The sequence below is a fragment of the Gopherus flavomarginatus genome, chromosome 20, assembly GCF_025201925.1.
Source record: "Gopherus flavomarginatus isolate rGopFla2 chromosome 20, rGopFla2.mat.asm, whole genome shotgun sequence".
In the NCBI taxonomy this organism is placed as follows: domain Eukaryota; kingdom Metazoa; phylum Chordata; order Testudines; family Testudinidae; genus Gopherus; species Gopherus flavomarginatus.
The window spans coordinates 20,100,880-20,172,104 of record NC_066636.1 but is presented as its reverse complement, the minus strand read 5'-3'; the positions used below and the strand labels follow the sequence as shown (position 1 = coordinate 20,172,104).

Here is a 71,225-nt window from a genome sequence, read left to right as displayed (position 1 = left end):
CTTGGTTTTCCCATCCATAAAATGGGAACAGGAACATGGACCTATCCCACTGCGGGGTGGGGAGGGAGGTGATGACTCCATGCAATTACATGAGCTGGAATTGGACAGGACACTCAACCCTGACAGGCAAAAAAAAAACCCATGGGATCTTTAGTGACCTGGCAGCGGCTTGTGTTTATGTCTCCGTCCGCAGTGCAGCCCCATAACTTCATTCTAGAGGGAAGAGTGCCTGCGCCCCCCCACTGAACCACCATCACCACTCCCCACAGCCACCAAGGGGTTGCAAAACGCTGGTGGATTGCAGCATATGGCTCCATCCTCTCCTGTTCTCTTTTTTCACTCCCCCCACCACCACCACACAACCAGCCAACCATGCGTCACCGTGAGTGCGTCTTCACTCTGCATCAGCCGTTCTCATGGAAATGATCGCAGGGCCACAACCTCGGGGCGAGGAATTGTGTGCCTGAAAGAGAAACGTAGCAGATGGACTTTGAAGGGGGAATGGTTCCATTTAGCCCTGCATATGTTCAGCAATTAGTCCCAATTGCAGGGGAAATTCAAAAACCCCACAAATTATGTTACAAAGAGGCAGCCACCTCTCTTTGCTTTTCTTTCTCTCCTTTCCACAAAGTTATTTCTGTCTTTTGAGCTTTGGATCTGTGCAAAAGTTTCCTCAGCTGCAGGGCTTTCTCTTTCGCCGTCACCAAGTGCTTTTACAACTGGGAAGAATTTAAGCCTTCTAGCTTCTGCGGCGAGGTGGTGGCTGGTGAGTAAATGTTGTTATCCCCATTTTACAGTTAGGCAAAATGAGGCATCGAGCCTTGGCCAAGATCAGTGGCAAGGGCGAGGAAGAGAACCCAGGAGTCCTGAGGACTGGAACTTAGATGTTGTTAGAATTATTAGAATTCCTGAGTCCATGATTCTATCTCCTGTGCTAACCCATCAAATCACACCCCCCTCCCAGCTGCAGGAACAAAACCCAGGGATCTCTGACTCCCACCCTATCCTGTGCTCTAGCCACTGGAGAAGACGTCAGTCCTAGAGTTGGAAATGGAACCCAGGAGTCCTGACTCGCAAGTCCCCTGCTCTAACCAGTAGGGAACACTCCCCTCCCAGGGCTAGGCACAGAACCCAGGAAGCTTGGCTCTCAGTCCTCTGTTCTAACCCACTAGATCCCCAAAGTTGGAAACAGAACCCGAGTGTCTTGACTCCCAACCCTTTCTTCTAACCACTACATAGTCCTTCTGCCAGGCCTGTTAGTCTTGCTTTTAACCAAGCCCAGTTTAACGAGTTGCTTTCCAGTTTGGTAAGTGGAACTTGGTAAACGCTCCTCCGGTAGAGACGATCTTATGCCAGAAACGGTTGGACAACAAAGTTAATGGAGAGGTGGGAGAGGTCACCGTCTCTCTGCACAGCGCCCCCCCCTCACCTTAATGTAGGACATGACATGGTGTAATTTATAAACTGCATTATGGAGTCACTAATCTGCTAATGGAGAAGATCCTGCCCTGGCTAATCCTTTGCTCACGCATTAAGACAGCTAATACCATAGCAGGTCATAAATATGGGACCCTCCCATCCCATCGCTCTCTGCTTTCCTTAGAAAGCTGGACCCAAAACAGAGCTGGTTGCAAATTTTCCATCAAAACATTCCCTCCCCCTCCACATTGGACAAAGCCATTTTGAGAAAACCCGACGTTTTGTGGGAAGGGGTGAAATTGTATCGATTTTGAAAACAATTCCTGGAGGAAAATAAGAGTTTTGAAAACATCCCATTGCAACATTCTCGGAAGGGGGAGCGCGGATTTTTCATTTCCAAAAGACTTTTCGTTTCGCAAGCGACTTCATCGATACGAGGATCAACATCAAAAGGGAATATTGGGAATGGATCAAAAGAGCAACATTTTGGTTGAAAATTTTCAGATTTTTGGCTTGTCGCCTCAGCTTGGGACCAAAAAAACCCTTCGAAATCTCAATATTTTTTGTGGGGTGAAAAAAACATTTTCCAGCCAACTCTAAGCCAAACCTAAATAGGGCCCAATCCTGTGTTGCCTCTTTATGAAAATGCAGCCCAGAAGATTCAGTCCAGGGGGAGCAGTGGATTCTGAGCAGCAAACAGCCTCCAGTGTAAAATTAGAGCAGCCACGGGGCTGCTCGAACTTTCATCAGCCTCCCTTTGGCTACATAAGGGCCCAGAACAACCCCACACAGTGTGTTGCCCCTTGCACCCAGCAACGCCCCCTCCCACACTGGCATACCCCCCAGTGCTAGGGCTATAAAGTGAGGTAGCATCACGCCAGTTATGTTAGCCCAACACTGCTCCTGCACCAAGGGAATTCTCCTGAGGCCCCTTGCAACTCATTTATAACCTTTAGCTAGCACAAGAACGGGGGCCAGAAATGGCCCCATGATTAGATGCCCTTAAAGGGCCAGGATCTTTGACTAAATTTGGACCAGCACTTGAGGTTCAGCTGCTTCTCTTCCTCCCCCCCACCCCGTGTTCTTGGATCTACCAGAACGACCTGAGAATCCTGCAGGGCAAGCCTTTCTTCTGAGATTTTCCCCTTCCGGGTCCCAGCAGCTGCAAGGAAGAAAAAATGAGGGTGGAGGGGAAAAAAATTCCCAAGTGACTTCAAACTTTTTCAAACCTCAGGAAAAGTTTTTGGGTCTGGGTAAAGATTTTCCAACTGGTTCTTTGTGTTTGGCTGCTTTGACCTGGCCGAATGTTATTTTCAGTGTTGTGGTTACCTGAAGAGGGCTGAATTGAGATCAACGCCGGGCAGAGCGCTGCACAGACACCTTGGGTATGTCTACACTACAGCGGCGGGAGGAGCTTTTCCATCAGTGTCATGAATCCACCTCTGCATTGACACTGGGGATCAGGTCAAGCTAACTACGTTGCACAGGGCAGGTATTAGCAAGAGCGTCGTAAGCAAGATGCGAGCAGTAATTTTCTTCTGTTCTACTCAGCACTGATAAGGCTTCAATGGGAGGACTGTGTCTAGTTCTGGCCACTGCACTTCTGGTGAGATGTGGACAAATGGGAGAAAGTCCAGAGAAGAGCAACAAAAAGGATTAAAGGTCTAGAAAACATGAACCTATGAGGAAAGATTAAAAAAGAATTGGACTTGTTTAGTGTGGAGCAGAGGAGACTGAGAGGGGGCGTGACAACAGTCATCAAGTACGTAAAAGGTTGTTATAAAGAGGAGAGTAATAAATTGTTCTTCTTAACCTCTGAGGGACAAGAAGTAATGGGCTTAAATTGCAGCAAGAGAGATTTAGGTTGGACATTAGGAAAAACTTCCCAATTGTCAGGGTGGTTAAGCACTAGAAAAATCTAGCTAGGGAGGTCATTGAATCTCTGTCATTGGAGGCTTTTAGGAACAGGTTAGACAAACGCCTGTCAGCAATGATCTAGATAATACTTAGTCCTGTCTCAGTGCAGGGGACCGGACTAGATGACCTCTCAAGGACTCTTCCAGCCCAGCAGTTCAGCCCTGAGTGGTGTAGCTAAGTCAGGCCGCACAGAGAGACAATCCCAACCCTAAAGAGCTTGCCATCTAAACAGACAAAGTGTGGGGAAGGGAAACTGAGTCACAGAGAGGCAAAGTAAGCTGCTTGAAGTCACCCAGAAGATCAGCAGCAAGGGTAGAATCCCGATCTCCTGAAGCTTAGTGCAGTGCGCTACTCACTGGGCCGGACTGCCTCTGCTAACAGCGTCGAGCAAAACCAATGAGAATAGTCAGAGGCAAAGCTGTACGTGAGCGGAAGAGACGCAGCGAGAGACACAAAGGATGGGAGAAAAGGCAGACCACCGCCCGCATCTCAAAGGTGGGCATGGAGGCACAGACATTTTAAGCATCAGGGGGTAGCCGTGTTAGTCTGTATCCGCAAAAACAACGATGAGTCCTGTGGCACCTTAAAGACTAACAGGTTTATTTGGGCATAAGCTTTTGTGGGGAAAACCCCCACTCCATGCATCTGAAGAAGCTCAGCTGTATTCTATATTAAAACACACCCCAGAGCTGAGATTCCCTCATCCCATGGAACAAGGAAATGAATCAAACAGGCTCAACCCCCCGCCCCCCCGCGCAGTGATGGGCAGCTCGCCTCAAGGTCAGATCTGCCTCTGGAAGGAATCCATTTAGCCTGGGCATCTCTAAGCACTCGCAGCTATCCGCTGTCCCCACTTCCCTAGCAGGGCCGGCTGCTGCTTCCCAACCCGGCTCTCTGCAGTGACAAGGCCACTCTTAAACCTGACTCCAATTAAAAGCTGGGGTAATGCAGGTTTTGACCTCCAGCCCTGGCCCATTTGGCTAATGGGAGACTCCAGCTCTTCCTCCTTCCCCCCACCCCGCCGGCATTCAGGCAGGGTGGAGCTGACACGGCAGGTCTCCCCGAGCAGCAGATGATATATTCTAGTGTAATCTATAAGCCGCCTGGCACGCAGTTGCCAGATTTTGTCTGGTTCTTTAATGTCAGGACTGTAAATTAGCTGCCGGCAAAGAGGCGACCTTGGAGAATCCTCAGCGGGCTGGGTTTCAGTTTAGAAAGAGGAATCGGCCGTTGTTCCCACTCCCGTGATAGGAAGAGAACGGCATGGCTACTTAATACTGGCAGTGTCGCCTGGTGGGGAGCATGCTGGCCTGGCCACCAGAAGAGCTGGATTCCAATTCCAGCTCGGCTATTGGGGGATGCTGAGCAAATCCACCTCCCCTTTCTGTGCCTCGGTTTCCCCAGCTGTAGCACAGGGGGGGTGATGCTTGCCTGCTTGGATAATGTGCACTGGATAAGAAGAACTAAGCTGTGTTATTATTGGTCTGGAAGGTCACTGCAGAGTAGCTGCCTGGCTCAGATTTTTCTCTCTGGGGCTATATCTCTCTATGATGCCTGGCAACAAAGATGGCTCATGCTGGACGTTGTCACTGTGGACTGAGCAGCAGCACTCAGTTATCTCAGGTACTTGTCTGGGCCCCGGTTACCACAGTACCTGGGCACCTCAATATCTTAAATGCATTTTAGGGTGACCAGATGTCCTGATTTTATAGGGACAGTCCCGATTGTTGGGTCTTTTTCTTATATAGACTCCTATTACCCCCCATCCCCATCACGATTTTTCACACTTGCTGTCTGGTCACCCTAATGCAGTTGTTCTCACAACCCCTCTCCCCGCCAGTGGGGCAGAGCAGGGTTATTATCCCCATTGTACAGATGGGAAAACTGAGGCACAGAGCGGTTAAATGAGTTGACCAAGGCCTGACCTCAGGTTGGTACCTAACCAGTAGGCTATCCTTCCTCAAGGGAGCACCTGCATTCTGCTCCCAAGGAGTGTTCTCTAGTGGTCAGCTCAGTCAGGACTCCTGGGCTGTCTTTCGGTGCCTTGCTTTAGGAAGATTTTCCAAAGCCTCGAAAAAAACATAGAAGCGGGAGCCCCCTGGGCGGCCGGCGGGCAGGATTCTGCAGGCGCTTTTGGGGATCTCCCCTTGGGGATGAACATGGCAGCTTCAGCCTCCCTGGACTCCATCTGTAAAGTAAGAGAGTCAATAGCGACCCTCCCTTTGTGGCAGCGCACTGGGATCAGTGCATCAAAGGTGCTAGAGGTCGTGCTGCTGGCATTGCAAGCAGGCAGGTGCTGCAGGCCTGCACTCTGATGGCTCCGCCAGACTGTCCCTGTAGCAAGCCAAGCATTAGAGGAACTGACAAGGATTCAGTGGCTGGCACTGTTAGTTACCACAGATTTAGCTGAGCTGGAATGCACCAGACTGCACCTCTGACTCCTCTGACCTCTGCCGGGAGGGGATTTCCTCACTCCCCGCAGCGGCAGGTAAACATGGAGGCTGGCACAGGCTTCAGAGTGCAGCAGGGGAAGGATTGCCTGGCTTGGAGCATCGTCCAGACTAATAGGCGAACAGCATGGTCTCAGAGTAAAGTCAGCCAGGTGCATAGTGCAGGGCTCAGGACCAGCTGCAGTTATTGTGTGGTGGTTGGTATTTTGGGAGAACAGGGATGGTGAGCGGGGGCCCTGTCTGGGAAGTTCAGATCCAGATTAGGATCCAGGTTCTGATCCAGATCAAGACTTGGATCCAGAAGATTTGTATGTAGGACCCAAGGCTGCCCAGCAAGGGGGGGGGGCAAGTGGAGCAATTTGCCCTGGGCCCCACAGGGGCCCGCACGAGCATATAATATTCTATAGTATTGCAACTTTTTTTTATGGAAGGGGCCCCTGAAATTGCTTTGCCCCAGGCCCCCTGAATCCTCTGGGCTGCCCTGGTAGGACCAGATCCAGATTGATGCTTTGATCCAGATCCAGCTCAAGGCACGGATCCAGGTCCAAATCCAGATCAAGAGTTGGATCCACATGAAGTTTGAGATTTGGATCTCCTCAAGGTCCACAGTTCACAGATTCTGGTTCCGTCCACCTTTCGGTGGCTAAAACCAAAGGGTGGTTGGTTTTGTAAAGCCAGAGCACTGGTGCTGTATGCTGTTGTGAACGGCTAATGCCTTTTGGCCGAGATTGTCAAAGCTGCCTGCGAGAGGTGAAAATCTGACCCCTTATTTAGGGCCCTAGATGGGATCTGAGCCCTTTGAAAACCTGGCCCTAAAAGAAAAGATTTAGCAAGTGGCTGAGAATAACCTTAACCCTAGATCCTAGAAGATGATGCACGACAAAGACTGAGTACAAAAGAGATCGCCCTGAAGGCAAGCCCACTTCCTTAGTGGTGCCAGGGAGGGCCAATAATGTTTTTCAGTGGAAATTGCAAATCTGTTGAAACCGGACCCATTGGAGGGAAAAGGTCGGGTTTGACAAGTTTTCCAACATGAAAAAATATTGGGGGGAAAAAAAAGGTTTTGGAATCCTAAAAAGGTCCCGTTTTGACATTTTCAAAAGGGAACATTTCGCTTTTCTGCGTCAGACGGACTTTTCGTTTGGAAATTGAATTGGTTGATAGGTTCAGAAAAGAATCCAAAGTGAACCAAAAGATTTCAATTGACCCAAACTGGACTTGGTTGGTTGGTTGGTTGATGACATTCTTTGAGATTTTGACCTGTGTCCTGATTCAGGATGGGAATTTTTTTTTTTTTTTTAAATCTCAAAAATTCTCGCAGGACAGAAAAAACCATCCCCCACCCAGCCTTGCTGAGGCCCCAGTAAATAGGGGGGTTGGATTCTCCCTCAATTCAAAAGGCAGTCACCACCTTGCTGTTAGTCAAGTCACTAGTACTTTAGACAAGCTGTCCCAGTCGTGAATGGAACGCATTTCCCCTCTGTTGCTTCTCTCGGCCCTGGCTCACAGAGAGTTAAGGATCTTAGCTTCGGCTCCCTGGCAGCAGCAGAACAACCTTTCACATAGCATCTAGCTACTGACCGCAAACTTACCCCCAAATTATCGATTGTCCTCCGACACCCCCTGTAGCAACACCCTCACTCACGTTGCAACTGGCTCATTAAGACACAGAATCCCGTTTTCCAGCCTGTGCTGACACAAAGGAATCTTTGCATGGAGCTTATTTGACTTGTGTGTTGTGAGGGAGTGTGTTGCATTGTGTGTCGTGTCAATGGTAGTGTTGTGCGTGTGAGTTTGGAGGGCTGTGGCGGTTGGGGGGGTTGTGTGTCTGTGTGTGTTGTGAGTGGGTGTGTTGTGCGCACAGGGGAAAAGGGGTGCTGTGGGTGGGCATTTTGTGGGTGTGTGTGCATGGTGAGTGGATGTGTTGTGTGCATGAGTATGGAGGGCTGTTGTAGGCTGGGGTGTTGTGTGTTCTGAGTAGGTGTATTGTGTGCACAAAGGATGTTGTGGGTGTCTGTGTTGTGAGTGGGTGCGTTGTGTGCATGAGCATGGAGGGCTGTTGCGGGCGGGGGATGTGAGTCTGTGTGTGTTGTGCATGGGTGTTTTGTGTGCATGAGTGTGGATGGGCGTTGTGGGTGGGAGGGCTGTGTGTATTGTGTCAGTGGGCCTGTTGTGTGCCTGAATGTGGAGGGGTATTCTGGGTGGGTATATTATGTGTTTGTCTGAGTGTGGCATGTCAGTGAATAGATTGTGTATATGAGTGGGAGGTTTTGTGTGTGTCCATATGGAGTATTCATCGCCCGAGTTTGTGCTGTGTGTTGGTGTGATGGGTATATGGACTGTCCCATGCCAATCCATGCAGTGAGGCCCTGATCCCTGCTAGGGCCATGAGGTGCAGCTATCGTATGTGAACAACAGGAGCCCACTGACAGTATCCCTGCCAGGACCCTGCATTACACAATCAGAGCTGACTCGATGCTTGCCTTCTCAGCGCCAAATCGCAGCTGGAGACACAGAGAATTTTATTTTTAAACTCTCTGAAACTTTGTCCAGCCAACACTGGGTCTCTCCTTCTCCTCCCCCAGCGCATCCTTCTCTAAAATGCCGTCATTTCGTTTTCCAGGGGGCTGCTTTCCACTTTTGCAGATGGCACCGTTAATTAGCCGCCCAAGCACGCCAGGACTCCCAAAATAAACCAGTAGGCCAGCATTGAAATGGCTGCATGGGCCAGCGATCCAGGTACTAAAGCGGTGATGAAATCCACCAACAATGGCCACAGACGGTTAGTTCTGGCTTGTGAAACGAGCGAAACAGACCGTCCCCTTGCTGGGTTGACACACCTGAAATCCACCAGGTTGCAAGATGCTTCCTCCTACTACCCTCCTGGTCAATTTCTTGGGGGAAGAAGTAATGGGACTTGACAGTTCGTTGCTGATTTCAGTGTCTTTACTGATTCCCTTTTGAAAATCTGGATGAGGGGGCCGAGAGAGAAGGGAAGATAACAATCTCATTAGGGAATCTTGCCATTTTCTTTTTTTTATATACTGACATATAAATTTATTTTTAACAGATTTTACTGACAGGCAATTTTCACTCCCCTCTTCCCCCCACCCTTAATTCCACTGACAGTAAACTTGCTGACAGATGGAGACTAGTCATCATGGGATGGGATAAATCAGTGAGGACTGGTGAGATGCTGGCTCTGGGCAGAACTATCGAATGTAATCTAATGGTTTAGCTAATCTATCGAGCTAGATACTTTTCTGCCCTCCACTCCATCAGCAAATTTTCGGAGCGACTTTAGAGTATCTAAAATTAGAAGTATCAACAATATGCTTTCTGCATCTCTTTCCTCCTTGCTTGTAGGAGAAAAAGCTCCATGGTTTATAGGCTGTTTGTTTATGTTTGCATATGTGAGTGGGTGTTTTGTATGTCTGTGTGCGCGTGTGCTTTGTGAGTGGGTGTGCAGGGTGTGTTTTGTGAGTGGGAGTGTTGAGGGCGGGTCTGGATGTCTGTGTGTGTGCGTTCTGTGAGTGGGGTTGTTGGGTGTGACTGTGTTTTGTGAGTGGGGTTGTTGGGTATGACTCTGTGTGTGTTTTGTGAGTGGGGTTGTTGGTGTGACTCTGTGTGATTTGTGAGTGGGTGTGGATGTCTGTGTGTGTGTTTTGTGAATGGGGGTGTTGTGGGTGTCCGAGTGAGTGGGTTTGGCGAGGGGGGACCGTTGCCACGGATGGGAAGCTAACTCAGCTGCTTCAGTGGCAGGACCCAGGCAAATGTGACACCTGGTCATAATTCGGGTCGTTGGAACCTAGGAATTTTGCCTGAGATCACAGATTCTCCCCAGGGCCACTCACAACTAGAGGTGGTCCCAAACCAACCCCCTGAACCTGACTCCTTGCAACTTCAGGGAGTCAAAGTCCAGATTGAAGAGGGAAGCTGGGCCAGGCTTGCCTGGGAGAGCAGAGTAACTGGACTCCATGACCCAGGTGGTCCTTTCCAGTCCTATGCTCCTACAGAGCTGTGGTTCGGGCTCATGTCTCTGTGCTGAGCTCCTAAATCTCAACTTCGCAGCAAAAGCTGTGCCTAGGTTAATAGTCCCTTCTGGTTTACAATCTATTAGATCATCTAGTCTGGCTTCCTGGATAACACAGGCCAGAGAACATCACCTAATTACCCTGGGCCCTGTGAAGAGCCCAATACTTGTGTTTGACTAGAGCATCTTCCAGAGAGGTGTCCACTCTGGAATTCATCCACACTTCCGTCCTTTCTGTGTGTTGGCACTGGTAACCCCACTGCGTTATAGAAATCATATAAATGTATGCCTGGAAGGGACCTTAAGAGATCATCTAGTTCAGTCCTATGCCCTGAGCCCAGGCTAAGTATTATCTAGAGCAGTGGTTCTCAACCAGGGGTCTGGGACCCCCACGGTGGTCACGAACAGGTTTCAGGGGGGCTGCCAAGCAGGGCCGACATTAGACTCGCTGGGGACCAGGGTAGAAAGCCGAAGCCCCACCGCATGGGGCTTAAGCCAAAGTCTGAGCAATGTACCTTCATGAGGGCCCCTGTGGCGTGGGGCCCCCGGCAATTGCCCTGCTTGCTACCCCCTAATGCCGGCCCTGGCTTTTATATGCAGAAACCAGTTATTGTGGCACAGGCGGGGAGTGGAGTTTTTATAGCATGTTGGGGGTGGGGGAAGCTCAGAAAGAAAAAGATTGAGAACCCCTGATCAAGACCATCCCTGACATGAGTTTGTCTGTTCTTAAAAACCTCCAGTGGAGATTTCTCACAACCTCTTTAGCTAATTTGTTCCAGTGCTTAACTACCCTGACAGTTAGGAAGTTTTTCCTAATGTCCAACCTAAACCGCCCTTGCTGCAATTTAAACCCATTGCTTCTTGTCCTGTCCTCAGTGGTTAAGAAGGACAATTGATCACCCTCTTCTTTATAACAACTTTGGACGTACTTGAAGACTGTTAGCATGTCACCCATCAGTCTTTTCTCCAGACTAAACAAATCCAATTTTTTCAATCTGTCCCAGGAGGCCACGTTTTTTGGACCTCTAATCCTTTTTGTTGTGCTCCTCGGCACTCTCTCCAATTTGTTCATGTCTCCCAAAGTGTGGTGCCCAGAATTGGACACAGTCCTTCCATTGAAACCTTGTCAATGCTGAGCAGAGTGGAAGAGTTACATCTTGGGTTGTTGTGTCTCAGTTCAATTCCCAATCCCCATGGTCATGCTATGTCGTATCCAGCAGAAGGCACTAGCAGGCACATACACTAGGCAGGATACTAACCTCAGGTGTAGGTCAAGACTACCTAGTTGGACTGTATATGCCCGTATGCGGATAGTCTACCACCTTGGATATGGCAGGTGGTGCCTCATGGGCATTGTTAGTCATGGTGCATCATGGGAGATGTGGTTTGGCCCCTAGGGGACATGAGGCAATGGAACTACAATTCCCATGAGGAACTGCAGCCACATTTCCAAATCAAATTATGCAGCTTTTAAGGCATTTGGTGTCTGATGAAAAATCAGAATTTCCTGTAGGAAGCTGACACCTTTCCGTGAACATTTTCGTTTGATCAAAAACCCAATTCTCCATCAAAAAGCAGTTTCTGTGGAAAATTTCCAATCAGTCCTAGTCAGCTTTCATTTAAAAAAAAATAGGAGTACATTTCTAGCCCTTGTGTTTGCAGAGAAAAGCACGAAAATGGAGCCCCTCAAGGTGACAACACCAGAAGACAGAGAAAAAGATCTCCAAATTACTATTATTATTCTTTTAAAAATCTCATGATCTTTAAGCCAATCTCATGATTTTGGCAGCAACACTGAATAAAGACTACGCCAGCTAATCCCCCTCTTCTGGGGAAGGTTCTGCTGAGGTGTCCCTGGACACCCACAGACCAAACCTAGCGTAAGCGTCATCTAGGCCCTGATCCAGAGCTCAAGGAAGCTTGTCGGTCCCAGATCTATTGAGGCTCCAAATTGCCATTCATGCATAATCACCCCTGAGTCTGGTCTGTTGTGACTTGGTTCTCACTGTTTTTTTCACATTCTCTCTCATGTGCTCCTTCTCTGGTTCCTCCCCCTGATCTAAGCTTCCCCTGTCCCTGACTTTCCAGATTTATAAACTCCCTCTCAATGCCCCCAATATATTCCTGGCCCCCCACACATAGTGGCTGCTGTTGCTCAAGGGGGACTTTGGCATTTAAATTCATTCAAAGATCTGAGCCTAGGAGCCTTTCTCTTTATTTCTAGCTAGGTTTTTAGGATTCGGATCAGGCCCTTAGGACTTAGAGGAAAGCCCCTGATGTCCTTTGCTCAGCCAGACTCTGCTGCTCTGTCTCCAGGGACTGCTTCACCCTTAGCTCATCGGAGCAGACACTGCCAGGCCCCGGTGCACCTGGAGGTCTTCCTCCTGCCTCTTTGTCTCTCTCTGCTGAACGCTGGAAATGCAACAGGTGTGAACGGCAGCCAGTGTTGCCTCTCCCCTTGTAGCTGCAGTGTGCGAATGGGATTTCAGCTGGGGATCTAGCGAGCTGGGGCTGTGAAGTTCTGGCTACCACGGGTCTGGGGGTTTGTTATTGTAGGGTGGCTCGTGTGCTGTGCCAGCGCCCAGCAGGGCATGGTCAGTGCAGTCGTCCCAGGAAGCCCAGCCAGACCAGTGCCCGTTCTCACTGTTGCAGAGGCAGGTCTGGATGACACCCGCTGCTGCAGATGCAGAGGGGCTAAGCGTAGCTGGGACAGAACAGGAGCTTGGAGCATCAGCAGGAAGGGAAGCACCGATGGTGACCTGCCCCAGGCAGAGCTGGTAAGTGTGAGGAGGAAAGCCCCATGGCAGGGGGCAGCTGTAAGAGGGGTGGGGGCTGGGAATGGCCACGCAGGGGTGGTTCTGCTTTTACCTCTTGCTCTGGGCCCTGTTAAACTTGACTGCAGACCTGGGTTGCACCTACGGGTTTGTTGTTGTAGCTGGGGCTCCACCCTCTGGATTGTTGTTGTAGGGTTGCTTATGTGCACTGGGGCGCTGCGCTCTGGATTGTTGCTCTGGGCGCTGGGGCTGCATGCGCTGGTTTGCGCTGGTCGAGTCATATCAGTTTGTTGTTGTACAGTTGGCGTGGAGGTGAAGTTTTCCAACCTGGTTTGTTATTGTAGGGTTGCACTGGTTTGTTGTAGCATCGCTCATGAGCCCTGGGGCTGCTTGTGAATTCTGACCTGTTCTGTGACCCATGGCAAATCTCTTCCTTGCCCTGTGCCTCAGTTTCCCCTTCTACCTTTTATCTATATTACCTGTTTAGACTGTAAGCTCTTTGCGGGGACTCTGTCTCGCTATGTATCTATGCATCAGCTGGCTGTGTGGACCTCTTGGCTTTACGGTGATACAAATACATCTGTAGAGAAATGGGAGAGGGTTCAGAGAAGAGCCAGGAGATTGATTAAAGGATTAGAAAACCTGCCTTAGAATGAGAGACTCCAGGAGCTCAGTCTGTTCAGTTTAGCAAAGACAAGGTTCAGAGATGGTTTGATCACAGTCTATAAGTACGTCCATGAGGAAGTGAAGGATAATAATAGAGGGCTCTTCAATCTCGCAGACAAAGGTCTAACGAGACCGTATGGAAGGTGAAGCTAGACAAAGTCAGACTTGGAAATAAGATGCGAATTTTTAACAGGAAGGGTAGTTAACCCCTGGGACAACTGATCCAGGATTGTGGCTGAGTCTCCATCAGTGGAGTTTTTTAATCAAGACTCGATGCTTTTCTAAGAGATCTTCTGTAGTGGAACCCTAGCTATTGGGCTTGAAGCAGGAATTAATTCAGAAGTTGTATTCTGCAAAAAATCAGACTAGATGATCATAATGGACCCTCCTGGCCTTAGCCACCTATGAATCTGTGAGGATAAAAATTCCTTGCACCTCCCTAAGCTCCTGTCTTAGTGAGTAACTCAGTCAGGAAACTGATTTCTCCCCCTGATCTGATTTCCTTTTTCCTCTTGACGGCATCTCGTTAAGGTGTGCGAGTGATCTGGATCCAGGAAAACATTGATGGGAAAACATACAGTGTTAAATAATCTGTGGCAATGTTATAAGAATTAAATGGTCGTTCCCGATTATAACTGAGTTAAAATAAAAGATACACTAATGGATTTAAAGCTGCCTCAAATTGATGTTGAAAATGTTGTCACGTCTGTATTTACTGGATAAAGTGTTGCTTTAAAATCCACTGAATTCCCGACTTAATGACTAGAATAAAACCTTAAGTAACTTGGAATGTTGGAAGGGCTTTTACGGAATTGTATGTTTTCCGCCCGCTGTAAACAACACGCAGGAGGAACTAGTGACAAAAAGAAGTGAGATGCTCAGACCGCTCACAGAGTGGGGTCGATACGTTTCTAAGGCCTCATCTACACTTGAAAGTTAATTTGGCTGTGAATTTAAAGTGAATTTAGCTATTCCAGAATAACTCAGTGTGTGGACTCTCTAATTCTGCAGTAAAAGTGTCTTGGACACAGTTAGCTTAATCCATTGTCAAAGAGTAGTTCCATAGCTAGATGTTACCTACTGGTGAGTGTGTGGGAGTCTCCTCTGCCGATCTGCAGAAGGTGAGTGTTTACATCCAGGACCGGTGCAAGGATGTTTCATGCCCTAGGCGAAAGTTCCACCTTGCGCCCTCCCCCATCCACAAGCCCCCACCCTGAGGCACCCTCCCCCCCAGCGGCAGCTCCCCCCCTTCACCCTGAGGCACCCCCCCCCGCCCCAGCTCACCCCGAGCACACCGTCGCTGCTTCACTTCTCCCACTTCTCAGGCTTGAGGTGCCAATCAGCTTAGGCACCACAAGTCTGGGAGACAGGAGAAGTGAAGCAGCCACGGCATGCTCGGGAAGGAGGCGGGGCAGGGGTGAGCTAGGGCTGGAAGTTCTCCTGCGTGCCGGCCCCCCCCCTTACTTACTGCAGGCGGCCTTCCCCGCGCTCCCCTGCCCCAGCTCCCTCTTCCTAAATGCCGGCGGTGACCAGGGCAGGCCGAAGATCTGGCCGCCGCGGTCGCTGCCGAAGAAAATGGCACCCCCCAAATCCTAGCTCCCTAGGCGACCGCCTAGGTCGCCTAAATGGTTGCACCAGCCCTGGTTACATCCCTTTAACTACAGAGTTTTGGTTCTTTGTCTCAAGCTATGGCAGCTCATGCTCTGAGCTCTTCAAATACTAGTCCTCCAAGGTACACAGATTTTTCCATTTTTCTAGTTCTTTGTCTCTGAGGTTGAGCTTTACCTCTTTCTCTTGTCCTTCAACCGCTGTAATTTTTTTGTCTTCTCCGTGCTAATCTTCAATCATAATGTTCTGCTTTCCCGGTCTACCTGGTTAGTTATTCTCAGTACAACCTCCTTGCTCAGTGCACTGAGCTTGAGATCGGCCACGAATCTAAGGTCGCGCACTTCCTGCCACGTAACGTGACTCCTCCCATTTCATCTCTCAATGCTGCAGCCATTATTGCTTCCGGGACCGAGCTGAACCAATCTGGTGACTGCATGTGTCTTTGTCTCACTCCTGCAGGCATCCTGAGCCATCTTGTCGGCTTCTTCTCCACTCTCGGGACACTCATCAACGTGCTGCCGATATTTTCCATCAGCTTGATCAGGTTTTGAGGAATGTCGTACCGTCTCGCAGCTTGCCACAATCCTTTCTGCCGGATGCTATCAAAAGCCTGTTTGATGGCTGTAAAGTGGTCGATTATGTTCTGTGTACTTCTCCGATATCTGCCTTATTAAAAATAAACCTGATCTATTGTCCTTCGTCCTCATCTAGATCTGGCCTGTTCCTCCACAAATCCTGCTTCCATGTATCTCTTCATTCTCCTCTGCAATGTCTTGGGGAATGCTTTCCCTGGCACGCTCAGTAAGCTGCGTCCTCTGGAATTCTTTTCTCATCTCCTTTTTCATAGATCAGTACTATTAATGTTTTCCCCGATTCGCTCGGCACTTGCTCTTGTTTCTAAATCTGGTCAAATAGCTTGTGCATCCCCTGAGACATGCGTTCCTGGCCTGCTTGCAGCAGCTCCGCAGTGACATTGTTACTTCCCAGTGCCTTGTTCCTTTTTAAACTTTCGATTCAGATTTTTACGCCTTCTGCTACAAATCCCGGCATTGCCTGTCCCTCGTTGGTTGCCGGGAAGCTTCTCTGGACCCGTTTCCTCGCCTGTGTTCTGCACAATTTACAGCTCTTCAAAATAGTCTTTCCAGCTCTTAGTTGTTCTTTTTCATCTTCAATCATCTGTGCCACTCAGTTCTATTATCTTGCCAAGGAACCCCTGTGTCGCACTGTTCTGCTTCTTTACATTATCTACTTATCCAGTTGTTTCTGTCTCTCTTCACTTTATCTCTCCAGTCAGCCTATTCCCCAGCTTGTAGACTTACATCTTCCTTCTTATTCCCCTTCAGCTTCCACACTTGTCATGCAGCTACAGCACTTCATCCGTTATCCACCTTCGCATCTTCACTGTGGCCTTGTAGCCACCACTTGTTCAGCCTCTCTCATAATCTCATTTTTTAACACCGTTCCCTGCCTCTTCAACATTCATTTCTTCTTCCACCAGAGACATGGCGTTTTCCCACACGGCTTCTTTGTAGTCTTTGCTGATATCTGGCTCTTTTAGGGCAACCAGATGTCCCGACTTTATAGGGACAGTCCCGATTTTTGGGTCTTTTTCTTATATTGGCTCCTCTTAACCACCCACCCCACCCCTTACCCCTTGTCCTGATTTTTCACATTTGCTGTCTGGTCCCCTGGGCTCTTTCAGTTTGTCATGTCCTAGATATTAGTTCTTAGTACTTTTTCTCAGTTGCTTTCATGCTCAACATTACTAACTTATGATCTGCATGACAACACCTTTGATTTCCACCTGCAATTCACAAGCATAAACTCTGTCATTCTCTTTGTTTGCCTATTAGGTTAAATCCATGTCCACTTCCTCTGCTGAAATAGCGTGTTCGCTATCACCAGGTTGTTGTTTAGGCTACTAAATTTCTGACTTTCTCCTCATTCGCTTTCTTCATCTGGTCCAAATTTGCCTATTGCTCCAGCCCAGGAATACCAGTTCAGTCCTACTATTGCATTAAAATCTTCCATCACTCAATAGCACGTCTTGCCATGAAACATCTCACATTGTTCTCTATAAAGAGTTATAAAATTCATCCATTTCTTCCTTGGGTGCTACTGACATATGCTGTTGTAACTCCACTGGGGTGTGGAGGGTGGTGTGAAGGGGGTTGAGTTCAAACCTGAATCCAAGCCTGAATTTACAATGCAGTGTAAATATTCCGCCACTGGCCTGCTGGGTCACCGTGGGCAAGTCATGTCCCTGCTCTGTGCCTCAGTTTCCCTATCTGTAAAACGGGGATGGTGATACCGACCTTCATTGTAAAGTACTTTGAGGTTGACTGATTAAAAAGCTCTATATAAGAGCTAGGGATTATTACTGATATTGCAGTATCACCTAGAGATTGCAGCTGAAATCAGGGCCCAGTGCACTGGGCACTAGATATAGGGTGACCAGATGTCCTGATTGTTATCAGGACCATCATGATATTAGGGGCTTTGCTTTATATATGCAAATGTACCCCTCACCCCAGGAAAAAGGTGTCCTGATCTTTCACACTTGCTCTCTGGTCAGCCTATGTGGATAGACCCATGTAAGGCCTGGTCTTATATTCAAAGTTGCATTGGCTTAACTTTTATTGTTGCTATCATTATTATTATTATTAATTTTATTTATTTATTTATTTATTTATTCGTTTGTACTGCGGTACCACCTAGAAACTCTAGTCAGGGCCCAGCATCCATTGTGTTAGGGGCTGTACAGACAAAGCACAACTAAAAATGTTCCCTGCCTGAAAAAACGTACAATCCAAGTATCAGCTTCAAAACTGACTTAGCTAAATGAGTGCAAAGCTCTGTCTAGACCAGTGGCTCCCAGACTTGTTCCGCCGCTTGTGTAGGGAAAGCCCCTGGCGGGCCGGGCCGATTTGTTTACCTGCCGCGTCCGCAGGTTCGGCCAATCATGGCTCCCACTGGCCGCGGTTCGCTGCTCCAGGCCAATGGGAGCTGCTGGAAGCAGTGACCACTACGTCCCTCGCAGGAGCGCCGGCAGCCTTTTTGGCGCCCTAGGTGGTGGAAGGTTCCGCCCCCGAAATACCGCCGATGACTGTGGCGGCCAGATGTTCGGCCGCCGCAGTCGCTGCCCCCCAAATGTCAGCACCGTAGGTGACCACCTAAGTTGCCTAATGGGTTGCTTCGGCCCTGGTCCCTCGGTCCGCACCACTTTCTGCAGCCCCCATTGGCCTGGAGCAGCGAATCGCAGCCACTGAGAGCCGCGATCGGCCGAACCTGCAGACGCGGCAGGTAAACAAACCAGCCTGTCCTGCCAGGGGCTTTCCCTGCACAAGCGGCGGAACACGTCTGGAAACAACTGCTGTAGACACTTTGAATTCAATTTAAAATCAGCTGACATCAATTTATCTGAACTTGATATCGATAGACATTAACTGGATCCTTTTTGTCCAGAGGCCCCACTTTGGGGCCTGATCCCACCCCCTAATTCTTGATGGGGGTATGCCACTACTGAAGAGATTCCCCTACGTAAATCACACAACCTTGTGTCTGAGTGAGATGGATAATGCAGCTTTAACACACACTTATTTGTCACCTAAGCAACTGGGGAAATCAAATCAAGGCTTTTTAAGCTCCTTCAAATTGCACCCGTTTATTATTGTCTCTCTCGCTCCCCGCTTCCCTTCTCTTCCTTTCTGATGTCCTGAAGATGTGCTAATTACGAGCTCGGGTTCGTCTATTATCGTTTGGCGCTGTGAGCCAGCTCCATAAAAGCATGACAGCGAACATTAGAACTAAGGGATGCAAAGTTTTTCTCGAGCTGACAACACCACGGGGAGAGTTTTGTTGCTTTTAGATGAGGCACCGGGGAGCTGACAATTCAAAATAGCCCCAGGTGGATAGCGAAAGATGGCAATTTTACACTTTTTCTGGACATATTATAGACTATTATGAAAAAAAAAAGGATGTATTTTTATGTGCACTAAAGGGGCGGGGGAAAGGGACCTGTATTTTACTAATAGGCACTTGAATATTTTAAAAAAGTAGCAATCTTTTTATTTATTTTTAATTCCTTTTCTGTTTGGTTCCCCATTTTGTTTTGAAGGCCATCTCTCCGCTCCACTCTTTGACATTGATTGACAGCTGTACTGATCATTTGAAATGATGCACTCGTTGAAGTAACTTTTTTTTAATTCAATATATAGAATAATTATTTTAAAGACTCTTTTATGCACAGCCACCCCTTGATGGAAAGAAAGTTCTGATTTTAAATGGCAGGCACAGATAAATGCAGGAATAGGTAAATACGAAAACAGAAAACTCAGTAATAATGGGGAATTTCAGCTATCCCCTGGGACTGGACAGGATGCAGAGATTAAATTTCTAGACACCATTAACAACTCCTTGGAATAGCTAGTCCTGGAACCCTCATGGGGAGAGACAATTCTTGATTCAGTCCTAAGTGGAGCAAAGAATCTGGTCCAAGAGGTGAATATAGCTGACCTGCTCGGTAATAGTGACCATAACATAGCACATTGAAACATCCTTGTAAGGGGCAAAAATACCAAAGAAACCCACCACTGTAGCACATAATTTTGGAAAGGGGAATGATACAAAGATGAGGAGGCTAATTCAATGGAATTGGCAAAGAACAGTCACAAGTGTGAAATGCCTGCAAGCTGCGTGGAAACTTTTTAAAAAGACTATAATAGAGGCTGAAGCTATATGTATATCCCAAATAATAAATAAAAGCAGTAAGAAGACCAAAAAAAAATATATGCCACTATGGCTAAACAGAGTAGGCAGTCGGGGACAAAAAGACATCTTTTTAAAATTGGAAGGAAAATCCTACTGAGGAAAATCAAATGGACCATAAGCTCTGGCAAGTCAGATATAAAAGTGTAATTCGGCAGGCCAAAAAAGAATTTGAAAAGCAACTAGCAAAAGACAGAGGAAAAATGTTTAGAGGCACCAGAAGCAGGAAGCCTGTCAAACAGTCAGTGGGGCCACTGGACGATCGAGTGGTGCTAAAGGAAGATAAGTCCATTGCAGAGAAGTTAAATAGATTCTTTGCATTGGTCTTCACTGCCGAGGATGTGAGGGAGATTCCCACACCTGAGAGCCATTCTTTTTTGTGACAAATCTGAGGAGCTGTCCGAGGTTGAGGTCAATAGGGGAGGTTTGGGAACAAACCTTGGTAAATTTAATTGTAATAAGATGCCAGGGCCAGATGGAATTCACCCAAGAGTTCTGAAGGAACTCAAATGTGAAATTGCAGAACTAACTAACTGTGGTATGTAACCTATCGTTGAAATCATGCTCTGTACAAGATGACTGAAGGATTGCTAATATAACACTGATTTTTTAAAAAGTCTCAAGAGGTGATCCTTGCAGTTTTAGACCAGTAAGCCTAACTTCAGTACCAGGCAAATTGGTTAAAACTATAGAAAAGAACACAACGATCAAACATGCAAATGGGCACGATATGTTGGGGAAGAGTCAACACGGCTTTCGTAAGGGGAAATCATGCCTCGCCAATCTATTAGAATTCTTTGGGGATGTCCGCAAACATGTGGACAAGGGTGATGTAGTGGACACAATGTACTTGAAGTTCCAGAAAGCCTTTGACGAGGTCCCTCACCAAAGGCTCTTAAGCAAAGTAAGCCGTCATGAGATAAGAGGGAAGGTTCTCTCATGGATCAGTGACTGGTTAAAAGATAGGAAACAAAGGGTAGGAATAAATGGTCAGTTTTCACAGTGGAGAAAGGTAAATAGCAGGGATCTGTACTGGGACCAGTGCTGCTCAGCATGTTCATAAATGATCTGGGAAAAGGGGTAAATAGTGAAGTGGCAAAGTTTACAGATGATAGAAAATTACTCAAGGTAGTAAAGTCCAAAGCAGCCTGTGAAGAGTTACAAAGGGAATCTCACAAACCCGTGTGATGGGGTAACAAAATGGCAGATGAAATTCAGTCTTGATAAATCCAAAGTAAGGCACATGGGGAAAATATAATCCCAACTCTCCATACAAAATGATGGGGTCTAATTAGCACTCAGGAAAAAGTCATTGTGGATAGTTCTCTGCAAACATCTGTTCAGTGTGCAGCAGCAGTCAGGAAAGCTAACAGGATGTCGGGAACCATTAGGAAAACGATAGGTAGGTAATAAGACGTTAAATACCAGAATGCCTCTATGTAAAGCCACGGTACACCCACATCTTGAAAACTGCAGGCAGTTCTGGTCATGCCAGCTCAAAAATATATATTAGAATTTGAAAAAACACAGAAAAAGGCAACAAAAATTATTAGGGGTGTGGAACAGCTTCCATACAAGGAGAGAGTAAAAAGACGGGAGCTGGTCAGCTTAGAAAAGAAACAACTAAGGGGAGAGATGACAGAGATCTGTCAAATCATGAATGGTGTGGGGAAAGTGACTAGGGAAATGTTGTTTACCCCTGCACGTAACACAAGAACTATGGATCACCCAATGAGATTAATAGGCAGCAGGTTGAAAGCAAACAGAAGGAAGTACATCTTCACACAACACAGTCAACTTGTGGACAGAGGCGGATTAAGTTTTTGTGGGGCCCTGAGCCAGAGCAAGTGGGGGCCACTCCCCACCCCTTCTGCCTGCAGTCCCTCTGCCCCGCCGCCATACTTCTGTTGGGGGAATGGGGTCAGGGTGCAGCGGCTTCCCCTGCCCACCCAGCGATCCTGCCAGGGGCCTCCAACCCTGCTCCCTGGTAGGAGTGCTGGGTGGGTGGAGCAGGTCAGGCCATGGGCGTGCCCATTTTTCTAGAGCCCCCCCAATTGCCCCTGCTTGTGGAACTCATTGCCAGGGGATGTTGTGAAGGCCAAAAGTATAACTGGGTTTAAAAAAAGAATTAGATAAGTTCATTGAGGAAGACCCATCAATGGCTATTAACCAAGATAGACAGGGACACAACCCCTTGCTATGGGTGTTTCTAAACCTCTGATTGCCAGAAGCGGGGACCGGGCGACGGGATGGATCACTTGATAAATTGCCCCGGTCTGTTCATTCCCTCTGAAGCACCTGGCACTGGCCACTCTTAGAAGACAGGATGCTGGGCTAGATGGACCATTGGTCTGACCCAAATGACCGTTCTTATGGCTTACGTTCTTAAGTCATTATTGGAACAAGGTAGAAACTTTCTAGCTCTTGAGTCTTTGGGTCTGTTGCTCATTTACACCAAGAACTCCTCTGTACGGCTCTGGTAGCATGAAGGGGCCTTTGAGTGGGTGTACATAGCCAGAGAGGTGTAAGATCCTGAGTGTGAAGCCTTTATCTTTAATGCAGATAGGTTTGATTATTGAGTATTGTCTCCCCCAGTGATAACTTTTCACAGTGGCCTTTCCAGATTGTCCTTGAATTAATTCCAGAGGACGCCCTCCTGTTGATGCGTGTAACGTGTGTAATTCACCCTCTCAAATGTTTGTTTAAAATATTTCCCCTAGATGTTATTTATAGAAGGGTCAAGCGAAGCCGCGCCAATGTCCTTTGGTTTGAAAAGGCCATTTTTGACTTTTCTCTAATGGGCTTTTAAAAACCTGTAATAAAACATCGCCGCCTTATGTGTGGCGATTCCCCCCTGCTCCTCCCAGACTTTGATTTCTAAGAAGGCTGTGGGTCCTTTCTGCTCGAAACATAGTCTGAGCAGAGATGCTGCGGACGGGAAGGATGGTCCAGTGGTTATCGCCTATTGAAGACAGTGAGAGCTTAAGCTAAGACAAAGCTATCTATACTTGTAACGCAGGGAGTGCCAGACTGGCTCAGAACCAGGGTCCATTTGACACTGTCCCCCATCTCCACCATCTGCTTCAGAGAATGGTACGTTAGCCTTTGCAGTGATGGGATAATCTGCACCCAGGGGATGTTTTCCTCCTGACCCCATCAATTTAAGGTTGTTTTTGTGCCCTGAAGCATGAGGGTTTACAGCCTTTGGGGCCTTTTAAAATCCCTGTTATCATACCCCTGGATATTCTTGTGTGTCCTATCACTATCCTATCACTCTGGAGTTCAGGCTGCTCGGCATCTTGCTAAATTAGGTCCTAACAGAACAGCCCAAGGCCTATATTGGCCGATAATTGTTCTTTGGTGGTGCATGTGTGTGTCATCATTTCTGTGGCTCTCAGTCCAGCCAGTACTTAGTAGCACAGTAGGGCTGAATTACTGCCAGAGAAGATACCAGTGACGCATCGTCCAAATCTGTGGAACTGGCCGCGAGAGCATTGGCTGAGTACAAGGGTTGCAGTTGATTGCACGGACAAAGCAATCTTTTGGTGTTATGGAATGCAAATAGTCCTGCATCTGCTGACTTGCATCCTCCGCTTGGCAAAGGCTTTGCACTGAATCCAACCACTACACTGTTCTCTCTTCTCTTCTCTCTGGGTTCTTGTACCGCCCCTCAGCACCATCCTATCTCATCCCCTTCCAGTCGCGCATTAAACAACAGGTCTAACTAACATTAATCTTGGGTCGTTCATTCTCTCATCCTCACACCAGCGGGAGAGTTTTGCGTGCGTGGTGGGGTGATTTATTTTGGTAGGGTCTCCTTTTTTTGGAATGCACTGCTGTGTGTTTATATTAGAAAAGGCAGGTCAGAGACACTCACTGTGCGCTTAGATCAGCCCTCATCCCATGACGTGCGGTTCTTAGAGATATGCAGGGTGACCCTGGGCGCCTACGGGACAGGCCACTGGCTGATCCCAGGACTGGTCTCGTGCACAGCAGACAAGATCTCTGAATCTCCCTTGGCTAAAGCAGCTTCTCTGTTACGGTGCATCTCCCCTGCATCTCACCCAGACATCCCCAGGCTTACTGGCTCCGGACACCTGTGTTCCGGCTGCCCCACCAGCGAGTGCCCGAATCGTGCTCTGGGGAGGTTTTTTAAGCCGCCTTCAAGCGATCACAAGACGGAGAATAACAGATAAACAAACAATTAGGCTATTGTTGCTCCCGGCTGACAACAGGCACGAGGGGTGGAAGATTGCTGCGTTCAGCTTGATTGTTCCCAGTGGAGCCTGCCCCTGGCAGCAGTTGCTGAACAGATGGATAATAAGATGATGAGTTCCTAATGGGATATGCTCAGTACAGAGAGAAGTGTTTGCAAACCCCACATTGTTCCCCTATTAGGAACTCAAAATGGAGGTCCCGGGCTGTCAGTTTTGCAGCCCCCAGAGGTGATGGATTCAGCCTGGGATGCACCACTGCAGCATCATTGGGAGGGGCAGCGTGGCCTTGTGGTTACAGCACTAGACAGGGACCTGTCCCATAGCTCTTGATCTTGTTTAGCGGAGTGAAATGTGCAGGGAAGACAGCATGGTTTAGTAGGTAGGAGACTCAGGACATCTGGGTTCTATTCCTGACCTGCGCGGTGACCTTGGGCAAAGCACATCCCTCCTCCGTGCCTCAGTTTCCCTGCCCACCTTTTGTCTACTTAGCTTGTAAGCTTTTCAGGGCAGGCTCTGCCTCTCGCTCTCTGTCTGGGCAGAGCCTAGCACAATGGACTCTGATCTTGCCAGGGCTTTCTAGATGCTATAATAATTCTTTTTTTTAAGTTTCTGTATCACTGTCCCATTCCATGGGGCTGGCTAATCGGGGTCTGTCATCTGCATAATGGGACACCTGGCCCAGGAGTTGACGACACCACTCATTATTATATGCTCAGCATTGAACCCTGTAACCAAGGCATTGAATGAAAGATCCCCAAATCAGAGCCACAAAACAGCCAGATCTGGGGTTCTGGTTCAGGCCACTCTACAGAAAAGATCCAGTGACGCAGTTGAGACCCACACCTCCCCAGGGGTCAGTGGTGGTCGGAGCTACGGAGTTAGTCTGAGTACATCTCGGTGTGAGATCTTGCCCCTGACTAGGGTGACCAGAGAGCAAATGTGAAAAATCGGGATGGGGTGGCAGGAGGGGATACTAGGAGCCTATATAAGAAAAAGACCCCAAAAACAGGAGTGTCCGTATAAAATTAGGACATCTGGTCACCCTCGCCCTCGCTACGGTCCAGGTTCAGTAAAGCATCCGCATGCAGGATTCGGGAATGACACTTCCATGCTGGCTTAAAGTTAAGCGCCCTTGGAATAAATCTCCCTCCCTGAACTGCATCACCGGCCCTGCCTCCTTTACATTCTTTCCACCAAGGTAACATGTAACAGTCGCGACTGGGCTAGATTTTCCCCGAGACACGTGCCCCATCCCACTAGGTGGGACCATCTGTCTCCACCGCCGGTGGCTGGCGAACAGACAGCTCGGCTTCCCAAATGCGCAGAGCCCCAGGGCACTCCAGCAAGAAGAAGAAAACCTGGAATGAATTCAGCAATCATCAGTTTTAATTATAACGCCAGCTCCACCAAAAAAAAAAGAAGTGGTGGGTTTTTTGTTTTGTTTTGTTTTGTTTGTTTCCAAAGAGAAATCCACAATCCACAGCAAAATATCTTTACAAAGGAGAAGGGGAAAATTAAAAAACAAAAGGAGACGGGGGGGAGGGGAATATACACTTTCATGTTCAAGGGGAGAACAGAAGAATTCAGGATATAATATAGGTTTATTTTATTTATAAATAGTCCATGCCTCAGGCCTCTTTTATTCCAAGGGAATTGGTAAACTTCACCTGTCCCCATCCCACCACACACACACACACACACACACACACACACGCGCGCGCACACACACAGGCAATGAGATTGCAGGCTCAGCTTTGTGTGTGTCTTACCATGCCAGGACCTCCCCCAACCCCCCCTTTTTTTGACAACCCTCCTGCCCCCACCAAAAAGGGAGAGAGCAATTTGTCACATGATCAAGGCCACTCCGGTAATGAGTCCTCAGTTCTCAGCTGCCGGACACCAAATATAGTCAAAAGCCAGAGACAGGCTCGCGTGGGCTCAGCTGCCCAGCTGCCGGGCAGCAGCAAGTCGTTGGGTGCTTTGAAGTCCCACGGATGGGGTGCAGGTTGTCCCGGGTTTGCAGAGTCCCCTCGCAGGCCGGGACAAGAGGAAGGTACAGATTTTTCCGTGCGTACAGGTCAAACAGAAGCAAACAGGTGCAGGTAGCTGCATGATTAAATGTAGTTATGTCTGTGTCATGCTGGTAGATTAGATCGGGGCTGGGAGTGGGGGGACAAGTGGGAATTCCTGCCCCATTGGAAATGGAACAGGAAGGGCCTTTTGAGAATCGATCCCCTCAAGAATCAGTTCCACTCCCCTTTGTTCTCCGGAGTCCAGACACTGGGCCTCACGCCCCACGCCCCAGCGCCGGGGACCGTCAACCCCCGCCCTCCAATGTGCCGGCGGTGAGTCCTGCCCATTCCTCCAAAGCAGGGAGGGGTCACGGCGATCCTTCCTGCTCCGGACGGAATCCAGGGGCGCGTATCCGCTGCCCCACAAACCCCAGGTCCTCCTGCCGCCCTCCTCACTGCATGGGGATGTAGGGCCAGTTGAAGCTAGATCCCGACAGCAGCATGTCCCGGATTAAGGTCTCGATGGGCGTCTTGCCCACCAGGCGGACGAAGAAGAGCTGCTCGATGACGGGCGCGGAGACGATGCGCAGGGAGGGCATGCGGAGCAGCAGCCGGCCGAAGCGACTGGGCTGGTTGGGGTACTGATTCCGGACGTACTCCTCCAGGGCGCACTGCGACTTCTCCTGGATGCTCTCCACGGGGCCCAGATCCGAGAGGCCCACTGCATCTGCAAGGAGAACAAGGGAGGAGGCGGGTGAGGGAACACAGCTCTCGGTAGCAGCCTGTACAGGGCAGTTCTTCAGGGCATGGTCAGGGTTAATCTGTGGAACTCCCTGCCGCAGGTCACAGTTGGGGCTAACCTGCAGAACTCCTTGGCAATGGGGATCAAATCAATGACCAGAAGCTTGTTAGGCACATTACAGGCGGACGAAACAGACTCAGTGCTTGTCTCCAAGCAGTTCCCAACCCAGTTATGTACGTGATGCAACAAGTGAGTATCAAACAACAGAGAGGGACTGGATGTAGAGAGGCAAGAGAACCTGGGAAACTGAGGCACTGATAAGTCAATTGACTGTCACAAGATCACAAGCGGAAATAGAACCTAGGGACGCCTGAATTTCAGTGACCTTTGTTCTAGTCACTTGACTGTTCTCCCTCCCAGAAACCCTGGCTCCCACTCCCCAATTTTAGCTGCACCCTTGTTTTGGTAAATGAGCGGCTTTTACGATTTGTATAATTCCTGAACCAAACCACTAGCCACCTGGGTTCATTAGAGTTCTGAGACCTTCGGCCGAGTAAGGGAGCTTGCGTCAGAATCTTGTTTAAACTGCAATATGCTACATAAGGCCTTGCCAAAAGTTCCTCCTCCTCCACCCCCAAACATCAGCGGATACCAGCACTAAGTGAAAGGTTCTAAATGAAAACTCTTTGGAGGCATAAAAATGGCCATTTTTGCAATAACAGAAAATCCATGGCTAGAGACTCTCAGCTTTTCTTTCTCTGTGGCACGTTTTTACCAAAATCTTTCTCAAAAGCCGGATTTTTTTATAAATGAAAATCTTCAATCGTGATTTCAATTGTTAAACAATCCTAGGAAAAATCATTTTCCGGGTGAGAAACGGATCTCTTTCAAACCCGGCCCAAAAGAAAGAACTGGCACTTCGGTTTGAAGTTTTCAACCCGCTGTGCTGCATACGCTAGTTTTCCCTTCCGGCCCTAAAATGTGCACAGCGTTTTTGTGCGCTGTTCCAAAGCTGCTGCATCCCACCCCAGCAGTGGCTGCATCATAGCAGCGGCTGCTGCAATTTCCCCAGGGCTTTTCGAGACCCTTTGGGATGGAAGGTGCCGATAAACATCTCCGTGATCAAAGAGAAGTGAGCGTTCCATTCCTCACCCTTCCAAACCCCTTCGCTCAGTGCAGCCTCGTCCCCAATCCCCAAATGCCTCCCTGCCTTGCCCTCTAAGTCTCCCAGCGGCCTATTCTCTCTAGAGCAACGCTCATCCCCGGGCTCCTTCCAGACACATCTCCCCAACCCCAGCCATTCATCCTCGAAGCGGGAGCGGTTCCCCTAGGGCCCGATGTGCGAGGAGCAGAGTGAAGGTCGGTGTTTCCCAGCCTGCAATAAAGGACACCCCCGGCCCAGCCGAGTTTGCTCAATTCACGGCCTGAATTGAGGCAAAGGAGAAGGGGGTCCTTTCATAGCCCTGAATGAGCTCTCGCCATTCAGTCGGGGGCCGTGACCACCATTGACAGCTCTGAAAGGGGGCTCGGTGCTAACACATTCACACCCGCAGCCTTTCAGACGCGGCCCCACTATTACACAGACATTTAGCCCGGGCTGAAAGAACGGCTCCAACGCCACAGACAATAGCTGGCTCCTAAAAACTCTCATCATGCCACCCTTCCTCCAAAGGCCACCAAGGGGCCTGGTGGATGGGATGCCCCTGGAAGATGCAGTGGGGGGGGAGGGGACGGGCTGTTTGTGCCTCACTCCCTTGGGTGCCTTAGGGGTGCCTTGCAAAAATCACCCCAGTGTTGCGGCTTCGTTGTTATTATGGCAGGTCCTAGAGATCCCAGCTCAGATCAGGGCCCTGCGGTGCCGGGTGCTGCACATCCCACCTCTGCTCTGCAGAGCTTAGTCTCAATAGACAAGACCGACCAAGCATGGGAGTGGAAGCAGAGGCATAAAGACCCTTCCCCCAACTGAGATCATGGCCCCATCGTGCCAGGTGCTGTACATACACATAGCAAGAGGCAGACCCTATCCCCAAGAACTTGTCATCGAAATGGACCAGACAGACAAAGAGTGGTTGAGGAAACTGAGGCAGAAAGGGGCAAAGTGACTTACTCAAGATCACACAGCAGGTCAGTGGCAGAGCCAGGATTAAAAGATAGGTCTCGTGAGAGCCTCGCCAGACATTAGCCACTAGTCCATGCTGCCTTCCTCTTACTGGTGTGAGCAACCGGGTTACTCATGCCGTTTGGCTCTGCCGATGCACCTTAGTCCTGTTCTGCATCCCGCCCTGCTTCCCCCCAGAGCTCTGATGATGGCCCTCAGTGCACCTGCTATTCCAGCCCCAGGACCCCCACTACCCACAGTTCTGCCCATGCACCTCATTCCTGACCCCACCCCATCCTGCTCTACCAGTCTTGATTTTCCCCCGATGCCCCTCAGTTGCAACGTGCAGCCCCCCCCCACTATTCCAGCCCTAGTCCCCCCCACAAGCTTGGCCAATGCCCCTCAATTCTGACTTGCTTGCTCTTCTCTTCCAGGGCTCTCTGACTCTAGCAGAGAGACAGCCAGTCCGATGGACTAGCAGCAACGATTTTACAAAGGCGGGAGGAGCAGGACCTTAGCTGTGATCCCCAAGCTTGCTGGCCCCGAGATGTAAAAAAAAATAAAAAAAATCTGAGGCTCTTTTTTGATTTCCCTTCCACTGGGAGTCACATTTTCAAGCTTTTCTGTGCTCCCACAGGGGCCAGAAACTTTGTGGTTTTGGTAACTGAAAGCCGAGATTTACACATCGTCACATGACTCCAGGAGCAGGGGCTTTAAAAAACCAAGTGACATAGCAGGAGACTTGCGATAAAGCCACAAGAGCTAGCAGCACTGGAGGAGACCTCATTGTGTGTGTGTCGGGAAGGGGGGTTTCCCAGAAAATGAATTCCACGCTAGGAATTCCTTGACAGTGAAAATGTATTTGGGGGGAAAGTGGGGAAGCCTGGAAAATTTCCCTTCTAAAAACCTGTCCACTTTCTAGCTCTAAATGGTCAGGGGAATTAACCTGAGTTGAGTAAGACTGGCTGGCTCAGGGGATGGAGAAAGGGGTACATGCAGCTTGGCCTAGATGGAGTCGAGACCAAATATCACTGGTCAGTGGCCTGGAAACTGAGCTGTCTTGTCGGCTCGTCTGCCAGTCAAGGCTGGCAGCGTGCTGGGCCCGAGGGCAGTGTCCAGTTGCTGCGGTAGCTTGCTCTGCTGCACACATGGCCTTGACCGGAAAAAGGGGGTGCTTCTCCGTGGGCCCTGCGTGGTGCTATCTAGCAGGCTGGCACTTGGCCCTGGCGTGAGCGGCTGGGACAAATGACAAGTTGGATCAGGCTGAGTACAGAAGACACAGGAGATGGGATCTGTGAAGTGGCACACAGATGGATCACTGAGAGTTTCCTGGAGCAGCAAAACGCATGGTCACTCAGGCTGGGAGGCAGAGGCCAGTAAAGGCAGTGTGGTCTAGTGGTGAGGGAGGTGGTCTAGGACCCCTGGGTTCTATTACTGGTTTCACTGGGTGGCCTTGGGCAAATCATTTCTCCATCCCCTCTGGTGAGTTATAAGCTCTTTGGGGCAGGACCTTTTGCTAGGCATGGTACAACACCTAGCACCACAGAGCCGCAAGGTAAGCTGGGGCCTCTGGTTGCTACTGTAATAACTGGCCCCTGGGAAGCCGGCATGAAAGGCTGACAGGGCCCCCTATGAAGCAAACCTGCCCATATTCCCCACTGAGATCAGCCTGATGGATGCCGTTTGATGCCAAAGTCTGAGCCCCTCTTTAGCTGCCTTCCCGGGCAATTGCGATGGGGGCCATGCGGTCAGGCACAGTGGGATCCCTCGCGTAAGGGGCACACGCATGGCTATTCCCGGATGGAGGGGAAACCCTGCCAGACCTGAGCTGCAACTCTCATCACGGCGTCGCCAGGCCTCTCGCAACAGCAGCTGATTTTCCTTAAAGCGCCAGCTCCCAGCATCAGGGGATGATGGGAGAATCTCAGCTTTCCTTCTTACTTCTGCTTGTTAATTATTTTTTTTTAAAGTACCTTTCTCACCTTGCCAGTTGCAGCTAGAAGCTGGAAAACGTGAAGCCCACATTTGCTATTGAAAAAGAAATTGCCTCCCTGGAGAGAAAAGTGGGGAGAGGTGAGGGGGGAAATGTTCATTTCTGTTTTTTCTTTGCTGGGTTTTTGACTTCCCTGATTCAGTGGACCTCCTTAGTGACGCGGTCTGTTTTTAATCAGCTTCCCTTTCTCCTGAACTCACAAAATGCTGGCGATCTGTCAGGTCTCCAGCACTGCAAGAGAATTGTATAAAAACCCTTGTGGTTTTTGAGCCAATCTTGTGATTTAGGCAGAGGGGGCTGGACTCAGGATTTTCATTGACTCCTACCTGTCAGTAATAGAACAGGCCTACAGGTCACTAATCCACCCAGGCATTCCCTGGCCAGTAAAATGTCATCCCTTCCTGACTAGGATCAGATCGGGGATTTTAACCTTAATTGAGAAGGGCTGATTTTTCACCGGGTTTCCGCTTTAAAACCCCATCCGTCGGTGATCAGGGGTCAATCTATCCGCTGACTGGAATGCTGCAGCAGCGAAACAGCCGACTCTTGGAAATACAGGCCTGAACTGAGTGCAAATGTCTAGACTTTTTTAAGGACATCTGATCTCAGATTAATTTCCCTGTGTGGCTAGGAATACCAGACTTGCCAGGAGATGAACAGACTATTGATCCATTGATCCTGCTTTTTGCCAGACCGGAACAAATGTCTAAGCTATCCAGTCTGCGAGTCACCTGCCTACCATGTCCTCAGAGACTTATGATCCTGCTGGAATAGACCAAATAACCCATTCATATTTCTCCACCTACAATCAATGCTGGATGACCCAACCTAAGTATATGCCTCACTGTGAGGTTCAGCACGAAGGAAGTGTGTGCTAGATTCCACCCAGACCCCAGCTAGCACTTCCATGTGGATTTTCCCAGACCAGAGTGAGCGTGGAAAATCAGAACAAGGAAACACTCCCACCCATCACTGCCCTCTTGTGCTGCTGTGGGTAGTGGCTTTTTCTAACAACCGCTCTTCTTTGTACCCCAGCTCCCGGTTCTCCTGTGCAGCATTGCGGTGAAGTCAGACCCCCCAGTGCTTGTGACATCAGAACCTACTGCCCTGGCAACGGCTGATGTCACAAGTCCAACACAATGACTTTGCTGCAGGTACCCCAAGGGGCAAACCACCGATTTCAAGGAGAGCCGCATAGCAAAGAGGAAACCAGAGCTAAGCCCCAGATTCCTATGTGGACTGAGGCCCCTAAGAAACATTCAGCAGTGCAAAGTGAGCGTAAGATGCTCCCAGATCAGAAACGGTAGTGGGCTGCATTCACTGTGCATCAGCCTAAATAACTGAGCAAGATGCAGGACAAATACAGAATCCACAAAGTCTCCATGCAAGCCACGGTATTATCTGTAATGGATCCTCTTCTCACAGCTGGGCCACAAAGAGTTTTCCTGATCCATGAAAATTTTTGAGCTATTATCAAAAAATTTCCCACCCTGAATCAGGATGTAAAATCAAAATCTCAAAAATTTTTGCAAATCAAAATTATGGGTGGCAGGAAAATTGGGTCAGGTCGATTTGAAACATTTTGCTTTGATCATTTTTAAACGTTTTATTTCGATGTCAACCTTTTGATTAAAACATCCCGTTTTTTTAAGCCTAAATTTACCAACATTTCAAAACAAACAATTGTTTCGTCTTGGGAAACAGACTCTTTTTGGTTTTGCAAATGTCAGAAATGAAACATTTTGACAGTCTCGTAACTTTCTTTCCTCAGTAATTGTTTTGAGTTGGGAGGTTCATCGAAACTGACCCTGTTTTGAGAACAATTTGGGTTTGGGTGAATTTTCAGCAAAAAAAAATTGTGTGTCTCAAAATTCCACCTGATGAATGTTAATTAAGCCAGAAACTACCAAGAGGCAGATTTTGAAACAGACTCAGCAACCAGCAGCGCCTACTGAGAATTATAATCCAGTAGTTTCCATAGAGAACAATGCAAGCTACTGGGTGCTCAGAGCAGTCTTGAAAATCTGGCCCCTTTGTTGGTGTTTAGGTGCCTAAAAGAGAGCTGCTGGATGTTAAATTCTTCTGAAAAGCTGGAGGAAGGATTGAGAGAAATGAACTAAATCTGATTTCACTGCTGGATGCGGCTCATGGCCTGATCCATGGAGATGGGCCTCTGAACGCACAAATCAGGGTTTAACTTTTTTCTTTAATTTTTTTTTGCTTTGAAGTTCACCTTCAGAAAGACCTTTAGAACCTCCTGTGTTCAAAAACCACGTGTCAGATCCCGCCCCCCATCATGCAATTGGCTTTAAAATGATTAAAAAAAAATTAGAGAATTCATTTGGGTTTCTTTCCATTCACCGTCTGTGCTTTTGTTTTTGTATTTGGGGGCTTTTTACCCTTTTAGGGTCATGGTTTCCAAGCTTTTTTTCTGCTACGACAAAAGAAAAGCAGAGAAAGAATAAAGTTAAGAGTCTCCCGTAGTCACATGAGTCTAGGAGCTGGGGCTTTAAGAAAACTAGCAAACATTGTGAGACTCATGATAAAATCAATGAGTGTTAGCAACACCGCGCGGTCAATTTAGCCCCAACCTCCCCAAATTAGGGTTTTGTTTTAAAAAGGAGGTGTTTTTACAAAACCCGATATTAACGGAAACATTTCATGACTTTTTTTAATGCAATTCTCTTGTGATGTTGAAAACCCTAAAGAGCACCAGCATTTTGCTTTAGCAGGTGAAAGTGAAACTGACCAAAAAAAAAAAAAGCAGAATGTGCAACAAACATAAAATCCTGACACTGAAAACAGAAATGAACATTTTTTCCATCTCCTCTGCCGCCCACCCCCTCCTCTCCCCAGAGGCGAAGGGACAGAGGAGACACCCCTCAAAACCAAAAGGCTTTAGATCCCATTAAGAAAATGTCAAACGAGGTGGAAAATTTGGGCCAAAAGCCACAATTTGTAACCAGCCCTAAGGATGGGGAGGAGGCAGCTACAAACAGGAGACAGACCTGCCCCATCCCCCAGCACAACTCACCTGGCCTGCGCAAGGCAACGGCTTTCAAAGACACCAGTCACCTGCTCTAGCTCCGCCCCTGCCCCTTGCTGCAACTCACCTGGTGCAAACAAAGGGAGGGGCTTGAGACAGGAATCACCAGTGGGGGGAGAGATCTGCCCTAGCCCCACCCCTGAGCGCCACTCACCTGGCGTGAACAGAGCGATGGCCTTGAGGCAGGAGTACTCTGCCGAGTCGACATGCAGGGCCTTAAGTTTCTCCACCTGCTCCTGGAAGACCCGGATGTGGTCCATGAAGGCCACCACCCGGTCGGCTGACATGGGCGAGGCATGGAGGCCGGCGGCCGCCAGCAGTGGGGCCACGTGCAGTGGCATGGAGCACTGGGCAGCATTGAGCACGAAGAGCTCGCTCCAGGTCATGCGCAGCAGGGACACCTGGTCGGAGAGCTGGAAATCGGGGAAGAAGGGGATGTTCTTGGCCCACTCGATGGCACTGAAGAGCAGGCGGGCGGCCAGCTCGCAGATGTTCTCGATGCCCATGATGTTGGACTGCAGGCACTGGGCCCCGTAGCGGGAGGTTGGATAGGGCTCCGCCCGCAGCAGCAGGGAGATGAAGCCGGTCAGGTAGGAGTGGCCATTGTACGGGTCTCCGTTGTTCAGCAGGTACTGGCCCGGGCTGGTCTGCGTGTGGGCCATGCGTCCCCGTTGCACGGCTGCGGTGAGGGGGAGAGAAGAGAAGAGACGAGATCACCACAGGAATAGCTGCAGGGAAAGCTGGGGGCTAGCAGAGGTGCTCTGGCTCTGTCGGTAACTGCCTGGCCTGAGGCTCGGGTAACTTGGTTCTAATCCCAGTCCTGCCCTTGATCTGAGCCAGATCATCTTCCCTTCTCCGGGGTCTTGCAAGACACTCAGGCTGCAATGACGTCCCATCAAAGCTTGTGATTAGAATTGGGCCTTGGGATGGTCCTGGCCCAGGCAAATTGCTTCTCCGTTCTGTGCCTCTATTTCCCTCACCCACCCTTTGACCACCTGGCCTATCTGGATTGGAAGCTCTTTGAGGGCAGAAGCGTCTAGTTGGGATTCTGAGCTTAGCCGGGGCCTCTACTCTAATACCAAGAAAGAAAGAAAGAATCACTGGGTTGCAGGGGAATTAAATGGGCTTAAATGAAGAGCGACTGGGGGAAGGGACTGAGATGCAGATGACACTTCGGGCAGGGTTGGCTGGAAAGCTAGGCCAGGAACTCAGGCCTTGCTCTCCCACATCTCCGATGAGCTCCCTCCCCAACTGGCTACCTGGGGTGAGTCACACTTGTGGAATTTTCCGTATTTATTCCCCCCCCCAAAAAAATAATAATCAGAACGGCAAGGTAAAGGACTGGGCTGCGAGGGGGAGGGGGCAGGGAGAGGGAAGGTGAGTGACATCTTGGTTTCCATTTACAGGGGATCAACCAAAGCTTCCTAAAAAATCAGACTAAATCTTCTCCGCTTTGTCCAAGGTCTCTTTCGTCTAGCATGTTCCCCGCTTTTTAGCTGCAGGGTCGGCCGAGTCGCGGCGCCAAGCCTCTATCCCTAGAGCAGTGGGCTTTTCTTCCCTTGGCATTTCCCGATGAGAATCGTTTGGTCGGAAAGTTCCCAACCAGCTCTGGTTTAGGATTCAGGTCTGAGGCTGAACTGGGAGTTGGGTTCAGTGGGGAAGCTTGTGAGATTTGGGCCCAAGCTGCCAAGGGCAGGTAATAATGAGGTGGCTGAAACCCTGTGTGATCAGAGGCCTGTTCCTACAACCTTCGCAATGTCTTAGGCGTACGTGTCATGAGATTTCAGTGACCTCTGAATCCTCTGTGCCCTGAGGGGTGAGATTTAATCACCCTGGCACAGATACGACATGTCTTTCTGAATCAGGCCAGGCCTCCGATCAAAAGAGAGCGGAGTCAGGGAGAAATCAACCATATGAGTCTAGAGGGAGAAAAGAAAAGAAGGTCACAAAGATGGTAAGAACCACAGTGGGGGAAAATATCTGACTGCTGAGGTGGGTAGATTTATACCTGGTTTAGATGGTGTTAAATTTATAAGGGCTATAAACTCTCCTGCTTCAGGGCGTGAGCTAGCCACTCCCTGATGAGGTCAGGAAGGAACTTCCTCCAGGAGTAGGTTATTCCACCGGTGTCCACTAGGGGGTGTCATCTGAGGCATCTAGCCCCAGATGCTTTCGGAGACAGGTTACCAGACCAGATTCCTGCGTTTAAAGCCTGAGTTTTTTCAAGAGTGCTGAGCACGCACAGTCCCTGCCATGGCCATTGATCTTTATTGCCCAAGCTCTGAGTTCAGGGCGCCACCACAGTCTAGCATTCCCTGCTGCTGCCCCTAGGAAAGTGAGAAAGGCTGAGTCTGTTCACAGCAGTCTACCTCTGTGGGCTTCCATGGAGTCGCTCCAGATTGACACCGGTCTGGGGCGAGAGCCGGGTCCAGACTGGGGCGTTAAATTAGAAAAGCAAAAAGCAAATCTTGTCTGATTAGGAACACCAGCATTGCCAAACTGCAGCAGACCCGAGGTCCAGCTAGCCCAGCGGCCTGTCTCCCCCAGCGCCCAGCATCAGCTGCTTTAGAGGAAGGCGTTGAATCCTGTAGAAGGCAGAAGTGGGAAAATCTGCCCTATGATTATTAATAGTTAGAGCTTTGTTTGAACCCTGAAGCCTGGGGCTTAATCATTATTATTATCATCATCCCTAGCTGTTATACAGCACTTTTCATCCATAGGTCTCAAACGCTTCACAAAGGAGGGTCAATATCATTACTCCCATTTTACAGATGGGGAAACTGAGGCACCAAGCAAGGCAGTGACTTGCCCATCGTCACCCACTCAGGCCAGTTTCAGAGCTAGGAGTAGAATCCAGTACTGCTGAGGACCCTGTCTTCCATATACTCAGCCACACTGCTGTCTAGATGGTTTGCTAGAAATAAACATTTAAAACTCAGATTCTCCACTGCCCTGCGCCTTGTGCTGTCATTGCCGCTGGTGCAAAATGCTACCACACCAGAATGGCAGAGTTTCACACTGGCGTTGCACTAGCGCAAATGACTGCACAAGGTGTGGGGCAAATGGACAATCAGGCTCCTTCTACAGGAATAAAAAATATCTTTTGTTGACTAAGCCCTGAGATGATTCAGACTGAAAGAACTTTTAAAATTAAATTTACTTTTCACCATTGATCCTGTTTTATTTGCTTGCATTTCTCCCAGCTCTCACAGGAACATTATACCATGAAAGAAGGGTGAGGAGGGGTGGGGAAATCTGGCGATGGAACAAACTACCTGGGGAGATGAGTCAAATCCAGAGGCTGACTGTCTTAGCGCTTCCTTTTCACACTTGCAACACTGACACTTCCTCTACCTTTGTACCCCAACACAGACTTCCCATCTACCCCCTTATACTGCCACCCCGTCTGTCCCTCACTCCCAATGCAGACACTGCATCTACCCCTGAACCAAGACTGGCACCCTGTCTGCACCCAAACACCTACAACCCCCCACCCAAAAAGGAAATTAATAAAATCTAAAAAACCCCAACCCCTAAAAGCACCCTGCCCCAAGCAGAGTTTTGACCTCCTAAAAGGGAAAAGTGCCAGAGACACCATGAAATCTACTAGGGATTTTGCTCGTGCTCTAGATTTTAAATGGAATGTGCCCAGATATTGCGATGGTGAGTGGCCATATGAAACCCTGAGCTAGATAGAGTGACACTGGTCAATTTAACTTGTTTGTTACTAGTCGGTTTCACTCTCAAATGCCCTTGGCTTTGAGATTCCAGATCAAGCTGTGTGTAACAGGTCTTTTGGTTTGCTGGCAGGTCTGAAAAGTTGAGGGGAGGGGAATTGTTTTTGGTGGACATGCAAATGAAATTTTTCAGCATTTTCAGTAAATCGAAAAAAAATATTTTCAGGTTGAACAAAACGTTCAACCCGACCCAAAACGTTTCCTTTCGACTTCCACCTTTTTAAAAACAGTTTTGCCTTTTTAACTCAAAATCTGAAAAAATGGAAACAGTTCGTTACCAAAATGTCAAAAAATGAAACCTTTTGACTTGTTCACAATTTTGTTTTAACACAAACAATTCAATGAAATCGACCCAGACCCGTGAATCAGTCGACCAAAATCTGCACTGTGCAGTCAGAAAATGTTTCAGAGGCATAGTCTCACCCAACTCTATTTCCAGCGTGCAAGGGAAAGGTCTGAATTAAAAACCTGTTTGGGCTGAAATGAAAACACAGCCCGTGCTCTGAGGGTGTAAGCAGATCAAGTTTTGTAAATCTTTCCCCTATATGCTGAGTCTGCTTCCCTGTTCAGAGCCGCTTCTGAATCACAGTTTTGGTGGGGAAACGGGGAGTGGGGGGCGGGCAGAGGGGCACTGTTAAGAAATGGAAGAGACACAGGAACCCAAGAGCAGAACCGGTGACGTTAAGTGTATTGTGCTCCATGGAGCTGCAAAATTTGGATTTGGGTCTAATACAGGATTCAGCTCATTTGTGGGGGCTTCTGTTATTTGCTTTGCGATATTAAACCCCACAATCAGCGGTTGTTGGCTAGGACCAGAGTCGGGAAGTCCTGATTCTCCAGTGCCCTGCACCCTGTGCAGACGTTTACGTCAGTGCATGCCAAGTGGGTAAAAATCTGCTGTTCAGACGCTGACCACACGGGACACAGGGCTAAGGAGAACCAGGTTCAAGAGATTCTGTGCTTGGTATTGGTAAAGAATCCAGGAGGCTCCCGCAGGTGGCAAACCCAGGTTCAGCGCCACTTCTGGAGCTAGACTCCGATCTCAGTAACGCCAGGGTAAATGGGGAGTGATTCCACTGAAGTCAGTGGTGTCTCTGCTTTGTAAAACTGGTGTAAACAGGATCAGAATCAGGCCCTCTTTGTTCCCCTTGAATTCGGACTCTAAAATGGGACTTTCCCTCCCAGACAAAGACTAAACTGATTAAAATAAAATGACCTGCCAGTCGGGATGGAGTGTAAGGTTCTGCAATGAGGCTGATCCCGGGAACACTTACTTGGGAGTGAGGGCTTTGCAGGATCAGGTTCTGAGTCCCCGTTTCCCTTGCAGCCCCACCCAACGTAGTCCGTGGGGACACCATGAGGCTGAACTTGGCATATAGAGAGTATTTAACAAGCGGCGTTAGCTACTGCGCTTCTAGCTGGATGGCGCAGTTCTAAAGCCAGGGGTCCTCTGCCTTAGTTCCCCACATCCCTGTAACTCAGTGGAAGGCGTGAGGTGGGCTTGGGGCACATCTCGCATTGTTTCACTGAAAGAGACTAAAAGGATCAGGCTGAGGGGGAGGAAGAAAATGGGCCCAATGCCCTTCTCACTTACACTGGCACAAATCAGGAGTGACTCCTCTGAAATGAGCACAGGCGGTGGCGCTGGGTGCAAGCAAAGGGAGACGCAAACCCAAAGCGATTTACGCATGTGCCGGCGTGGGTGTGACAAAGAGAGAGCGAGAGATGGAATACGAGAGAAATGAAACGAAGTGCAGAAGAGACAGGTCTGGTGGATGTGGCTTTGAAATCCCACGTGGCACTTAGCAATTAAGAGAATCTGTCTATGCCTCTTAATCGGGCGAGGTTGCCGGGATTCAAAGAATCTAGTGGCCGGAGAGCTGCAGCGTCCACCGTGGTCGGATGGTACCATGGTGCGGGGCTTTAAGGGCAGCAGTGTAGCACAGCAGGTAAGGTACCGGTGTGGGGCTCAGGAGAAGTAGGTTCTAGTCGTGCCAGCTGTGTACCCTGGCTGAGCCACTTCTGATTCTCCTTCCACCTTTTGTCTAGCTCAGTGGTCCTCCACCTGCGGCTTCCAGGCCGCTTGCGGCCCAATCAGCACAGAACCGTGGCCCATGTGACATCCTCAGGGCCATACAGGTAGTATTGGATGCGGCCCATGATGGTAAATAGGTTGAGAACCACTGGAGTTAGATCGTGAGCCCTTTGGGGTAGGGGCTGGCTCTCCCAGTGTCTGTGCAGCACCTGGCATGACGGTTGCCCTGATCTCAGGGCCTGTAGGAGCTACTTCAGCGATGCTGGCCAATCACTCCCGCCCACCCCTGCAGCAATTTGACCATTTACAGCACTAAATGGGGGGGGGGGGTGATGCCGTGATATTGAGTGGGGCAGATGGTTTTGTCCTAGGAGAGGCACAAATGCCCCCTCCCACCCATTCTGGGGTTTGGTTTTAATGGCATCAGGCTCTACCCATGAGTCAAGTGCAGCTGGTTGAGGGGTGGGTGGGGTAACCTGGGCACAGAGGTTTGTGAATGAAAAAGGTTTCTCCTGAGTAAGTAGTTCCCTGGCAATAGGAAGGTGAAAATATTTGACACTGTGATAACACTTGGAATTTCTATCATTGCTGCCCTCTAAGGGGCTGAGACCACTGGCGTCAATGGGTTTGGGACCCAGCCACAAACAATGTCCTAGTATTAATCCATACGCTGTCATGGTGATGCATTACAGACAGGGAAACTAAGGCACGGTGGCAGCATGTTCTAATCACACACATTAGGGACAGCGGGTGGAAACCCTGCCTCCTATCTGCTTTTACTAGCTTCCTTTCCAGAAGCAGGGCTAGAACCCAAGTGTCCTAGCTCCTACTCTACTCCCTAGACAACAGCCTGGCCTCCCTGTTTGCTAGGAAAAAAAATCTCCCCTGCCATCTCGAAGCTCTGCAAATCACTGATGATGCTTTCGCTAAGCCGCTGAATCTCTCTTTAGAGACCACATGGGCACAGGTCACAAACCTGCAGGTGAAGCCCATTGGTGCAGGAGCTGTTTGCTCCACAGCTGACAAGCTTTTTATAAATGCACATGCATCTGACGAAGTGGATATTCACCCACGAAAGTTCATGCTCCAATACGTCTGTTAGTCTATAAAGTGCCACAGGACTCTGCTGCTTTTACAGATCCAGACTAACATGGCTACCCCTCTGATACTTTTTATAAAGGGTCGCTCTCATTAGGCCTTGTTGTTATTGTTATTAGCCTTTCTGTAGTTAAGGTAACAAGGAGAGCTGGGTGGGAAATAAAAACATTAGAACGGCCAGACTGGGTCAGATCAAAGGTCCATCTTGCCCAGTGTCCTGTCTTCTGACAGTGGCCAATGCCAGGTGCTTCAGAGGGAATGAACAGAACAGGTGATCAAGTGATCCATCCCCTGTCGCCCATTCCCAGCTTCTGGCAAACGATTTTCCCATCCTGGGAAAATTTCTGAGATTTTGGAATTTTTCCCATGCTGAATCCGGAGGAAAAGTTGAAATTCCAAAAAATAAAAATAAATACATAAAATTGCTGACTAAAAAAAAAATCTTTCATTCGCATCAGTAGAAACATTTTGGTTTGATAATTTCGATGTTTCATTTTGATTTCAACCATCTTTCATAGTTTTTAATTGTGCTATTGTTAGTTTGAATTGGAAAACAAAAAGTCATTTCAAACTAGGAAAAAAATGAAATTTTTCCTTTGGAAAATGTCAAAGGGTCCCATTTTGACAAAAAAATTTCAAGTAAAAAACCTTGGTCCAAACCCACCTTTTGCTGCAAAAAGTTTCAGCTTTTCCCAACAAAAAAAATGTCCTTGAAAAATTCCCTACCAGCTCTAATGCTTTTTGTGCTTAATTCCTACCCCTTTCCTCTGATAAAACACTCCCTCTCTGTTGGCCAGGAACTTGGCCCACACGGTCCTGGAGTGATTTAATTCAGCTAGACAAAGTGGGTGAGGAGATCTCTCTTATTGGACCAACTTCTGTTGGTAAGAGAGACCAGCTTTCAAGCTTACATGGAGCTCTTCTTCGGGTCTGCGAAAGGTACTCCAGCTCCATACAAGGTGGAACGGATTGTTAAGCATAAGGAGTTAACATGTGCTGCGAGAGACCACTAATTTAGCTAGGCAGAAGCAAATCAGCCATTTCCGACATGAAGTGGGGAGGGAGCAGATTTTCAAAAGCTCTCATCACCTGAGAATGCCTTTGCTTTCAGAGAAAGCTCTTGGAAATCTTATCTAGCCAGTTTATTTAGGTGCCTATGGGGAGCGAAGATGTTAGCCAGATTACCAGATATTAGTCACCTCCCTTAGTCCACAGCTGGGGGGCTGGGGGGCAGGATTAGCACCTATAGCGAATGCATGAAGCTCTTTCAAAAAATCAGTCCCCAGTTGTTGGTGTTTGAACCACTGGAATTCCTGTGAGACCTTGGGAAAGTCACTTAGTCTCTCTAGTGGGATAATAGCACTTCCCCGCCTCACAGAGGGGTTGTGAGGGCAACTGCAGTGCGAAATGCTCAGATACAATGGAGAGGGGTGCCAGGTAAGTACCACAGACAGGCTTAAAACAGTAGGAGAATGAACTCTTTGCCCAGTGCCTCTGATGAGGATTGGGGCTCCATTGTGTTGAGTGCTGTACAGACAAAGATCCACAGGGAGGGAGGCCAGACGGGACCACTGTGATCATCTAGTCTGGCTTTCTGCACAGTAGCGGGCCATAGGACTCCCCTGAATTAATTCCTGCCTCCAGCCCAATGGCTGTGCCTGAAATAGAGCAGGTGTTTTAGGAAAGCACAGATAACAACCACCACCCCTCCTGGCTCTATCCTCAGTAGATCTCACAGCGCTTAATAAAGGAGGTCAAGAGCACTGTCCCCATTTTACTGATAGGGAAACTGAGGCACAGAGAGGGGACGTGATTTGCCCATGGCCATCCAGCAGGCCAACAGCAGAGCTCAGTTGAGTCCCCTGCATCCTAGTCCAGTGCACTATGCGCCAAGCCTCTCTTTCCTGTCTACATACCCTCTAAAAGACACAGAGCAGGTGGAGCCGAGGGGCTGGGGCACGTAACACGCACGAATTGGCCTCACTTCGTCAGTGACGCACTTTTTCGTTTGGTTGAGTAATTGGAGGGGAGGGTGGGGAACAGCCTCTCGCAATGGACTGCAAGTCTCATAAGCTTTGTTGTTATTCGCCGGGTCCCAGCTCCTGGAATCATGGGAGAATCTCAGCTTTCATTATAAACAAGCAAAAAAACCCACCAAATGGTCTGGCCCTTGTGGCTGCGGAGGAAGGCTGGAAACCTGAACCCTGAAGGCACAATAAAACCAGAGGGCAAACGAAAAGAACCCCAAGGTTGATTGGCTTAAAAGTCATGACATTTTATAAAATAATCTCCTTATTTTTAGTGGCGCCCTGACTCCTGATTTCTGAACCCTTTGGGTCAGCGACACTGAATTAGTGAGAGTGGTTTGTTCGGCCCCTTGTACAGTTCAAGATAGGGGCTCCTAGATGCTACCATAATACACCTAATAGCAATAAAAAGCTACAGCCCATAGCTGAGGTCCTGGTCCATGATTTGGGGCATCTACTGTACTGTAATACACCTAATAGCAATAAAAATATATATGTGACCTAGCACAATGGGTTTCTGGGTCCATGACTAGGGCTCCTAGGTATTACCAGGAGACAATGACATCAGAATCATAGCAGAGCAATGACACAAGCCATAGATTTTTTGGCTCCAGACCCAAAGCTGAAGGGTGTTTTGGATCCGGGGATGCTCTGTGCTTTGTGGTTTCTCTTGCCATAGAGATCCAAGCAGACGGCACCCCATGAGTCCAGCTGCAGCACGGGGGCTGAAACAGCCTGCACTGGCAAACACAGCAGCCTTGTCTGCTGCACGTTGCATTGAATTCTGCAGCCCTGCAGCTAGCGGGGTGGATCTGAGAGTCATAGATTCCAAGGACTGTTGTGATCAGCTAGCCTGACGCAAGCCAGAGAGCTTCCCCACAAGAATCCCGGAGCAGAGCTTATCGAAAACCAGTCGATTTTGATTTCAAAATTGTCAGCGATGGAGAATCCCCTGCGATCCTTGGGAAGTTGATGAGTCTCACTGTTAAAAATTTACTCCTTATTTCTAGTCGGAATTTATCTAGCTTCAACATCCAGCCGTTGGATCACAACATACCTTTCTCTGCTAGATGGAAGGGCCCGTTATTAAATATTTGCCCCCCCTCGTACGGACAGACAGACGGTAATCAGCTCACCTCTCAACCTGCTCTTGTTAAGCAAAATGGATTGAGCCCCTTGAGTCCGTCACTCTAAAGCAGGTTTTCTAATGGCTTCTCTTGGCGCCCTCTCCAGCTGATCAACCCCTCCTCAAATGACGCGCACCACACCTGGACACAGGAGTCCAGCCACTGTAGCACCCGTGGGTCTTGCAATAGCTTGATGTGCTCAGTTTAATTTGATGGGGCAGCGTCACAGGATGCAGCTGACCTCACTTGAAAGGCAGAAAACTGCCTCTCGCCTGACTGTGGTTGTCATCGCCCGGACGAGCATTCACCGGTGGAGGAGACATGCATGGACCGATCCGGAGCGCGCCCCAAACAGCTGTTGGTACGACAGGTGCCCTCAGGATCAGGCCATTTGGTCTTAAACACTCCCATTGCGGGGTGCAAATGTGGGCCTTGCTGTACAGGTCGAACTCTATCCCCCATCTCGTTCAGAGCAGCAGGTTGCCGGAGGGCTAAATACGATTCTCGGATGCAGCTGCTGGGCCTATTGCAAAGCAGGGGGGAGATTTAGCAAAGGCCGGCAGTGGGCTAAGACAGTATGTGTGTAGCCCACTTGGGAGCATATGTAACAGGCAAAGGAGTTTTTGGTTTGGCGGCCAAACCAAAAAATCCAGAAAAAAATTAGTTTCAGGTCAATCGGAAACAAAAATTTTCATTTTTTTCCCTCACCAAAATTTTGTTTCATTCACTGCTCCTGAACTCACAGGGTGCCATCCACTTGGATCACCGGGCAAAGAGAAACCACAAGACACGAGATACCCCGGATCCAAAACACCCTTCGGCTTTGGATCGGCAGCCAAAATTTGTAGCTTGTCATTTCCCGGCTAACTATTTGTTACTATTTATCATTTTATTTGACCAAAAAAAGAAAAAAATTGCATTTTGTTTTCTGTTTTTTTGTAAATCCTTGTTTGTTTGTTTGTTTAAAATAAATCTAGCTAAATTTCCAAATGAAATGTCATTTTGAAATGAAGAGTCTATTGAAAATGGACATTTTTTATTTAGTTTTTCCTGACTGGAACTATTTGCTGAATTCGATCCAGATTTGCAATAGTTTCATGTAAATCAATAGGTCTATAAAATCATGAGTGTTGTGGAGAAAGTGAATAAGGAAAAGTTATTTATTTGTTCCCATAATATAAGAACCAGGGGCCACCAAATGAAATTAATGGGCAGCAGGTTTAAAACAAATACAGTGCACAGTCAACCTATGGAACTCCTTGCCTGAGGAGGTTGTGAGGGCTAGGACTATAACAGGGTTTAAAAGAGAACTGGATAAATTCATGGTGGTTAAGTCCTTTAATGGCTAGTAGCCAGGATGGGTAAGGAATGGTGTCCCTAGACTCTGTTTGTCAGAGGGTGGAGATGGATGGCAGGAGAGAGATCACTTGATCATTAGCTGTTAGGTTCACTCCCTCTGGGGTACCTGGCATTGGCCACTGTTGGTAGACAGCATACTGGACTGGACGGACCTTTGGTCTGACCCAGTACAGCCATTCTTATGTTCTTAGGTTCATTGACCCGAAACTGCATTTTGTAGTGAATAAAGTATTTGACTGAAAATTTTTGCCCAGCTCCTGATCTACTGAGGATCTGAGTTCTCCCCCCTTGCCATGGATTTTAGCTCAAGCTGCCGCAGATCCTGGTTTTAGCTGTGGAGGAGTTCCCCAGTCTGATCCCCAGCGCATTGGCTGAGAGGGCCGCCATCACCCATGCATGACTGTTCAATGTCTCTAGCGCAATGGGTAGCAGGGCAGGCGGCTCCAACAGTGCATCCATGGCTGCTTTGTGCATCTGTTCTTCTTCTACATGGGAGCAGAGAGACTGGTTCAATGAGCTCAGCCTTACCAAAAAAAAAAAATCAACATACCAGCCCAGGCACAAGATCTGCTCCTCCACCTTCCCACCAGTGATGGAAAAATTGGTGAGACTTTGCTAACTTGTCAAAAAACAAGCTCCCAACCCACCCGCCTAGGTGAGTAGGCGCAGAGACTGTTTTGCAAAGCTGGGTTAGCTAATCTATCCTGCCAGAAAGGAGCAACTGAAAGGGGTTCCGAGGGAGCGGAGAACCAAAACGGCTGGGATTTGGAAATGCCACCTCTTTCCCCTCCCGCCCCCCAATAACGGGTATCTATTGCCTGCCGTAAAGTTTAATCCCCACTCTAGCATCGTACAGTCGCTCTCTAGAACAATCTCTGCTAGCGCCTTTCCTCCGACGTGCCCAAAGTGTCCCCTAAATACAGATGCCGCCTTCCTACACCATTCCACAAGGCAGAGAGCTGCCTTCCCATTGCACAGGCAGGTAAACTGAAGCACAGAGAGAGGAAATAACTTGCCACCGGTTGCATAGCAAATCTGAGGTAGTACTCGGAATAGAACCCAGGAATCCTGACTCTAATCTCTAGGCCCCACTCTGCTCCCAGAGCTGGGAACAGAAGCCTCATGTCCCCCACTCCCTGCTGTAGCAATTAGCTCAAACATCTTCCCTAAGGTACACATGTCACTCCGTTCTTCAAAGATCTTGACTGCTATTTAGGCAATTCAGTAAGGGCCAGCTTTTCCCAAGAATACAACATTTGCAGTGCTGGGCTCTCTGGATTATTTTGGTGGCTAAATGGGAGCTAAGCTCTTACGAAGAGCTGGTCCTTAGGTAGCACCTGGTTACGACAGAGCCCCTGTGCAAGAACCGCAAACGTGACATCCTGCCATAATGACCAGGGTTGCTGCGACGTGGACGCTCCAATCCGGGTTGTTTCTTTGGCCAAAACAATTGTTGTGTTTGTTCCGCTGTTCCCCAAAGAACAAACAACACGTTTTGTCCCAATCGCACCGGCCAGGGATGCCCGGACACGTTGCACCTTTGAGAATATGCGGAGGGTTTCCCTCCCTGACTTATCCACACACCAGGCTTCTCACAAAACAAATGTTTGTCCTTCTTCATCTGAGCATCAAATAGCCCCAGTCTGGTGGACGAGGGCCAGATCCTCAGCTGGCGTAAATCAGCATAGCTCAAAGGAGCTCCATTAAACTAGATGAGACTCTGACCCAGACTTTTTTTTGCCCTCTGGTCCTGGACCAAATTGATTAATTTTGCTCACGTCTTGTTTGGAGTGGTATCTAAAAGCCAAGACCTGCTCTGATCTGCCAGGAGAAAACCTAGGTGTTTTCAACTCTCCATTGCTAGGCATATTGGAAAGGTGGGTTCAAAAGACCCTTCCATTTTCTGGTGTATTAATTAGAGCTGTGAGAATAATTGAGTTTTTGGTTCACTGGCCATTCTCAAAGGAAATTTTTGGTGAATCGAAAAAGTAGCGGGAGGGGGATAATTCGAGGTTGAATGGCACATTTTTTTTTACTCTTCTGATTTTTTCAAAAATAAGACCACGGTAAATTTCAAAACAAAAAGTCATTTCAAATCGAAACGTTTCATTTCAAAAGCATCAGATTAAAACATTTTGATTTTTTTCTTTGTTTTTCGGCCAAAACAATTGAACAAACATGAGATCAATTCACACAATGCTTTGGTCAACCTGCATCTGCATTTTGGACGGGTGGGGGAAGGTTCCAGCCAGCCCTAGATTGAATTGGAAAAGATAGAACCCAGGATTTGGATCACGGAAAACTTCCGAGGCCACAGTCAGCTGATGCTGGTTGATTCTCATGCCCACTTTGCTTTGGGGTGTACAGCTGCAGAAGGTGCAGGAGAATCTGGACTCGGAGGGCAGGGAGTTGGAGTGGGGGTAGTAATTTATTTGTGAACTTCCTAGAGGGAGGTGTTTATGTATGTGTGAAAAGAGCGGGAGAGGGAATATGGGACAAAGCTCTTGATGCTGCTGACCGAGGAACACATCAGATTGAGATGTATTTAGCAAAAGAGCATGCAAACCCTCGGAAAAATGGGGGTGGAGGGGAAGGGAATTTGCTTCTGTGACTTGGGAGAGACGGAGTTTAGAACTAGGGAGGAGTTTAGCACCCAGAGTTTAGATGTCTGCATTCAAAGGAAATCGATTTGGCTGTGCAGCTCTATGGGCAAGTGGAGGAGATGGGGAATTTTTCTTGTTCCAGCCCAGCCTACTCGGCATCCCAGCAACAAATGTGAAAAACCAGTAAGGGCCTGAAAAGCTGACAGCCATTTTTATACTGGTGGAAAACACCAAAAAAGGAGGTGCTTGCTTTTCCATTGGGTCCCCGCTCCTGGTGCTATCATTACACCCATAGATAGAAAAAGCAACCGAGGCAGAACGGGTGGACCTAGCTTTCACTTACTCCAAAGCCTTGTCTACATGGGAAAGTTTCTTTCAGTATAACCTAAGGCCAGGTCAAGTCTAGACTGCAGACTTCTTCTGGCATAGCTCCGTCGGTCAGAGAGGTGTGAGCCCTGACCAACAGACCCGACCTGGCACAAGCACCTGGTGTAGGCACCGGGGCGCCAGCAATGCTGAGTTTTTACCAGTATCGCTTGTTTCACTCAGACTAAGAGATACTCTTTTGCTGGTGCTTGCCCATCTAGTATACTCCATAAGGGATGGGGCATAGACCACACTGGTAGAAGGCATCTTGATACTGGTCTCCACTAGGGATTGCACTGGGACAACTATGCTGGTAAAAAATCGCCCCCAACCGGCTTAGCCCGAGAATGCCCACATGGAGGGCATGCCAGTAATGAAAGACGCAGCCTCGCAGGCCTGATTTGGCCAAGTCTCCCCAGGCAACCCACTGGCACTATGCTCTCCCTAAAGAGGGCAGGATCAGACCCTCACATTGTCCAGTGGATTGTGACTCAGCGAGGTCCTGGTAAGGGCTGTCATCACAGTTCTAGCACCAGCCTATTGCATGCTGCAAGGCAAGTAGTCACGTCCTGTCTCTGTGCCTCAGTTTCCCCTCCAAGCCTTTGTCTGTCTGGTCTACTTAGACTGCAAATCCATTGGAGCAAGGATTCTCTTCAACAACACCCAGTGCCATGGAGCCCTGATCTTACGTAAAGCCTGTAGGTGCTACCATAACACAAGTAATAATGTCTCTTCTCCCAGTGGCCATCTTCCCTCTGAGGATCTCGAAGCCCTTTACAAACACTAACCCCGTGGGGTTGGGGTGGGGAAAACCGAGGCATGGAAAGGGGAATGAACCCATCCACGTTCACAAAGTCAGGAAGCAAAACCCTTCCCCTAGCTCAATCCTCGGGATTGTGAGTGAACGGACTAACTTGACCGATTCTGTATTTGAATCCTTTTCGGGTCAAAGCTTAAAGCTCCTTTCACTGAACGACAGCACAGGCTGTGGTTCCAGCTAGTTGTTGCACATAATACTGTGAAGTTAGGTGGAAAAAAATAGAAAGGATTTGTTCTTTTTTTATATACAAAAAATTAGGTATACATGTCCGAACACTCTTCTGTAGCAGAGAACAACTACAGTTCGTTAGCTACTAGGCACTGAGGATCTTAAAAATTGGGAAGGATATCGGTTTCAGTGGATAGACAAGAGACAGAACTGGAGATAGAGAGACAAGATGGAATTGGAATTGACTAAAAACAACCAGTGTCTTTCCTTCCACTGCACTGTAAATGGGCTTTTGCTCTAATCATGTGCAATACAGTCGGGTTGTACCAGGCATGCTTCCCCATAAAGCCATGAGAGTAATGCAGGAGAGGGCGAGAGAGGGGCTTTGTTTAATCAAAATGTGAGTGGTTTCTCTTCCGCCGCTGCCTCAGAAACAAGGGGCCCGATCTCCCTTACTTCCACGAGTAGTCCTATGCAAATCAGTGACGTTGCTCAAGAGAATGAGAGTTGCCTTTGCATTTCAGGGGCACAAGACCTTTGGTCAATAGCTGTCTTTGCTGTGTGAAAGGATTCCTAGCGCCAGGTTTTCCCAACCAGCTAACAGGCGACAAGGGACGTTTAGGCACTCGGGGGCCCGATGGTCAGTCGGTGTAAATTGCCAACACGTAACATCAGAAAGGGAGGCTGACTGTTGCTGACATTGAAGTCAATGGAGCAATGACAATATACACCCGCTGAAAATCTGCCCCTCAGTTTAGAAGGCCGCTAGTCTCGCTGTCTGAGGATTTCACAGAATAATAATAATCACGCATACACTGTTATACTATGGACCAGATCTGCCACTGGTGTCAATTGTGATAGCTTGATAACTTAGCCCAGCTGAAGAGATGCCTAAATCTACTGCAAGACCTTGCATCTAAAAGGACCTCACAGACATTAACAAATTAAGCCTAACAACATTCCTGAGAGGTAGGGGACATGCTGTGCATGCAATACCAGGGTACATCAGACTTCTGTTGCCGGTATATTAACCGTCTGCCTTCCACAAGTACCGAAGAGTCTCATAATTGATTTGTTTGCAGCTACGGTAGGAACATGTTAAAAATCCACCCATGTCTCAGCAGTTAGGGTGAGCCCCATTAGCAACACGCTGGCTGAGAAAATACATGTCCCATGGAGAGCAATTTTTTGTGGACAGCTTCTTCCACACAAAAAAAAACAAAAAAAACAAGGCAGATTCTGATCCAAATGGCACCAGCCTAAATCAGGAGTAACTCTGTTGAGTTCAGCAGTAGATTTATAACAGTAGTGCAACTCAGATCAGAATCTAGGCAGAATCTCTACATAAGTAGATAGCGAGTGGGAGAGTTACCTTAGAAAACAAAACATGGCTCTGTGTCTATTGATCAGAAACTCTTCCGAACAAGGAAGGCACCTTTCTCTTTGTTGTGAAATACTATGTAAATTTAGGGGGAATACAGCAATTAGTAATAGCAATAATACAAAGAAGAGATATCTAAGAACTAAACCAGACAAGTGATTTCTCTGCCGTGTATTTCCTAGGCCCTGAGGGAATTGTTTCTAATCTTTGGTGATTGCTAGCAAAATACTGGTTACCACCCAAAAAATTGCAGATTTTTTTAGGCCTAAAATAATTCCTTTATTATTTAAAAAAAAAATCAAATGGCTTTGAAAAAAATCAAAGAGCTACACAGACACTCAAATTTTAAAAAATCAAACTTATTTTTAAAATAAATGCCCCTTCTCTCTCTCTTCCCTAATATTACTATGCTTTACGGACCAACTTTTCAAAAGAGCTCAGTTCCCATTTAGGCACCTACCTAAACCATCCAGATTTCCACCAGTGCTTCTCAATAGATGCCCGGCACTTTTAAAAAATCTACTCCCTCAATCATGTGTAAAACCAGAGAGAATTGTGACATTCAAATTTACTTTTTGGGGAGGAAGTGACCTGCCAGTGTCACTTGTTTCTAGTCAATTTCACTTTCAGGCCCTGATGCACAATGCTGCAAAGGGGAAACCAGCGAGCCAAGGAAATGGTTGCTTGGTTAAAAAGAGAAAAAAAAAATCCTATTCTCTCTGGAATTAAACAAACAAATAAATAAATAAATAATGGAAACGTTTTCACTGGTCTTAGGTTTTGTAAAAACTTTCTTCCTACGACTTCCTATTGTATCTGTGCAAAGCCTAAATTCTGGACCAAACCTAGCAGATTATCGCCGTGGTAGATTAGCGCATAAATGCAATGTACCTAGTGAGTATGTAAAATCAGCCAGATACTCTGAGAGCAGATGCTTTAGAAATGCACTTAACAATAAAACCACAGACTGAAGCCAACCCTTCGTTATGACCCCAGTGGCAAATCCTTTAAACTGGGCGGTTGAACTTCAGTGAGCTGGCTAGTAGATTGCTAGCCGTTTGGCCACCAAAAGTGACAAAGGTGTTTAAATGGCGAAAAGGGATTTCTCCTAATCGTTATAATAATTAACAAAAGACTTCATCTGCGGGGAACGCAACGTGATCCGTTTCCAGTGCCAGGTGCGAGGGGCAGAAAAGCAAAAATTCAGACTATTCGATTACTGGGAAATGGGCTGGGGAATAGAGCTATTGAAAGTTGACTCAACGTCACTATACTCAGAGTGAATTCACCCCAATAAAATAATACTGAGGAAACTAAAAAAAAAAACCCGTAACATTCTGCAAATCAGCGCCTGTATTGGACCACTCCCCATGCCCTGGTTCAATCTATTTGTTTCCATGTGTCCCTTTTTAAAGTTAAATGACTTTCGAGACGAAGTCATCACTCACGACCAAACCTTTGTGCAAGTCTATTTGTAATTAAATTTCCCGTAAATATTCTTGATCTGAGAAAAAAAGGGCTGCAATAAGAAACACCCCTTGTAAGATACAATTTGAATTCTATGTTTGTAATTCATTAATACACTCTAGAATTTTTCCGTAGAGCCCAGTTTTTGTAAATTGCATTTGAGGATTTGTATGGAAATTTGATATTTTTTTTGAGTGGGGTTTTGTGGGGTTTCTCCAGCTATCATTCCCAGCCTACGATTACTGGCAAAGAATTAAAATATCATTTCTGAACCTACGCTCAATAATTTCAATTGAGCGTGTGTCTTCTGCACAGAAGCAAGGGAATCATTCAAACAATGCTTGAAATCCTTTGAATCAAAAAATTATCCCAAATTTAAACTGGCATGGAACAAATTATATAATGTATCATTGTATAATCAGAAAAAAAGATAAGTAGATGTATCTTGATAGATAGATCTCTTTGTTTATTTTCACCTAATAGTTGAAGCTTACTTGCCAATGTAAATATTTACCTGGAATAAAATTCCAAGTAAGGTGGATGTTAAAAAATCAAAAGGAATACAAAAAACAGAGTTGTTTACAAATGCCTTTGAATCTCTCAGCATAGATGTTTCAAATGTTGAGTAACCACTAAAAAAACGTAGTGTCCACTCAACCAGAATTGTAGTGATCTAAGCTCACCTTGGGCTATAAAGACACGTTTGTTAATGAACATAGGCCAACAATTTTCTTATTATGCTCCCTAATGCTGTGTAGGGTTATGACAGACATCATGTTTAGCTCAGCAGTTCAATAAGGTACATATGTGGGTTTCCTGACCTGGCTTCTCTCTTTATTTACAAAAAAAAAAAAGACTTTGTCAAATCCTCAGCTGATGTTGATTTCAGCTGAGCTGTGCCAGTCTACACCACATGAGAATCTGGCCACGGTGTGATGCGTGTTTGGACTACAGGGCTCTTTTTGCATTGACCACAGCTTGACATCAATTTTATTTTAAAGAGTTGACTTCTAAGGCAGAGGTTTCCAGGTGTGAATATGGCTCCACACTGCAAGAACTTTTGCCCTATGGAAACTCTCTAACCTAGTGCTTTGCCACATGCCCGTCACCGTGTCGCCCAAATGCGTTACGGGGGCCGCAGTAAAAGGAATAATAGAGGTAAAACCACCCCCTTTCTAACTTCCTTCTCAAAGCCATGCCCATGATCTGAGAAGACATAATCGCCAGATTTGACAGAGAGCTTAATAAAGAAATTAACACATGTAACTGAAAAGAAAATACGGGGAGAAGGAAATCAACTGAGCTATCCCAGCTCCCATTTGGCTCAGGGATAAATCACAAGGATTTTATGTTGATGATTTGAATGGTCATTGGTGCAGAATGAACTTATTAGAAGCTTTCTTGTATATATATAAGTATATATAAATAAACGAGAGTAGCAAGAGTTGCTAAGATCTGCTACTAGTATCCAGTGGGATTTGCAGTAATCATCTCACCAAAAGAAGATTAAATGCCATGAATGCATTATTGCAGCCAAATTACTGGGCACATTCATAGAACGGGAGGGGGCAAAGTTTTCAAAGACAAATCTTTACCCTAGCGAGTGGGGGGGGAAGGGATTTGCCTTGATGTTTTTCTTAAATATGTCCCATCGTGGGAGAGAAACTTCGCCACTTTTTCCAGTCCACTCCTTAACTGAGAAAATTAAATGTACAAGAGAAGTTTTTAATAGTATGGTTGAAATGCTGGTCGTCTGTGAAAAGGTTCAAAAAGAATGTGATTCCTATTTAAGTCGTATGGATTCTTGATTGTTACTAGTTAAAGAAGGTATTTTGCATTATAAATGAAGTACCATAGATACTGAGTATTATTATTATATGCATACATCATCATATGTGTATCTTATACTGAGAGATACCCATGCTGTCGCACGCTTTTTGCAATCCTACATTTGCTCAAGTGTATCTCCAGGGCTTTGAGATCTGATGAAAGATGCTATCTGAAGGCCAGGTATGTTGTTCCTTCCACTCAATATATTCATGTGAGGAACCCATGAATGTTACATTACTGCTAAATTCTAGTTTAATTCTAAATCCTGAGAATGGTTACTATAAGGGAGATGAATTCAGTGTAGTCAGCTTTGGCCTTTTTTTGTATTCCTATCACAGACATACAGATGCGTTTTGAAAAAAAAAAATATTTCTATTCCCACTGTCTTCACTGCCTACCTTGTTCTAAATAAAATACATATAGGCACAGTGAAAATTCCTACCTCTGCGGAGCAACTCGCTCTAAATCAAGCCCTATTTAAAAATCCAAGAGAAACTAAAGGTTCATTGGTTCAAAGGATTAATTTAGCTGATCAGATAGTCAAGTGAAATATGAATTAGGGTTATTTCCCATGATCCTTTTGTTGTAATCGACAAGTACAGGGACTTGGGGAAATTTAGCCTTTTAAGGATTCTGCTTTTTTCTTGCTAAAAAACAATCAACAAATATCCAGGCTTTACTTTCTCAGGCCCAAATGGGGAAGTACAGTAGACAACTCTGGGGAATCGGTATGCAGGAATGTTAAGGGGGAGCGCTGATGAACTTGGGATTGGCAAAAAGGCCAAACCATCTGATTTTGTTTAGATCAGAAATTTCAGCCAAGGGCTGGTGCAATGGTTAATTCAGTGGAATGAAAGTTCCCTGATATTTGCCTTGCATCAGATACTGTGAAGTTTTCCCTTCATTTAAAAAACAAAATAGCTACATGGAACAAGAAAGGAAAACCAGTCCGAGCAGCAAATAAAACAGAGATGGGTTGAGACCTCGACAAAAGCAATTCTGATGCATTTCTAGCCTATGGGTTTCCACTTTACCCTAATCCCCTGTTAAGAGCTGGGATTCTTTTGGTGCTGGGGAATATGTGGGGATGGGATGGGAATGATATTAAGAATATACTGAGTCCCTAAGACAGCAGTGTAGGAACTGTAAACTCCCAGCTAGAGAGGGAGAGCCCTGGCTAGGGCTTTGGGGACAGATAGCAGGGTGGCAAGTAGGGAAGGGAGACAATACACAGGGAACCACAGGGCGCTTGCAAGGAGGATTGTCAAGCGGAAGGATGATGCCTGGTACACATGACCCTGTTGCCTTCAGTAAGGGGGAAGCTGAGGAGATCTGCAGAGGTGGGCATCCTGTCTCAAGAGCAGAGAAAGGGTGGGAAAGGAGAGGGTGAGAAAACAGACGGGGAAAGAAAGAAAAGAGAGATGTCATGAGAGAGGAGAGGGAGAGAGACAATTAGGGAAAGAGAAAAAGGGATGGAGAGAGAGGAGGAGGGAATGGGAAGGGAAGAAAGATTTAGAGAAGGAAAAGAAAAGTAGTGAGAAAAGAGAAAGTGGATGAATGAGAAAATGGTAGAGATGCAGAAAAAAAGGCAAGAAGAAATTCAAGAGAGAGAAAAGAGAGAGAGAGAAAAGAAAAAGAATAAAAAGATTTTCTCTCTCTTTTTCATTTCTTGTTTTTGGAATGAGAGAGAGGAATGACCAAAGAAAGAAAACCTTTCCTTCTTTCTCCCCTTTCACATTCCCATTTTTCTCTCTCACTCCTCCTCCTTCCTGAGAAAGAGGAAACAGAGAGAGAGAGAAGAAAGACTAGAGAAGGAACATCAAAAGAAACCAAAGAAAAGAAAGCAAGATAACAGAGAGAGAGAGGAAAAAGAAACACAGAAGGGATGAAAAAAGAAAAAGAAAAGAGAGAGAACACAGAAAGAAAAAGAAAGAAAGAGAAGAAAGATGGAGAAAGGGAGAGCAGAGAGAGGGACCCCAGGAAGAGACACAGAAAAGGAGAGCAGAGAGGGGGAAGGGACTCCAAGAAGAGACAGAGAGAAGAGGACACAGAAAGGGAAAGCAGAGAGAGGGACCCCAGGAAGAGACACAGAAAAGGGAGAGCAGAGAGAGGGAAGGGACTCCAAGAAGAGACAGAGAGAAGAGGACACAGAAAGGGAAAGCAGAGAGGGGGACCCCAGAGGGACACGGCAGCCAGGCGAGGCTGGAAAGCGAAGGAGCGGTGGGGCCGGGCCGAGCCGAGCCAGGCCGGGTGGGGACGACAGGGGGGCTCACCTTCCCGGCGCATGCCGACCTTGAGGCACTTCTTGAGGCGGCAGTACTGGCACTGGTTGCGGTGGTGCTGGTCGATGGGGCACTCCCGGTTGCTGCGGCAGGTGTAGCTCAGGTTGCGGCGCACCGAGCGCTTGAAGAAACTCTTGCAGCCCTCGCAGGTGAACTGCCCGTAGTGCTTCCCGCTGGACTTGTCCCCGCACACCATGCAGTCCACGCTCGGCGGGGCGCCCCCCTTCTCCCCCGCCTCCGGCGGGCCCGGGGCCACCGCGCCCTTCGGGGGGCCCGGCGGCGGAGGGGCCACCCCCGGCTCCGGAGCGCACGGCAGGCCCGGCGGGGGCTGGGCGCCTGGCGGGCCCCCGGGGATCTCCTCCTGCCAAGGGTTCACGACCATGGCCATACTAGCGCGGGGAGGGGCAGGGGCAGGGGCAGGAGGAGAGGAGTCAGGATGGGGGGAAGGAGGAAGGAGTGGTAGAGGAGAAGACGGGATGGAGGAAGGGGTGGTAGAGGAGAAGACTCAGGATAGGAGGAAGGAGAGGTGGAGGAGAGGACTCAGGATGGGAGGAAGGAGTGGTGGAGGAGAGGACTCGTGATGGAGGGAAGGAGGAAGGAGTGGTAGAGGAGAAGGGTCAGGGTGGGAGGAAGGAGTGGTGGAGGAGAAGACGGGATGGAGGAAGGAGTGGTGGAGGAGAGGACTCGTGATGGAGGGAAGGAGGAAGGAGCGGTGGAGGAGAGGACTCGAGGGAGGAAGGAGTGGTGGAGGAGAGGACTCGGGATGGAGGGAAGGAGGAAGGAGCGGCGGAAGAGAGGACTCGGGATGGGAGGAAGGAGTAGTGGAGGAGAAGACGGGATGGAGGAAGGGGTGGTGGAGGAGAGGACTCGGGATGGAGGGAAGGAGGAAGGAGTGGTGGAGGAGAAGACGGGATGGAGGAAGGAGTGGTGGAGGAGAGGACTCGGGATGGAGGGAAGGAGGAAGGAGCGGTGGAGGAGAGGACTCGAGGGAGGAAGGAGCGGTAGAGGACCAGACTCAGGATGGGAGGAAGGAGCGGTGGAAGAGAGGACTTGGGATGGGGGCGAGGGCAGGAAGAAGGGAAGGGGGAGCAGATAGGTGGATAGAGGAGGAGAGAGAAAGTTAATCCACCCAGCAAGGAAAGGAACCAATGAAACGGGAGTGGTATTTTGAAGTCTCTCCTCTGTGATCGAAAAGGAATTCGGTCCGTTTCTTCGTGGCTCCCAAACCCTCCAGCAACCGAAAGAGAGAGAAAGAGAAAACAACAACCTCCTTTTTAAAAATACCCCCTCTGTCCTGGCGCGGGGGGAACGGGAGAAATAAGGTTTTGTTTAGATTAAATTCTCTCTCCCTGCTGGGTGTGTAGCTATAATAACAAATAATTAATATTTGCAACGTCGATTTGGTCTTTGCAAAGAGCAGAATTATAATCAGAGGGAAAGGGGCGGGGAGGGGGGGGGGAGAGAGAAAAGAGCTAAAATGACGAAGCTAGATTCCTGGAGGGTTTTATTGTCATTTCAGCCATACCAAAAATCCATCGCTCTTGTCTTCCCCACCCCATTCAAACAACCCCAACCAAACTTTGCTGGACGCAGAAACTCCCAAGGGATTTCCAATTCCTTATGGATCTGGGACGGGGCAGGGGGGAGACAGAGAAAGGGAGAAAAGGGGGGAGAGAGAGAAGAAAAAAACCCATCAAAAGGCTACAAGCGGTAAGTATTTCACAATAAACTCTCAGCAAATGTGGACCGTGGTTTCTCTTCCAAACCCAGCTGAATAAAATACCAGAAGCCGAACACACACCGCGCACGTTGGCAACAGATTTTAAAAAAAAAATAAAAAAAGATTCTCCCCCTGTCTCTCTCACGTGCATCCACATTTAAAAGCGATTAATTCCTAATCAACCCCAGAGAACCCTAATTACAAACACAACCGGTCGCCAAGATCTAAAATAAAACCACCCGCCCTCCCCACGCACCGAGGGATCCCGCATCCACGGGGAGCGCGGGGGATTCCTCGCTTATCCTCCGTCAATGCAAATGGGAACCCAGATATCCCACCAAATTGGCTTTTGGATGCAGAGACTAGGCTCGGATCCGCGCTCGGTTTCTTTCGACAATTTCACTGCCTCTGATCAGGCGGACAAGTTGGGCGGAAAAGGGTAAGAGGAAAAATAAACATAACATACAAAATAAGGCAGCGTTTAAATCCTCCAGGGCCTTGCGGAGTTTATCCGTCTCCGATTCTTCCTTCCCTGTATGGAAGGAACTATGCCCGAGTCTCTTTCACACACGCGATTATCTGCCAATACTTCGGTGCGTGTTTTGTTTAGTCTGAATCGGAATATTTCCCGTCGTTTTCTCTCCTTCCTTCGATTTGTAGCCGGCAAGCAGACGGGCTTCTTTTGACTTTGCACCACTCTGACCATTTGGTTTAAAGTGACTTTATTTGGGGAGGGGGTCAAGCTGTACCAAACTACGTACATTGGCAAAGAAACGCGTCCAGAAGAGGCAAAAGTGGGGTGGGGAGGAAACAATGGGAGCAGAGCTAAATAGAGAGATCATTTAAAAGAAATGTACTGTACCTTGTGAAAGGCAATTTCGTTTCTCTTCTGTCTCAGCCTTGGGGAAGGATGGTCTAGAGTGTAGCTGCTGTTTTGTGTCTTTTCAAAGCTAGATTATTAATCACACGCACATTTCACAAGGTTTTCTCTCCCCCCCCCCTCCTTTTTGTGTGTGTGTGTGTGTGTCTGCGTATGACTTGCAGGCTCATAAAAGTCAAGATCTGAAATGAGATGGAGACAGATTCCACCTTTTGAATTTTCCTCTGTCTCCTGTTCCCCCTCCTTGGAGAGAAACAAGGGGTGTTTTTTTTGGGGGGGGGCTGCGGAGGAAGGGGGGGAAATCGCAACACACACAAACTTTTAAAGTGAAAGAATGGCCCTTGTGCTTGTCAATTCCGCCCCCCCCCGTCTCCTCCCCCTCGAAGATGGTCCCTGGGAGGATCACGTGGAGAGCCGCTGAACTCTGACAATGTGGCCATGGAGACACTTTCCTTATAAGGCCCAACATTCCATGTAGGGGAGGGGGCTGGGGGTGGAACCAGCCCGTGCAACGCGGCGGAGCCCTGCCTCCATCAACGGTTGCGGAGGGCCCTGATTGGTTCAGCCCTGGGGAGGCGGTGGGTGGGCGTGGCTTGCCCTGGTCTGTGGGTGCAAAGTCAGGGAGGGGAGCGATTTAAAAGGGGTGGAGACGCCGCGGGTTCGGGCCACGCCTCCTGCTGTCACTTGCTCCCGCTTGCAAGGGCGCTGCGAGGTCTGGCGCATGGAGGGGAGGGAAAGTGACACAGGGAAATCTGCCTGTTGCTGTGACTTAATAAACGGCCCTGGAACGCAGTGCCACCTCGGATTGCTCACGTCTCATAAGGTTGCATAATTCGAATGAGTCAAGACCGGGCTGGCTTTGCTCCCTGTTAAAGGCAGAAAGCTCTGATTTAACCCAGGGAGTGGGCTAGGAGACGTTAGAGAGTTACAGGAATGTCCCCATGCCTGCAAATGCGAGATCTGTAGCTTGCCAATTAGAGTGACCAGGTGTCCCGACTTTATAGGCACAGTCCTGATTTTTGGGTCTTTTTTCTTATATAGGCTCCTATTACCCACAGCCCCGGTCCCAATTTTTCACTCTTGCTGTCTGGTCACCCTAATGCCAGCAGATCAGTTATTCCACTGACTGATTAGTAAACGTTTGAAGAGAGAAAGCACTGCATGTTGTGATGATGCTTCCATAGATACCAGGGTGGTATATATGTATATACTTCTTGCATCTGAAGAAGTGAGGTTTTTTTAACTATGAAAGCTTATGCCCAAATAAATCTGTTAGTCTTTAAGGTGCCACCGGACTCCTTGTTGTTTTTTCAGGGTGCTATAGATAGTCCTGAAAATAGATAGCTTAGTTCAGGTATTATCAATTCATTATTATTATTTTGTATATTATGCACATTCAGCGCCGCAATGGTGCTACACTTTTTTTTTTACAGCCAAATAAAATATACACAAACTCTTCACTGAGTGTGCAATCTAGCACAGTAGTTTTCAACCTTTTTTTTCATTTTCTGGCTGCCTAAAAAATTTCAAATGGAGGGGCAGATCCCTTTGGAAATCGTAGACAGAGTCTGCAGACAGCAGGTTGAAAAGCCTCTGTTCTAAGGTGAGGACAACCTTTTGCGGAATCCTTAGACATAGTCTGTGGACCCCCAGGGGTCCATGGATAACAGGTTGAAAACCACCGGTCTAGCACAATGCTGTTACTATATAAATAATACTATTTTAGCCTTAGCTAGAGCAGGGTTGCTTCAAATTTTTAAAAGCTAAAACTCCTGATGCGTTTACTTACATTAATATTTCTATTCTATTTGCACGTATTTATGTTTGTAAAGAGCAGCCTAAATATATAGCCTAATAGAAATGATTTTAATTGTTTTTAAATAGATTACAAAAATAGTTTAGATAGGGTAGTCATATAACCTCACTGTTGCAGAATTGGTTGATGATCTAATATAATTATAATTAATTATAATTAATATAAATTTCAATTACTTGACCCTTATATTTGTGTTTATATTTTTAGATTTTTGACAAATTAAATTAAAAGAGAGAACTGAAAAGGACCAAAACATTAATGTAAGGATGAGATTAAAAAAGCAAACCTCCTGGTGGGAAAACACATTTTCACAATAATACTTATAGGAGATAATACTATATTACTTGAACCCTTTGTTACTTTGATTTAAAACACAGATTTAACGCTCAAAACAGAAAGAATAACTGGCAAGATTAAATAGCCGAATGCAAAACAGTTAAGGTTTGTACCACATTTTGCAAAGGTAAAGCACTATCTAAGTGCTAAATATTTTTAAATAAGGAAATGAACTCACATGAATTAATCCTAAAGTTCTGAAAAAGGCTGACCACATGCCTAAAATAATCATAATAATAATAATAAGGTGACCTATTGTTAAGCTGATGGGAATACATCTGCACAGAGCTGTCAAGATGTGACAATTTGAATGAGTGAAAAAAAAATCCAAGTGAGATTTTTAAGTGTCTAATTGAAGCTACACATTACATGCGGGTACACACATCCTTCCTTCTTGAACGAGCCTTAAAAATGTGCTTTAAAACACATCCAGAAGTCTGGGCGGTCTCCCTTCCCAGATGAGCTATCAGGAGGAAAAATGAGGGTTTCTTGCCAAGGAAGAAATGTTATTTTGTTAACAGAGTTGTCCCAGGTACCACCTCCAAAATCATATGCTCTCACTACCTAACCTGGCCTACCCATTACCCAGAAAATGAGCGGGGTAGGGGGATCGTTATTTTAAAATAAAGATTCCCGGGAGAATGATTGTAAGTCGACCAAGTGCTAGTCTCATCAGCATGCAGCTCCAGCGCTGTGCCGTGAAAGGTAGAACTGAGTGGGGGGAGAGGAGGTTGCGAAATTAAAACTCCACAGAAACAGGAGACTAAAAGGAAGATAAAAGGAGAGAGTGAAAGAAACCGACAGCTTCTCAACCAAACTGGGGAAGATGGCGAAGGCATGGCGGTGACATAAACCCACTGGGCTCTTTGTCTGCCAGAGCTGAGAACCTCCTTCCTACAAACTCTGTCTGCCATGGAGCCTCTCCTTAAATAGAGTTCCTACATTCCAGATCACCCTGTGGCAAAGGAATGAATGAGCAGGGTCACATCCTGATCCCTTTGCCATGGGTGCTGAATTTGTGCCATTCTCTGTGCTCTGTGTGGCCCACTGTCTTGCTTTCAATGGATTTCCCTTCCCTCCTGTAAGAAAAGAGACTGCCATGAATGGTGAATTTAACAGGGGCACATATAGGTAGCTATACCCTCTTGAGGCTGTCTACACAGTGGTTATAGGATATAGCATTGATCATACTCATCTTTTACCTTGTGCCCCCTTCGTTGAAGCTGCTTGTTGTCTCTTGCTTTGTACTGTTATGGCAGGCGTCACCAGGTGGTGCTGTTACAAAGAGTCTTTGTGTTAGCATGCGAGCAACATACAGTCTTACAAGAAATGCTGCGTTGTTGTTAGTGTTGCAATGTTGTCATTGGCAGGGGAGCTTTGGCAAGCAACAAGAGAGTTTGCTCTCTGTCTCTCTTTCTCTGTCTCCTCTAGTGTATTTAACCAGGGTTAATTCTTGAGGCAGAATTGCTGCCTGGGAGCCTGGAGCTGCTAGCTGGACTGAGATTCGTGTAAGGGGCTTGCTTCCATGCTGTTTGTGACCACCTCTGTTCCAGGACTGGTGTAAATAAAATGAATCACACCAAGAAAATGTCCAGACTTTGTATCACTAATTTCTCCTCCAGTAAGAAACCAACCTGCCAGGCCCCAATATCTGCTTCCCTTTGATAGAAGGGGGACAATATTTTAGATCAGAGCAGGAATGGCAAAACTCCCATTGACTTCCCTGGGGCAGGATTTTGCCCATAGATTTTTAAGGGCATAAGGGATCATCTAGCCCAGTGATACTCAGATGTCAGTGGTTCAGGAACCAAATTAGCGACCAATAGTGCCCAACAGAGCCACAGGAGTGTGAATTCATTGTTTCATTTACTATTGTACTATATATTCATATTTAGTTTATATGTATATATTATTCTCACAGCAAAATGACTGACCAAGTATTATTATTTTATCAACTACAATTGGCTAATAATATAGTAAATGCATCCTGACTGGTTAATGACTTAGATTGATTAATAATTAAATCCCCCAGTGTTTTAATATCATATACTTCAAAGAGCTGCAGGAGATGCATTAAAGAGCCACTCGCAACTCATGAGCCATTTGCGACTCAGTCTGAGTATCACCGATCTAGCCTGACCTCCTACGTAACATATAGGCCATTTCTGGCACCTTGCTTTGCAGCAACTGGCATTGGCCACTGTCAGAGACAGGCTACTGGGCTAGACATTCTGATGCTGTTTAATTTTTATAATGCTGATACCAGATGCCATGGTGATGGGCACATTAGAGGTTTTTTCCTTGTGGTCCAAAATGCTACAGTCCTCAATGGTGTTGCCACAGTGTAACTGTGCCATTCTGGTAGTATTATTTGATACACACACCCAGCTGAGACTGTCTTTCTTACGAGATTGATGTTAGGTGAGCGGAAGAAAATGCAAACAGTTTGCACTCTTGTAAGGAGGTATCTGCTCTCTGTCACACCTGTTCACTGGATTCTTTCAATTCCATGCTGACCTTCATGAGACATCCCTTCCCTTTCCTGCCTGTCGGCAGAGAGTAGCTGCAGGCGCCTCAAAGCTCAGGTGTCTTGGATGAACTAGTCAAACCAGCATAGCCTGTGACACTGGAGCTTGGAGAATGCACCTTTGGGCCTGTGCTACAGAATGCAACACGCAGCTCAGAAACCACTGGCTGGAAATCCCTTGCAGAGCAAATCTTTACCCTATAGAGAGTCTTTGGTCGGGGAGGAGCTCAAAGCTCTTGCATTAATCAGTGAAGATCCCCACTGCCCTTTGGAGTTTTAGAAATAAAGTGACTTTCTCAAGGCCATGCAGCATGTGTGAGACCTGGTAATATGCCCTAGGAATTTCAGCTGCCAGCCGCTCACTCACAGACCACCCTCCCTCACCAGCAGCAGGAATAGAATCCAAGAGTCCAGTCACTAGACCCATGCTCTGTGCCAGAAACAGGGATAGAACCCCAGAGTCCTGACACCCTGTCCCCCCCCAGCTGTAATCACTAGTCCGCACTCCCTGACCCATTCTGTGTGACATGTTCTTTGTATTTTTCACTCCTTCTTGCATGAAAATAGTGTCTTTGTTGCTTGGAGATTCAGCCATTCCCCGTCTGAGGTCATAATCCTCTGACATCACTTCCATCTTCATGGCAACCAAGTGAGGTATCAGAGGAGAGGGAGGAGTAGCAGGAATGAAGCAATGAAGAAGAGGCCTCATTTTCGTGTGTCTGTTAGGAAAAGCGGAGAAAGACAAACCGTTAAGAGCTCTGAGACCGCAGTGGTACAAATAACTACACAAAGGCAATGCAGTGTCAGGTCAAACCTGGGAGCATGAGTAGGGCGCCAAAAAAAATCCAGAGATTGGCTTAAAAATCATGCAATTTTACCCAAATAATAATAAATGTTGGGTTCTCTTTTTTTGCCCCCCTTTTTTAATTTAGTAATTTGAGTCATGCTCACTACATGTTTTCAGGCTTCCCTTCACAATTGCGAGTGCTAGAAACTCACTTAAAAAAAACAAAATTCCCATGTAATTACATGAATCCGGGAGCTGGGGCTTTAAGAAAAGCACCAAATGGCGCAAGGCTCATGAAAAGACCTTGAGAGTTGGCAACGCTGCAGCAGGCTGGAGTCTCAAGAGCGTCATCCAGAGTTCTCTATCAGCTCTTTTGACTAATCTGGCCTTACTGAAACGCTGTCACTTTAACTTAGAGCTGGAATGGAGCTTTCCAGAGAGTTCGCTTCTCACCTTACATTTTTCAACTGTAAATCACCATCTGGGGCTCTAATTTTGGTCGAGCACCAGGATGCAATGCGCTTGTGCTCCCAGGTCACAGGAAATCGAAAGGGCTCACCTATTCAGCTAGCCACATTCCATGTGGTGGGAAAAGGAACTGTGGTTTTGCAGTCCAGCAAACATATCTATATATCATACACATGTGTCTAAATAGATATATTTAGCTTTGCTCAGGATTGCTTCAATGTCTTGATTGCATCGTTAAGTGGCCGATAATTATACTTGTTGTGTCCATAGTTACCAGAAACTCTTTAAATCAAGACACTGAGAGCCTGATTCATCATTGCCTGGCACCTCGTGCAGTCATCGACACCCGAATGAAGTGAGGGCAAATCAGAAAGGCAGCATTTTACTCTTGCCTGGCGCTGGTTTAAATAAGTGGGCAAGGGGCAGGACATTGGAGGGGCAGGCCCAGGGGACTGAGCAGTGAGGTGTGTAACTCTGAGTTGTGTCTGCACTGCGCCAGCATGTATACAGCACTGATGAAATTCCCAAAGTCTGATGCAGTTCAGTGTAAGAATGGAAACAATGGATTCGCTATGTGTCTGGGTGGGGTGGGGGTTCTAACTGATTCACTGGTTTGGTTTGAAATCAAGAGGCAATATCCCCATGACATGAACTTAGAACAATTAAATTCGCAAACCGATCAATTTCTTTTCTTTTCTTTTTGCTTCTGGTCAGTTTCACTTTCTGGCTTTTGTCCCACGCTATCAAGATTCTGTTGAGTTTGGATTCCCAGGAAGGCACACATCCAAGCTATGGTCCCGATTCTGTGATCAGATCCATGCCTTTCTTCACTTAAGAGGGGCTCTCTGTATGAATCCGATTGCAGTGTCGGGCTCAGAACTGTTTCCAATCCCTTTTTCACCCCTCCTTTCCAAGAAAATATCAGGAAACCTCTTTTAGTCCCATTTCAAAACTTAAAAACAAACTAACCTTACATCTGAGGCTTAATCTTCTTGAGCCAAACCTTCATCTGGTGTAAACCAGCAAGGCTCCCCACTGATGGAGTTACACTGATTTACATGAGCTGAGGATCTTGGCCTTGGAGTGCCCCTTTAAGAATGCAAGGGACTCGTTCGAACTCAGCAGTCAGTGATGTCTTTAAGATACACTCACATCTCTAGGACCCTTTTAAGCTGTGTGGTTGGTCAAAGGAGACAGTAAATAAGCTGGTTCCTATAATTGCTCATAAAACCGTTCACTTGAAATTTCATTATTCATTCTCTGCAGGGCCAGAGGGCCATCAGCGCCATAAATTTGCTTTGGGTTCCCTTTTAGGAAAAATTCATTACCTTTTACCTCAAGATGGAGTGAAATCCTTGCATTGAGGTCAGAACTTCCAAGGGCCGTTGGGTGATTTATAAAGTTGAGGGGGGAGGGTGGTCTCAGCTTTCAAGATGATTCACTCCGTCAGGTGTGACTTCAGCTTTGAATTAGGTTAGAGGAGGAGGAACTTACTTCGAGATTTTAAAAACCTGATTTTTCCAGCAGGCCTTTTAACTTCACTTGGTTATTTGTATTCCCCCCAACCCCTCCTTTCTAAGAACCAGATTTTCCAAAGAGCCTTGGGCCACGTTTTCAAGTGTCCAGAACCCACAATTGGAGCCAGATATTCCCAAAAGCTAAACACCTCATGAGCTGAAAATTCAGTGCCTGATGCCTGGGCTCTTTAGAAAATCCAACCCCGATTTTCATTGCTGATCCTGTTTGTAAATCTGACCTCCTAATGCCTTGATTTGGGACAGTGCTTAAGCATGTACTTAAGCCTATTCCTGTTTAGGACAGCAGTTAATAGGCATCCTTCAGTCTCGAGAGACAGTGAGTATGGACCTCGGAGAGGTAAAGATTTACTCAGTTGGTTTTATGGCAGCCAGGGCCCTGGCTGAAGAGACTCACTGGAGAGAGACAGTCTCTGCAGCATGTGTCACATTTAAAGGTGACGTTTCGACCCTTTGGGCTCTGCTTTCTGTGATCTCTTTTCTCCTCTGCTAAACTGGACGGCTTCCTCTCATAACTCTGGAGACCTTTGTTAAGCTCTTGCTTCCAAAGGCTGTGCTCAAAATGGGAAATGACTGCCTCGGACGGAGTACTGCGGAAAGGGATCTGGGGGTCGTAGTGGACCACAAGCTAAATATGAGTCACCAGTGTAACGCTGTTGCAAAAAAAGCGAACATCACACTCTGAGATGTATTAGCAATAGTGTTGTAAGCAAGACATGAGAAATAATTCTATTCCGCTCCACTCTGCGCTGATTAGGCCTCAACTGGACTATTGTAACCAGTTCTGGGTGCCCCATTTCAGGAAAGATGTGGACAAATTGGAGAAAGTCCAGAGAAGAGCAATAAAAATGATGAAAGGTCTAGAAAACATGACTTGTAAGGAAATATTGAAAAAAATTTAGTCTGGAGAAGAGAAGACTGAGAGGGGACATGATAACAGTTTTCAAGTACGTAAAAGATTGTTACAAGGAGGAGGGAGAAAAACTGTTCTTCTTAACCTCTGAGGATAGAACAAGAAGCAATGGGCTAAAATTGCAGCAAGGGAGGTTTAGGTTGGACGTTAGGAAAAACTTCCTGTCTGGGTGGTTAAGCACTGGAATAAATTGCCTAGGGAGGTTGTGGAATCTCCATCATTGGAGATTTTTAAGAGCAGGTTGGACAAACCCCTGTTAGGGATGGTCTAGATAATACTTAGTCCTGCCACGATTGCAGGGGACTGGACTAGATGATCTCTTGAGGTCCTTTCCAGTCCTATGATTCAATGATCTTCCCAGTTGTCCACATCCAGGTCCAGTTCTTCGAGGTCTCACTTTCATGCATCCTTGAAACACAATTTTGGGCATCCTTTGGGTCTTTATCCAGATGCCAAATGGCCACAGAGGATGTCCTTTTGAATGCACCCATCGTTCATGCAGCACACCAAGTCTCTGTGTGAGGAGTGTTTGCATGCTGGGTATGCTGGCCCGCTTGCAGTTACACACGTGACTTCAATGGGAGGTCAGACTATGCTTAAAGTTAAGCCTGCACTTATATTTGTCCCAAAGGTGGATGCTGTCCAGAATCGGGACCCTAACTAAAGGCTGTGTTTTCAAAGCTCCCAGCACCTCCCTCTGTGACAGCAACGGACAGATTTTCTCAAGAATGTAGCTCTTTGGAAAACCTCCCCACTTGTTTAGGTGCCTAAAAGGGAGATGGGCTCTTGCAAAGCCTGGGCCCAATTATGGGAGCTGAGCCTGTTCAAAAAATTGACCTGATATTTTTGGAGTGATTCCTCCCCCGCGCACATATGCAATATAATTTGCCAGGAGGGGGAAAAAATAGAACTAAGAACCTTTTAATTAGGGTTAGAGAAAGTAACACGGTGAGCTCATCCCAGACTAGTTTAAGGCCCTAATCCCGCAAACACTTGCACTCATAAGGAACTTCATGCACTTCACAAGCAGCATCGGGGGCTTCTATTGGACAGTATTTCACCCCCAGGTGTCACTGGCTTAATAATGCAGAGAGAGAGAATCCTGGAGGTAGAGACACACAAGTGGGCAGCTCCAGACAGCAAAGGCTGCAGAGGGGAAGGCTCTCATTCCCTCGGTGGTGAGCTCGTGAATGAGTAGACTAGGAGGTGACAAAGGCTGTGTAGTGACAATCCAAGCCAGGGCAACAGGCCCAGTTTCTCAACGGTCTTTAGGCTCCCAACTTCCATGAGACCCGTGGTGAGTCTGTCTGATGATTGTTTTCTCATGCTTTTATAACTGACAAACACTTACAAGCATGCTTAACTTCATCCGCATGAATCCCCTTGTGCAAGTCAACGTGGGTAAAGTTAAATGCATGTTTGTAGGATCTGAGCCCAGGCGTCTCATGGAAAAAATATCCAGAGTCCTAGTTTGGTGAATTTGCAATGAATTATTGCCAAGCAGTTAGTAGTATTATGGTAGTGCCTAAGGGCTCCACTGAGACTGAGGACTCCATTGTGCTAGGTGAGGTACAGACATAAAATAATCATCATCATAATTAATAAATAAGTATCTAGCTCTTCTAGACTGATGTCCATTAGTCGATCTCAAAGTGGTCCCTGTCCTGAAGAATTAACAGTCTAAACAGCCAAGACAAAGGAAGAATTGTTATCTTCCTTTAACATATGGGGAACTTGTATGTCGTGAGACTTCCCCATGGTCACACAGCTGGCCAGTGGCAGAGTTGGGACTAGCCTGCAGATTTCCTGAGTCTTAGTCCAGTGCATATAAACACTGCTGCCGCAATTGGTACCCTGAAGTTTTTAATCGAAAGGAAATGCTTCCTCCTTGCAGGTGGAAATCTGTTATTTTTTCTCTATCACTAAGGCATCTGTCACTATGGTTTTAGGTGCCAAGAATCTCTGTATCTTTACCAAGAAAAGAGGATTTTACATTCTGCCTTCCTAAATATCCTCCCACAGAATTTTCAAATGGACATGGTATGTTTCACTCTTGCCCTAAGATGTTGTTGCTGTGTGTTGTTATAAATCTTCAGTGGTTCACCCCAGAGGTGGCTACATTTCAGCCAGGTGAAAAGATCCCATTGCCATGTTGCTGTATGTCATTAAACAGCTGCAACATTCCACCCTACAGGTGGCTGCATTTCAGCAGCAGGCAAAAGGATCCCAAGAGAGCATTGCTGTGTACTGTTACACAACTGCTGCGTCCCACCCCAGAGCTGTCTGCACCTCAGCTGCAGGCAAAGGAATCACAGTACAGCTTTGCTTTGCGCTGTTAATCAGTTACTGCTCTTCATTCTAGGGGAGGCTCCATTTCCATAGTGGGTAAAGAGATCCCTATATGCCTATGAAATTAGAGATGTAAGATGTATTTTTGTTTTTTCAATATTTCAAAGGAATGCGTGAGATTTTAGCAGCCGCTCTGCTCACGGATTTTATATGCATTTATCAAGAAACATGTGTATTTGCCACAGGGGTGGCACACACTAATCTCTTACTGTTGCCTTGCCAAGCAGAGGGAAAGTGTAGCCGCATACAGGGTCGCTCCATTTAAAAAACAATTGTGCAACTAATCTTGCTCCATTATTTCTGACAGGGAATCGTCACCATATCATATCTTAGAGCAACAGAGAACTATTTGCACATCTCATTCCCCTAATGGATGGAGAGAGAATGCGATTGCAAGGGCTGATCGGCGTGATGCAGGCAGCCAAATGGGAAAATAAAACGGATGTAGAGCCTGAGGAAGATGGGGCGTTCGCTGCCCACAGAGGCTGTAGCCGAGTTGGGGAAAATACATCTTGTGGGTAGCACAGACGGGCGAAGCAGCAGGCATGTGGGACTGGGGGCTAAACCTTTGGACTAGTCTAGGGGGGATGGTGCAGGTGGGTGGATACGGAAGCAGTCCATCACAGGCATTTGAAATTGCAATACATTCATCCCAGTATTTCCTAGGCCAGGGGTTCTCAAACTGGGGGTCGGGACCCCTCCGGGGGTCATGAGGTATTACATGGAGGGTTGCAAGCTGCAGCCTCCACCCCAAACCCTGTTTTGCCTCCAGCATTTATAATGGTGTTAAATATATAAAAATGTGTTTTTAATTTATAGGGGGGGTCGCACCAGAGGCTTGCTGTATGAAAGGGGTCACCACTACAAAAGTTTGAGAACCAGTGTCCTATTCACTGGTTCTGGTGTAGTCTGAGTAACCAAAGAGTCCATTCTGTCTGACAACCACTTGCATGTGCTTTTCGAGCCCAGTGTGCCAGGTCCCATCTCTGCAGACAGCCCCACCGGGGATTGTTACAAACAAGGCTTCACTTCCTGTCCTAAAATCTTGCCTAGCACAGCTGTTCAATCGGCGGGTATGTCTGCACTGCTTTTGGAGAGGCAACTGCAGCTCAGGGAGGCCTACCTGGGCTAGCTTTAATCTAGCTAGCACAGCTGAAAATAGCAGCAAAGACGTGGCCCGGATCCTGGCGCGAGCTAGCAGTGTGGCTGCATTGCTGTGCTGGGCGAAGTGATCTCTCTGTGCAGGGCAACCTGCGTTCTTCCTGCCTGGAGTGTTGTCTGAGTGGAAGCTGGTTGGCCAACCCTCTTAGCCAAGACATTAAATAACACTCCCAATGGGAATAGAATTTCAGCCCCTTTTCTTTGGGGTTGAGTTTTATTTCTCCAAATCAGATCACTGGATAGGTATGGCGGCCCTGTGATTGATTGGTTGGTTGGTTGATTGATAAATAGATCTATCTCCCTCACTCTATCTGAACTCAGGCTGCCCGTTATAACTCTCAGCAGGCCTGGTTCTGAGTCACATGCTCCCATCACCTGACCCCCTGGACTCATTGCCGTCACCTAGGGAGGTGGGCTACACCTGGCACAGGTGAGACTGAGCTCCAACCCTCATAAACGGCCTGCACCCCGTGACACGGAGCCTGCAGGCCACCTGGAGCAATGGCTCAGAGACGGGTGGACCACCGTGTTTGTCTTCTTTGGGCTACAGCATCTCACGCTGGCTGGGGATCGGGTCCAGTAGGTCTGACTGGTTTCATTGCTATGTGTCTTCCAATCGTCCACTTGTGCAGTGCCCCGTGCGCACGTGCGTGCGGCGAGAGAGAACCCCTGCCCCAAGGAGCTCACCAGC

The 71,225-nt window shown here is 47.5% G+C and overlaps 1 protein-coding gene across 2 annotated transcripts; it reads right to left on the bottom strand.

The window, feature by feature from the left end:
• Positions 1-25,655: 25,655 nt before the first annotated feature.
• Positions 25,656-56,501, bottom strand: LOC127038198 (nuclear receptor subfamily 2 group F member 5-like). Of its 2 annotated transcripts, XM_050930699.1 has the most exons (4): positions 56,034-56,501; positions 33,897-34,421; positions 33,731-33,809; positions 25,656-26,590 (listed from the first exon to the last, which is right to left on the bottom strand). In XM_050930699.1, exons 1-4 carry the CDS (start codon positions 56,428-56,430, stop codon positions 26,347-26,349), a joined length of 1,245 nt encoding a protein of 414 aa, XP_050786656.1. In that variant the 5' UTR covers positions 56,431-56,501; the 3' UTR covers positions 25,656-26,346. The 2 variants fall into 2 exon arrangements, with proteins under 2 accessions (XP_050786656.1, XP_050786657.1); XM_050930700.1 differs by lacking the exon at positions 33,731-33,809.
• Between the last annotated feature and the right edge of the window lie 14,724 nt (positions 56,502-71,225).

Coding starts and splice junctions, on each gene's coding strand:
- LOC127038198 (XM_050930699.1), bottom strand. CDS start 56,430: ATGGCCATGGTCGTGAACCCTTGGCAGGAGGAGATCCCCGGGGGCCCG. Junction 33,810..33,896: donor CATCGCTCTGTTCACGCCAG/GTGAGTGGCGCT, acceptor TGTTTGCACCAG/GTGAGTTGCAGCAAGGGGCA. Junction 26,591..33,730: donor CGTTGCCTTGCGCAGGCCAG/GTGAGTTGTGCT, acceptor TTCTCCTTGCAG/ATGCAGTGGGCCTCTCGGAT.